The 72089-nt window shown below is 42.1% G+C and overlaps 1 long non-coding RNA gene and 1 pseudogene across 29 annotated transcripts; both read left to right on the top strand.

Annotated features, from left to right (window-relative positions):
- Positions 1-16079: 16079 nt before the first annotated feature.
- Positions 16080-38183, top strand: LOC127907414 (epigen-like; annotated as a pseudogene).
- Positions 38184-38486: 303 nt separating this feature from the next.
- On the top strand, positions 38487-47975 carry LOC127907135 (uncharacterized). 29 transcript variants are annotated; one of them, XR_008063375.1, is made up of 15 exons: positions 38788-39808; positions 39852-39939; positions 40986-41160; positions 41690-42411; positions 42970-43232; positions 43277-43712; positions 43802-44418; positions 44854-44985; positions 45250-45512; positions 45598-45685; positions 45818-45861; positions 45951-46127; positions 46172-46479; positions 46746-47050; positions 47137-47974. It is a non-coding gene; the product is annotated as an uncharacterized LOC127907135 (long non-coding RNA). The 29 variants fall into 29 exon arrangements; XR_008063336.1 differs by adding an exon at positions 38487-38777 and having other exon boundaries at positions 38891-39808; positions 45250-45861; XR_008063379.1 differs by having other exon boundaries at positions 45250-45861; positions 46746-46963; positions 47007-47050; positions 47353-47975.
- Positions 47976-72089: the final 24114 nt, after the last annotated feature.

Raw genomic sequence — 72089 nt, 5'->3', positions numbered from 1 at the left:
AAGTTATTTAGTCTGCCTGGGAGCAAGACATCCTGGTCCGTGACTGGGCTGGGTTTCTTCTTGTAGTCCGTGATTGACTGTAGACCCTGCCACATGCCTCTTGTGTCTGAGCCATTGAATTGAGATTCTACTTTGTCTCTGTACTGACGCTTAGCTTGTTTAATAGCCTTGCGGAGGGAATAGCTGCACTGTTTGTATTCGGTCATGTTACCAGACACCTTGCCCTGATTAAAAGCAGTGGTTCGCGCTTTCAGTTTCACGCGAATGCTGCCATCAATCCACGGTTTCTGGTTAGGGAATGTTTTAATCATTGCTATGGGAACGACATCTTCAACGCACGTTCTAATGAACTCGTATACCGAATCAGCGTATTCGTCAATATTCCCATCTGACGCAATACGAAACATGTCCCAGTCCACGTGATGGAAGCAGTCTTGGAGTGTAGAGTCAGCTTGGTCTGACCAGCGTTGGACAGACCTCAGCGTGGGAGCCTCTAGTTTTAGTTTCTGTCTGTAGGCAGGGATCAGCAAAATGGAGTCGTGGTCAGCTTTTCCGAAAGGGGGGCGGGGCAGGGCCTTATATGCGTCGCGGAAGTTAGAGTAACAATGATCCAAGGTTTTTCCACCCCTGGTTGCGCAATCGATATGCTGATAAAATTTAGGGAGTCTTGTTTTCACATTAGCCTTGTTAAAATCCCCAGCTACAATGAATGCAGCCTCCGGATAAATGGTTTCCAGTTTGCAAAGAGTTAAATAAAGTTTGTTCAGAGCCATCGATGTGTCTGCTTGGGGGGGGGGGGATATATACGGCTGTGATTATAATCGAAGGGAATTCTCTTGGTAGATAACGCGGTCTACATTTCTAAATCAGGTGAACAGAAGGATAAACTGCCTTCAGACTGTTACTCTCGAGGTAGTGTTTGTACTCACTTTCAAATCGTTGAAAAAATACTTTGTTGGGCCTGTTTGAACCCAGTTGGGGATTAAAATAACATTCATGAATTTAATATAATATTCACTTGAATTATATAGGTTACTCACTTAAATTAATAGGATATTTACTAAACTTAATAGGATATTCACTAAACTTAATAGGATATTTACTAAACTTAATAGGATATTTACTAAACTTAATAGGATATTCTCGTAATAGGATATTCACTTATCTTTATAGGATAGGAACCCCTCCTAAAACCCCATGAGTGTCTTTCAGAACCCCTTAAAACCCCATGAGTGTCTTTCAGAACCCCTCCTAAAACCCCATGAGTGTCTATCAGAACCCCTCCTAAAACCCCATGAGTGTCTATCAGAACCCCTCCTAAAACCCCAGGAGTGTCTTTCAGAACACCTCCTAAAACCCCATGAGTGTCTTTCAGAACCCCCTAAAACCCCATCAGTGTCTTTCAGAACCCCTCCTAAAACCCCAGGAGTGTCTTTCAGAACCCCTCCTAAAACCCCAGGAGTGTCTTTCAGAACCCCTCCTAAAACCCCATGAGTGTCTATCAGAACCCCTCCTAAAACCCCAGGAGTGTCTTTCAGAACCCCTCCTAAAACCCCATGAGTGTCTATCAGAACCCCTCCTAAAACCCCATGAGTGTCTATCAGAACCCCTCCTAAAACCCGATGAGTGTCTTTCAGAACCCCTCCTAAAACCCCATGAGTGTCTTTCAGAACCCCTCCTAAAACCCCATGAGTGTCTATCAGAACCCCTCCTAAAACCCCATGAGTGTCTTTCAGAACCCCTCCTAAAACCCCATGAGTGTCTTTCAGAACCCCTCCTAAAACCCCATGAGTGTCTTTCAGAACCCCTCCTAAAACCCCAGGAGTGTCTATCAGAACCCCTCCTAAAACCCCATGAGTGTCTTTCAGAACCCCTCCTAAAACCCCATGAGTGTCTTTCAGAACCCCTCCTAAAACCCCATGACTGTCTTTCAGAACCCCTCCTAAAACCCCAGGAGTGTCTATCAGAACCCCTCCTAAAACCCCATGAGTGTCTTTCAGAACCCCTCCTAAAACCCCATGAGTGTCTATCAGAACCCCTCCTAAAACCCCATGAGTGTCTTTCAGAACCCCTCCTAAAACCCCATGAGTGTCTTTCAGAACCCCTCCTAAAACCCCAGGAGTGTCTTTCAGAACCCCTCCTAAAACCCCAGGTGTGTCTTTCAGAACCCCTCTTAAAACCCCATGAGTGTCTTTCAGAACCCCTCTTAAAACCCCATGAGTGTCTTTCAGAACCCCTCCTAAAACCCAAGGAGTGTCTAGCAGAACCCCTCCTAAAACCCCATGAGTGTCTTTCAGAACCCCTCGTAAAACCCCAGGAGTGTCTTTCAGAACCCCTCCTAAAACCCGATGAGCGTCTTTCAGAACCCCTCCTAAAACCCCATGAGCGTCTTTCAGAACCCCTCCTAAAACCCCAGGAGCGTCTTTCAGAACCCCCTAAAACCCCACGAGTGTCTTTCAGAACCCCTCCTAAAACCCCAGGAGTGTCTTTCAGAACCCCTCCTAAAACCCCATGAGTGTCTATCAGAACCCCTCCTAAAACCCCATGAGTGTCTTTCAGAACCCCTCCTAAAACCCCAGGAGTGTCTAGCAGAACCCCTCCTAAAACCCCAGGAGTGTCTAGCAGAACCCCTCCTAAAATCCCATGAGTGTCTATCAGAACCCCTCCTAAAACCCCATGAGTGTCTTTCAGAACCCCTCCTAAAACCCCAGGAGTGTCTTTCAGAACCCCTCCTAAAACCCCATGAGTGTCTTTCAGAACCCCTCCTAAAACCCCAGGAGTGTCTTTCAGAACCCCTCCTAAAACCCCATGAGTGTCTTTCAGAACCCCTCCTAAAACCCCATGAGTGTCTTTCAGAACCCCTCTTAAAACCCCAGGTGTGTCTTTCAGAACCCCTCTTAAAACCCCATGAGTGTCTTTCAGAACCCCTCTTAAAACCCCATGAGTGTCTTTCAGAACCCCTCCTAAAACCCCATGAGTGTCTTTCAGAACCCCTCCTAAAACCCAAGGAGTGTCTAGCAGAACCCTCCTAAAACCCCATGAGCGTCTTTCAGAACCCCTCCTAAAACCCCATGAGCGTCTTTCAGAACCCCGCCTAAAACCCCAGGAGTGTCTTTCAGAACACCTCCTAAAACCCCAGGAGTGTCTTTCAGAACACCTCCTAAAACCCCAGGAGTGTCTAGCAGAACCCCTCCTAAAACCCCATGAGTGTCTATCAGAACCCCTCCTAAAACCCCATGAGTGTCTTTCAGAACCCCTCCTAAAACCCCATGAGTGTCTTTCAGAACCCTCTTAAAACGCCATGAGTGTCTTTCAGAACCCCTCCTAAAACCCCAGGAGTGTCTTTCAGAACCCCTCCTAAAACCCCATGAGTGTCTTTCAGAACCCCTCCTAAAACCCCATGAGTGTCTTTCAGAACACCTCCTAAAACCCCATGAGTGTCTTTCAGAACCCCTCTTAAAACGCCATGAGTGTCTTTCAGAACCCCCTAAAACCCCACGAGTGTCTTTCAGAACCCCTCCTAAAACCCCAGGAGTGTCTTTCAGAACCCCTCCTAAAACCCCATGAGTGTCTATCAGAACCCCTCCTAAAACCCCATGAGTGTCTTTCAGAACCCCTCCTAAAACCCCAGGAGTGTCTAGCAGAACCCCTCCTAAAACCCCAGGAGTGTCTAGCAGAACCCCTCCTAAAACCCCATGAGTGTCTATCAGAACCCCTCCTAAAACCCCATGAGTGTCTTTCAGAACCCCTCCTAAAACCCCATGAGTGTCTTTCAGAACCCCTCCTAAAACCCCTTGAGTGTCTTTCAGAACCCCTCCTAAAACCCCATGAGTGTCTTTCAGAACCCCTCCTAAAACCCCATGAGTGTCTTTCAGAACCCCTCCTAAAACCCCAGGAGTGTCTTTCAGAACCCCTCCTAAAACCCCATGAGTGTCTTTCAGAACCCCTCCTAAAACCCCAGGAGTGTCTTTCAGAACCCCTCCTAAAACCCCATGAGTGTCTTTCAGAACCCCTCCTAAAACCCCATGAGTGTCTTTCAGAACCCCTCTTAAAACCCCAGGTGTGTCTTTCAGAACCCCTCTTAAAACCCCATGAGTGTCTTTCAGAACCCCTCTTAAAACCCCATGAGTGTCTTTCAGAACCCCTCCTAAAACCCAAGGAGTGTCTAGCAGAACCCCTCCTAAAACCCCATGAGTGTCTTTCAGAACCCCTCGTAAAACCCCATGAGTGTCTTTCAGAACCCTCCTAAAACCCCATGAGTGTCTTTCAGAACCCCTCCTAAAACCCCATCAGTGTCTTTCAGAACCCCTCCTAAAACCTTGTGAGTGTCTTTCAGAACCCCTCTTAAAAAGCCATGAGTGTCTTTCAGAACCCCTCCTAAAACCCCATGAGTGTCTTTCAGAACCCCTCCTAAAACCCCAGGAGTGTCTTTCAGAACACCTCCTAAAACCCCATGAGTGTCTATCAGAACCCCTCCTAAAACCCCATGAGTGTCTTTCAGAACCCCTCCTAAAACCCCAGGAGTGTCTAGCAGAACCCCTCCTAAAACCCCAGGAGTGTCTAGCAGAACCCCTCCTAAAACCCCATGAGTGTCTATCAGAACCCCTCCTAAAACCCCATGAGTGTCTTTCAGAACCCCTCCTAAAACCCCTTGAGTGTCTTTCAGAACCCCTCCTAAAACCCCATGAGCGTCTTTCAGAACCCTCCTAAAACCCCATGAGTGTCTTTCAGAACCCCTCCTAAAACCCCATGAGTGTCTTTCAGAACCCCTCCTAAAACCCCATGAGTGTCTTTCAGAACCCCTCCTAAAACCCCATGAGTGTCTTTCAGAACCCTCCTAAAACCCCTTGAGTGTCTTTCAGAACCCCTCCCAAAACCCCATGAGCGTCTTTCAGAACCCCTCCTAAAACCCCATGAGTGTCTTTCAGAACCCCTCTTAAAACCCCAGGTGTGTCTTTCAGAACCCCTCTTAAAACCCCATGAGTGTCTTTCAGAACCCTCTTAAAACCCCATGAGTGTCTTTCAGAACCCCTCCTAAAACCCCAAGAGTGTCTTTCAGAACCCCTCTTAAAACCCCATGAGTGTCTTTCAGAACCCTTCCTAAAACCCCAGGAGTGTCTAGAAGAACCCCTCCTAAAACCCCATGAGTGTCTTTCAGAACCCCTCCTAAAACCCCATGAGTGTCTTTCAGAACCCCTCCTAAAACCCCATGAGTGTCTTTCAGAACCCCTCCTAAAAACCCAGGAGTGTCTAGCAGAACCCCTCCTAAAACCCCAGGAGTGTCTAGCAGAACCCCTCCTAAAACCCCATGAGTGTCTTTCAGAACCCCTCCTAAAACCCTATGAGTGTCTTTCAGAACCCCTCCTAAAAACCCAGGAGTGTCTAGCAGAACCCCTCCTAAAACCCCATGAGTGTCTTTCAGAACCCCTCCTAAAACCCCAGGAGTGTCTTTCAGAACCCCTCCTAAAACCCCATGAGCGTCTTTCAGAACCCCTCCTAAAACCCCATGAGTGTCTTTCAGAACCCCTCCTAAAACCCCATGAGTGTCTATCAGAACCCCTCTTAAAACCCCATGAGTGTCTTTCAGAACCCCTCTTAAAACCCCATGAGTGTCTTTCAGAACCCCTCTTAAAACCCCATGAGTGTCTTTCAGAACCCTCTTAAAACCCCATGAGTGTCTTTCAGAACCCCTCTTAAAACCCCATGAGTGTCTTTCAGAACCCCTCTTAAAACCCCATGAGTGTCTTTCAGAACCCCTCCTAAAACCCCAGGAGTGTCTAGCAGAACCCCTCCTAAAACCCCATGAGTGTCTTTCAGAACCCCTCCTAAAACCCCATGAGTGTCTTTCAGAACCCCTCCTAAAACCCCATGAGTGTCTTTCAGAACCCCTCCTAAAAACCCAGGAGTGTCTAGCAGAACCCCTCCTAAAACCCCAGGAGTGTCTAGCAGAACCCCTCCTAAAACCCCAGGAGTGTCTTTCAGAACCCCTCCTAAAACTGCACCTGTTTCATTTTGGTTGTTGTCAGTGACTTTGTTTCTGTTTGAGCAAAATGCTTTGGTAACACACACACACACACACACACACACACACACACACACACACACACACACACACACACACACACACACACACACACACACACACACACACACACACACACACACACACACACACACACACCACATCAGGTATGTAATCAAGCCGTCTGCCATGCTGAGTCTTGTTTCTCATTCCTGACCTCTATAAGACGTAATTATTGGCCAACACTCACACATTCTGGGACTCTCCCTTCCATCTTTGGCAGAAGACCCAGACAGCCAGTCTTTGTTGTTGTTCCCACCCCGTTTCTGGAATGCCTGTCCTGGGGCGAGGTGCTAGGTGAGGTCCTGGGTGGGGTAGGCCCAACTGGGGCCAGTGGAGCGTTTATAGAGAAATGCACAGTCACACAGATTTTGGTTTTAGTTTACAATAAACCATTAAGAGGGAAATGTGTTGATGACATCATAGCCCTCTTCCTGGGGGATCTACCGTCCTGTAGGTTTTCAGTCCAACCCTAATTTAACACACCTGAATCTACTAATTAGCTGCTGACTCCCCAGGAAGAGGGTTGGACTGAACCTACAGGACGGTAGATTCCCATGAAGAGGGTTGGTCTGAAAACCTACAGGAAGGTTGATTCCCTAGGAAGAGGGTTGGGCAGCCCTGCCCTAGAGACAGGCAGGCATCTCTCCTCTCTCTCTCTCTCTCTCTCTGTCTATCTGTCTGTCTGTCTGTCTGTCTGTCTGTCTGTCTGTCTGTCTGTCTGTCTGTCTGTCTGTCTGTCTGTCTGTCTGTCTCTCTGTCTGTCCGTATCTCTCTCTCTCTCTCTCTCTCTCTCTCTCTGTCTGTCTGTCTGTCTGTCTGTCTGTCTGTCTGTCTGTCTGTCTGTCTGTCTGTCTGTCTGTCTGTCTGTCTGTCTGTCTGTCTGTCTGTCTGTCTGTCTGTCCGTCCGTCCCTCCGTCTGTCTGTCTGTCCGTATCTCTCTGTCTCTCAGAGTTTGTACTGGGGAGTGTGGACTGGGGAGTTTGTACTGGGGAGTTTGTACTGGGGAGTGTGGACTGGGGAGTGTGTACTGGGGAGTGTGTACTGGAGAGTGTGTACTGGGGAGTGTGTACTGGGGAGTGTGGACTGGGGAGTGTGGACTGGGGAGTGTGGACTGGGGAGTGTGTACTGGAGAGGGTGTACTGGGGAGTGTGTACTGGGGAGTGTGGACTGGGGAGTGTGGACTGGGGAGTTTGTACTGGGGAGTGTGTACTGGGGAGTGTGTACTGGAGAGTGTGTACTGGGGAGTGTGGACTGGGGAGTGTGTACTGGGGAGTGTGGACTGGGGAGTGTGTACTGGGGAGTGTGGACTGGGGAGTGTGGACTGGGGAGTGTGGACTGTGGAGTGTGTCCTTGGGAGTGTGTACTGGGGAGTGTGGACTGGGGAGTGTGTACTGGGGAGTGTGGACTGGGGAGTGTGGACTGGGGAGTGTGTACTGGGGAGTGTGTACTGGGGAGTGTGGACTGGGGAGTGTGGACTGGGGAGTGTGTACTGGGGAGTGTGTACTGGGGAGTGTGGACTGGGGAGTGTGGACTGGGGAGTGTGGACTGGGGAGTGTGTACTTGGGAGTGTGGACTGGGGAGTGTGGACTGGGGAGGTGTACTGGGGAGTGTGGACTGGGGAGTGTGTTTGGGAGTGTGGACTGGGGAGTGTGTACTGGGGAGTGTGTACTGGGGAGTGTGTACTTGGGAGTGTGGACTGGGGAGTGTGGACTGGGGAGTGTGTACTTGGGAGTGTGGACTGGGGAGTGTGGACTGGGGAGTGTGGACTGGGGAGTGTGGACTTGGGAGTGTGGACTGGGGAGTGTGTCCTTGAGGATCAACATTTAATATTATTTGTGTCATGTCTGCTCCCGCTCTCCCCCCCCCTGGTGCTCGAGGGCGCCAGGTTGCATCACGCCTCCCCACTGGCTCACCTGGACTCACCTGGACACACCTGGACTCACCTGGACACACCTGGACACACCTGGACACACCTGGACTCACCTGGACACACCTGGACTCACCTGGACTCACCTGGACACACCTGGACACACCTGGACTCACCTGGACACACCTGGACACACCTGGACTCACCTGGACTCACCTGGACACACCTGGACTCACCTGGACTCACCTGGACACACCTGGACACACCTGGACTCACCTGGACACACCTGGACTCACCTGGACTCACCTGGACTCACCTGGACACACCTGGACACACCTGGACACACCTGGACTCACCTGGACTCACCTGGACACACCTGGACACACCTGGACACACCTGGACACACCTGGACTCACCTGGACTCACCTGGACACACCTGGACTCACCTGGACACACCTGGACACACCTGGACTCACCTGGACACACCTGGACACACCTGGACACACCTGGACTCACCTGGACTCACCTGGACACACCTGGACTCACCTGGACACACCTGGACTCACCTGGACACACCTGGACACACCTGGACTCACCTGGACACACCTGGACACACCTGGACACACCTGGACTCACCTGGACTCACCTGGACTCACCTGGACACACCTGGACTCACCTGGACACACCTGGACACACCTGGACACACCTGGACTCACCTGGACACACCTGGACACACCTGGACTCACCTGGACTCACCTGGACTCACCTGGACTCACCTGGACACACCTGGACACACCTGGACTCACCTGGACTCACCTGGACTCACCTGGACACACCTGGACTCACCTGGACACACCTGGACTCACCTGGACTCACCTGGACACACCTGGACTCACCTGGACTCGCCTGGACACACCTGGACACACCTGGACTCACCTGGACACACCTGGACTCACCTGGACACACCTGGACTCGCCTGGACACACCTGGACTCGCCTGGACACACCTGGACACACCTGGACACACCTGGACACACCTGGACACACCTGGACACACCTGGACACACCTGGACACACCTGGACTCACCTGGACACACCTGGACACACCTGGACTCACCTGGACACACCTGGACTCACCTGGACACACCTGGACACACCTGGACACACCTGGACTCACCTGGACTCACCTGGACACACCTGGACACACCTGGACTCACCTGGACTCGCCTGGACACACCTGGACTCACCTGGACTCACCTGGACACACCTGGACTCACCTGGACTCGCCTGGACACACCTGGACACACCTGGACTCACCTGGACTCACCTGGACACACCTGGACACACCTGGACTCGCCTGGACACACCTGGACACACCTGGACACACCTGGACACACCTGGACTCACCTGGACTCACCTGGACTCACCTGGACTCACCTGGACACACCTGGACTCACCTGGACACACCTGGACTCACCTGGACTCACCTGGACTCACCTGGACACACCTGGACACACCTGGACACACCTGGACACACCTGGACACACCTGGACACACCTGGACTCACCTGGACACACCTGGACTCACCTGGACTCACTCATCACCAGTTTATTTCCTATATTTGTCTGTTCCCTTCTTCTGCATTAATAGTTTTTTGTATTATTAGTTTGCTGATGCTGTTGCTGTCTCGTTCCATGTCCGTTCTTTATTAAATGTTTGACTACCTGTTTCGTCTCTCCAGGGTCATCCCATGTGACAAGTTGTACGTGTTGCTGCAGTTACCGTGGCGATTAGGAAGTCTGGACTGAGGGTAATTCATGCGTTTTCACAGTAGTGTTGTGGTTTCTGTAGAAGTAACTTCAATTAAATGGTTTAAATACCATTGGTTGTGTCCAGACGTGTCTAAATAAATGTAACGTGATTTTGTTTTAATGGTGTTCATTATTCAAACAGGAAGTGGAATTCCCTCCATTTAGGTATTTAAGTATAACATGTATAAACTAATAATAACCCTTTTAAACTTCAGTTTCAATTATTTTGAAACACCACAGAATAAAACACTAAATCAAAGTCCTGGTAGTGACTGCCCATGACTGCTCATCACTTAATAACCATCATTTATTCACTTTACCTGAATAAAATATTTCAGTTGTTGTATATATTATATGTGTCTTTATTTCATGACTTTAGTATTTCAGTCAAGTCATCATCTCATCTCTACAGAGCTGCTGTCTGACAACATCACTATTTTTTAGCAGTTCTTCAAAGTAAATATGGTGTACCTTTACACCTGCTGAATAACAACTAACAATCACTTAGATCAGGTATTTTCAGGTAGAGATACCTCCATTTGTTTTTTACACTGCTGCTGCTCCTGTTTATCATCTTTATTATACAAATGACCTCTAACCTGTACCACCGCACATTGACTAGGTACCGGTACCCCCTGTATATAGCCTCATTATTGTTATTTTATTGTGTTACTTTTTAATTTAGTTTAGTTGGTAAATATGTTCTGTACTGCACTGTTGGTTAAGGGCTTGTAAGTCAGCATTTCATGGTAAGTTCTACACATGTTGTATTTGGCACATGTGACAAATAAAGTTTGATTTGCTGTGGTTCTTCTACAAGATTCTAGTAGTTGTATTTTGCACTGGCTGAAGTCTATTTAGTGCCTTATCCTGGTAGCCGGAAAGTAGAGCATTGCAGTAGCCTAGAAGTGACAAAAGCATGGATTAATTTTTCTGCATCATTTTTGTACAGAAAGTTTCAGATTTTTGCAATGTTACGTAGATGGAAAAAAGTTGTCCTTGACACAGTCTTGAAATGTTTGTCAAAAGAGAGATCAGGGTCCAGAGTAATGCCGAGGTCCTTCAGTTTTATTTGAGGCGACTATAAAATAATCAAGATGAATTGTCAGATCCAACAGAAGATCTATTTATTTCTTGGGACCTAGAACAAGCATCTCTGTTTTGTCCGAGTTTAAAAGTAGAACATTTGCCACCTCCACTTCCTTATGTCTGAAACACAGGCTTCCAGGGAGTGCAATTTTGGGGCTTCACCATGTTTCATCGAAATGTGTGTTGTCTGCATAGCAGTGATAATTTACATTGTATTTCCGAATGACATCACCAAGAGGTAGCTATATATAGTGAAAACAATAGTGGTCCTAGAATGGAACCTTGAGGAACACCGAAAACTTACCATTGATTTGTCGGAGGACAAACTATACACAGAGGCGAACTGATATATTTTTATTTATTTATTTTTATTTCACCTTTATTTAGCATAGCAGTGTGAACAGACAACACAGAGTTACACATGGAGTAAACAATTAACAAGTCAATAACACAGTAGAAAAAAAATCTATATACATTGTGTGCAAAAGGCATGAGGAGGTAGGCGAATAATTACAATTTTTCAGATTAACACTGGAGTGATAAATGATCAGATGGTCATGTACAGGTAGAGATATTGGTGTGCAAAAGAGCAGAAAAGTAAATAAATAAAAACAGTATGGGGATGAGGTAGGTAAAAATGGGTGGGCTATTTACCGATAGACTATGTACAGCTGCAGCGATCGGTTAGCTGCTCAGATAGCAGATGTTTGAAGTTGGTGAGGGAGATAAAAGTCTCCAACTTCAGCGATTTTTGCAATTCGTTCCAGTCACAGGCAGCAGAGAACTGGAACGAAAGGCGGCCAAATGAGGTGTTGGCTTTAGGGATGATCAGTGAGATACACCTGCTGGAGCACGTGCTACGTGTGGGTGTTGCCATCGTGACCAGTGAACTGAGATAAGGCGGCGCTTTACCTAGCATGGACTTGTAGATGACCTGGAGCCAGTGGGTCTGGCGACGAATATGTAGCGAGGGCCAGCCGACTAGAGCATACAGGTCGCAGTGGTGGGTGGTATAAGGTGCTTTAGTGACAAAACAGATGGCACTGTGATAAACTGCATCCCGTTTGCTGAGTAGAGCGTTGGAAGCAATTTTGTAGATGACATCGCTGAAGTCGAGGATCGGTAGTATAGTCAGTTTTACTAGGGTAAGTTTGGCGGCGTGAGTGAAGGAGGCTTTGTTGCGGAATAGAAAGCCGACTCTAGATTTGATTTTCGATTGGAGATGTTTGATATGAGTCTGGAAGGAGAGTTTACAGTCTAGCCAGTCACCTAGGTACTTATAGATGTCCACATATTCAAGATCGGAACCATCCAGGGTGGTGATGCTAGTCAGGCGTGCGGGTGCAGGCAGCGAATGGTTGAAAAGCATGCATTTGGTTTTACTAGCGTTTAAGAGCAGTTGGAGGCCACGGAAGGAGTGTTGTATGGCATTGAAGCTCGTTTGGAGGTTAGATAGCACAGTGTCCAAGGACGGGCCGTATATAGAATGGTGTCGTCTGCGTAGAGGTGGATCAGGGAATCGCCCGCAGCAAGAGCAACATCATTGATATATACAGAGAAAAGAGTCGGCCCGAGAATTGAACCCCGTGGCACCCCCATAGAGACTGCCAGAGGACCGGACAGCATGCCCTCCGATTTGACACACTGAACTCTGTCTGCAAAGTAGTTGGTGAACCAGGCAAGGCAGTCATCAGAAAAACCGAGGCTACTGAGTCTGCCGATAAGAATATGTATAAGAATCTTATCCAACAGATAAGATCTAAAATCAGGCAAGAACTTGTCCGCGTCGACCAATTAGGGTTTACAATCTCTCCAATAGAATGTGGCGAACGATGGTGTTGAAAGCATTACTAAGGTCTAGAAGCAGGGCCTGTAACCAGGGCTTAATTTTTTAGTGAGGTTCGGCATCTCACAATCACACGGTCAAGCAGGTTCTCTAGTTGCCTACTGGAGCCCGGGAACCGACTCCGAGCTGGGGTAGTTTGTTTCACGTCTCAGCCCCTCGGGCCTGTTTGAGAGCCCGGGAACCGACTCCTTGCTGGGGTAGTTCGATTCACGTCTCAGCCCCTCGGGCCTGTTTGAGAGCCCGGGAACCGACCCTGGGCTCGGGCTCAGCCCCTCGGGCCTGTTTGAGAGCCCGGGAACCGACTCCTTGCTGGGGTAGTTCGATTCACGTCTCAGCCCCTCGGGCCTGTTTGAGAGCCCGGGAACCGACTCCGAGCTGGGGTAGTTCGTTTCACGTCTCAGCCCCTCGGGCCTGTTTGAGAGCCCGGGAACCGACTCCGAGCTGGGGTAGTTTGTTTCACGTCTCAGCCCCTCGGGCCTGTTTGAGAGCCCGGGAACCGACTCCTTGCTGGGGTAGTTCGTTTCACGTCTCAGCCCCTCGGGCCTGTTTGAGAGAGTGGTGAACATAACGAACAAACCACTGTTCATAATTCCACTTGTTCGCTAAGAGTCAGGCGCGATTAGAACTCAGTCATATCAGGAATGATGGTGTCTTAAACCAGACTGGAGCTTTTCTCGTGTACATTATGTGTCTTCAGGAAGGCAGCGAGTTGTTGAGAAACAGCTTTTTCTCCCCCCCCAAAAAAAATTGAGAGGAATGGGAGATATTTAGAAACTTCACAATTTTACTTTTCAATGCAAAGAAAATGCATTGGAGCAGGCAAACCTGTCTATATCATGTGAGAATCTCCATTTGCATTTCCTCGATTCGTCTCGTCCTCTCACCTCAAAACTAATTGGATGACCTATGACCTTCTCGTCAAATGGGTTTTGAGATGGAGGCAAGCAAGAGAGGATGCAAAGAAATCAAGAAAATGCCATTGAGATTCTCCCCCATAAGACTCAGGTTGTGTGTATAACAGATTCACGTCAGCCTCACCTCATAACTACCAAGACAAAACAAAACTGCTGATAGGTCGGACCGGGGGTCTAAAACAGGTGATTATATTCACTAAGGCCCTCCCTGGAACATATTGTACCACTATCAAAATGACAATAACCACTGGTCATGTAAAAAAAAGAATGATCCAAAATCCTTCATTGTATTTATAATAATAGTCTACTATGATTTTTTGGGTGCAAATGAACTCAAGCTGACGGACAATGTCGAATCAAATCAAATTTTATTTGTCACATACACATGGTTAGCAGATGTTAATGCGAGTGTAGCGAAATGCTTGTGCTTCTAGTTCTGACAATGCAGTGATAACCAACAAGTAATCTAACTAACAATTCCAAAACTACTGTCTTATACACAGTGTAAGGGGATAAAGAATATGTACATAAGGATATATGAATGAGTGATGGTACAGAGCAGCATACAGTAGATGGTATCGAGTACAGTATATACATATGAGATGAGTGTGTAGACAAAGTAAACAAAGTGGCATAGTTAATGTCGAATGTGATATAGAAAAGCACCTGAGTGAGTTGGGTGCACAATTACGCAGGTACTTTCCCGAAACGGATGACACAAACAACTGGATTCGTTATCCCTTTCATGCCCTGCCTCCAGTCCACTTACCGATATCTGAACAAGAGAGGCTCATCGAAATTGCAACAAGCGGTTCTGTGAAAATGTTATCTAATCAAAAGCCACTACCAGATTTCTGGACAAACAACCCGAAACAGTATTCTAACCTCTCTTATCTTATATTACATCAGAAGGAGTGTGTAATTGAAGACAGCTGTTTCTGACGAGAGGGCGGGGTCAGCGCCAATTAGCCATGGAGTCGACCAATCAGCTGCTTGTGCGATTTCAGGAAGCCATTTCCTGAAATACATACAAAGAACAACACAGGAACTGGGGAACGTAACACCTGTAACACCGTAACACCTGTAACACCGTAACACCTGTAACACCGTAACACCTGTAACACCGTAACACCTGTAACACCGTAACACCGTAACACCTGTAACACCTGTAACACCGTAACACCTGTAACACCGTAACACCTGTAACACCGTAACACCTGTAACACCTGTAACACCGTAACACCTGTAACACCGTAACACCTGTAACACCGTAACACCTGTAACACCGTAACACCTGTAACACCTGTAACACCGTAACACCTGTAACACCGTAACACCTGTAACACCGTAACACCTGTAACACCTGTAACACTGTAACACCTGTAACACCGTAACACCTGTAACACCGTAACACCTGTAACACCGTAACACCTGTAACACCTGTAACACCGTAACACCTGTAACACCGTAACACCTGTAACACCTGTAACACCGTAACACCTGTAACACCGTAACACCTGTAACACCGTAACACCTGTAACACCTGTAACACCGTAACACCTGTAACACCGTAACACCTGTAACACTGTAACACCTGTAACACCGTAACACCTGTAACACCGTAACACCTGTAACACCGTAACACCTGCCTGGTTAAGACACTGATGCACTTTGCAACCATGTGACAGTGGATTCTCAGCTCTCACTAGCATGAAAACTAAATACAGGCACAGACTGTGTGTGGAAAACGATTTAAGACTGAGACTCTCTCTAATACAACCCAACGTTGCAGAGTTATGTGCATCCTTTCAAATACACCCTTCTCATTAACCTGTGGTGAGTTATTAACAATGTTGATGAACAAATAAGGTTTTTTATGTAAGATGGTTAAATAAAGAGCAAAATTATTGATTATTATTATTTGTGCCCTGGTCCTATAAGAGCTCTTTGTCACTTCCCACGAGCCGGGTTGTGACAAAAACTCAAACTCATTCTTATGTTTAATAAATGTATCGTATAGTGTGTGTGTGGCAGGCTTACAATGATGTAAAAAACAACATTTTAGAGTGTGCTGACCCTGGTGCTAGAGGGGGTATGCTGACCCAGGTGCTAGAGGGCGAGGGTATGCTGACCCTGGTTCTAGAGGGGGTATGCTGACCCTGGTGCTAGAGGGCGAGGGTATGCTGACCCTGGTTCTAGAGGGCGAGGGTATGCTGACCCTGGTGCTAGAGGGCGAGGGTATGCTGACCCTGGTGCTAGAGGGCGAGGATATGCTGACCCTGGTGCTAGAGGGCGAGGGTATGCTGACCCTGGTGCTAGAGGGCGAGGGTATGCTGACCCTGGTGCTAGAGGGCGAGGGTATGCTGACCCTGGTGCTAGAGGGGGTATGCTGACCCTGGTTCTAGAGGGGTTATGCTGACCCTGGTGCTAGAGGGTGAGGGTATGCTGACCCTGGTGCTAGAGGGGGTATGCTGACCCTGGTGCTAGAGGGGTATGCTGACCCTGGTGGTAAAGGGGGTATGCTGACCCTGGTGCTAGAGGGCGAGGGTATGCTGATCCTGGTGCTAGAGGGCAAGGGTATGCTGACCCTGGTGCTAGAGGGCGAGGGTATGCTGACCCTGGTGCTAGAGGGGGTATGCTGACCCTGGTTCTAGAGGGGGTATGCTGACCCTGGTGCTAGAGGGGGTACGCTGACCCTGGTACTAGAGGGGGTACGCTGACCCTGGTGCTAGAGGGGGTATGCTGACCCTGGTTCTAGATGGGGTATGCTGACCCTGGTTCTAGAGAGGGTATGCTGACCCTGGTGCTAAAGGGGATCAACTGACCCTGGTTCTAGATGGGGTATGCTGACCCTGGTTCTAGAGAGGGTATGCTGACCCTGGTGCTAGAGGGGGTATGCTGACCCTGGTTCTAGAGGGGGTATGCTGACCCTGGTACTAGAGGGGTACACTGACCCTTGTTCTAGAGGGGGGGGGGGTACACTGACCCTGGTGCTAGAGGGGGTACGCTGACACTGGTGCTAGAGGGGGTACGCTGACCCTGGTGGTAGAGTAGCTTCCTGTAACTGGCGACAGAGCGCACAGGAGACTTTCGACCAACAACCCAAACCATCTCCACGTTCCGCAACTCAAACTGAGCCGAGGTACTGTCACCCGGGAGAGGATGCTAACTATCGGAAACACCAAGACACCCTAAAGAATGCTATGCAATTGTAAAGAGAACATGCATGGGAACAGTGCTAGCCGTCCCCTAGTCTCACACACAAGCTAATTGGAGCGAGGGCAGCCTGAGCACGAGCCGAGCCGAGACATACAAGACATACAATCCTTCCGGGTTGGAGCGAGCGGTCGCATCGCACTTCGGTCCGCAGGTTGTATAACTTTTTCATTACATTTCATTATAGTACAATGGTTGATTTGTCTAATCTTAGCAATTTCTTCTTAGCTAGCTACATAGCCGTCCTTGTATCAGAGATAATTGCACAATTATCGTATTTCGTCGCCCTAACGTAGCCTTACTGCTATTCGCCCAGGAGCTAGCAAACGCTAGCTAACGCCCACAGATTAGCATCACTGTAGTATATAGTGCTATTCACTCAACTGAACGACTTGATTAGTTTAGTGTTAGCTAGCTACATAGCTGTCTTTGTTTCCAAGATAATTGTGTAGTTTAGAGTGTGTAGTCTTGGAGTGATTATTTTAATTCACTGAGGTTCGCTAGCCAGCTATTTGTCGTCCTTAACGTAGGAGACTCTGCTAGCTAGCCAACAGCTAACAGCTAACAGCTAGCCAACATCACCACACACACGTCTACTGAATCGAATTCAACAACCCGGTCAGGTAGTATCACATTTTCATTTCATTTCATTACAGTACAACGGTTTGATTTGTTTGATCGTAGCTAGCTACATAGCTAGCTACATAGCCGTCTTTGTTTCAAAGATAATTGTGTAGTCTAGAGCGATTTCCTAGGTTAGCTAGCCAGCTATTGTCGTTCTTTTAACGCAACGTAACGTAAACAACACTGGTAGCTAGCCCGCTAGCCCCCGAATAGTAGCACTGTAGAAACTATTACACTCAACGGAACGACTTGATTAGTGTAGTGTCAACAACGCAGCTACTGCCAGCTAGCCTACTTCAGCAGTACTGTATCATTTTAATCATTTTTAGTCAATAAGATTCTTGCTACGTAAGCTTAACTTTCTGAACATTCGAGACGTGTAGTCCACTTGTCATTCCAATCCCCTTGCATTAGCGTAGCCTCTTCTGTAGCCTGTCAACTATGTGTCTGTCTATCCCTGTTCTCTCCTCTCTGCACAGACCATACAAACGCTCCACACCGCGTGGCCGCGGCCACCCTAATCTGGTGGTCCCAGCGCGTACGACCCACGTGGAGTTCCAGGTCTCCGGTAGCCTCTGGAACTGCCGATCTGCGGCCAACAAGGCAGAGTTCATCTCAGCCTATGCCTCCCTCCAGTCCTCGACTTCTTGGCACTGACGGAAACATGGATCACCACAGATAACACTGCTACTCCTACTGCTCTCTCCTCGTCCGCCCACGTGTTCTCGCACACCCCGAGAGCTTCTGGTCAGCGGGTGGTGGCACCGGGATCCTCATCTCTCCCAAGTGGTCTTTCTCTTCTCCCTTACCCATCTGTCTATCGCCCCTTGAATTCCATGCTGTCACAGTTACCAGCCCTTTCAAGCTTAACATCCTTATCATTTATCGCCCTCCAGGTTCCCTTGGAGAGTTCATCAATGAGCTTGATGCCTTGATAAGCTCCTTTCCTGAGGACGGCTCACCTCTCACAGTTCTGGGCGACTTTAACCTCCCCCACGTCTACCTTTGACTCATTCCTCTCTGCCTCCTTTTTCCACTCCTCTCCTCTTTTGACCTCACCCTCTCACCTTCCCCCTACTCACAAGGCAGGCAATACGCTTGACCTCATCTTTACTAGATGCTGTTCTTCCACTAACCTCATTGCAACTCCTCCAAGTCTCCGACCACTACCTTGTATCCTTTTCCTCTCGCTCTCATCCAACACTTCCCACACTGCCCCTACTGGATGGTATCGCGCCGTCCCAACCTTCGCTCTCTCTCCCCCGCTACTCTCTCCTCTTCCATCCTATCATCTCTTCCCTCTGCTCAAACTTTCTCCAACCTATCTCCTGATTCTGCCTCCTCAACCCTCCTCTCCTCCCTTTCTGCATCCTTTGACTCTCTATGTCCCCTATCCTCCAGGCCGGCTCGGTCCTCCCTCCCGCTCCGTGGCTCGACGACTCATTGCGAGCTCACAGAACAGGGCTCCGGGGCAGCCGAGCGAAATGGAGGAAAACTCGCCTCCCTGCGGACCTGGCATCCTTTCACTCCCCTCCTCTCTACATTTTCCTCCTCTGTCTCTGCTGCCAAAGCCACTTTCTACCATTCTAAATTCCAAGCATCTGCCTCTAACCCTAGGAAGCTCTTTGCCACCTTCTCCTCCCTCCTGAATCCTCCCCCCTCCTCCCTCTCTGCAGATGACTTCTCACAACCATTTTGAAAAGAAGGTCGACGACATCCGATCCTCGCTTTGCTAAGTCAAACGACACCGCTGGTTCTGCTCTACACTGCCCTACCCTATGCCTGACCTCTTTCTCCCTCTCTCTCCAGATGAAATCTCGCGTCTTGTGACGGCCGGCCGCCCAACAACCTGCCCGCTGACCCTATCCCCTCCCTCTTCTCCAGACCATTTCCGGAGACCTTCTCCCCTTACCTCACCTCGCTCATCAACTCATCCCTGACCGCTGGCTACGTCCCTTCCGTCTTCAAGAGAGCGAGAGTTGCACCCCTTCTGAAAAACCTACACTCGATCCCTCCGATGTCAACAACTACAGACCAGTATCCCTTCTCTCTTTTCTCTCCAAAACTCTTGAGCGTGCCGTCCTTGGCCAGCTCTACCGCTATCTCTCTCAGAATTACCTTCTTGATCCAAATCAGTCAGGTTTCAAGACTAGTCATTCAACTGAGACTGCTCTTCTCTGTATCACGGAGGCGCTCCGCACTGCTAAAGCTAACTCTCTCCTCTGCTCTCATCCTTCTAGACCTATCGGCTGCCTTCGATACTGTGAACCATCAGATCCTCCTCTCCACCCTCTCCGAGTTGGGCATCTCCGGCGCGCCCACGCTTGGTTGCGTCCTACCTGACAGGTCGCTCCTACCAGGTGGCGTGGCGAGAATCTGTCTCCTCACCACGCGCTCTCACCACTGGTGTCCCCCAGGGCTCTGTTCTAGGCCCTCTTATTCTCGCTATACACCAAGTCACTTGGCTCTGTCATAACCTCACATGGTCTCTCCTATCATTGCTATGCAGACGACACACAATTAATCTTCCCTTTCCCCTTCTGATGACCAGGTGGCGAATCGCATCTCTGCATGTCTGGCAGACATATCAGTGTGGATGATGGATCACCACCTCAAGCTGAACCTCAGCAAGACGGAGCTCCTCTTCCTCCCGGGAAGGACTGCCCGTTCCATGATCTCGCCATCACGGTTGACAACTCCATTGTGTCCTCCTCCCAGAGCGCTAAGAACCTTGGCGTGATCCTGGACAACACCCTGTCGTTCTCAACTAACATCAAGGCGGTGTCCCGTTCCTGTAGGTTCATGCTCTACAACATCCGCAGAGTACGACCCTGCCTCACACAGGAAGCGGCGCAGGTCCTAATCCAGGCACTTGTCATCTCCCGTCTTGATTACTGCAACTCGCTGTTGGCTGGGCTCCCTGCCTGTGCCATTAAACCCCTACAACTCATCCAGAACGCCGCAGCCCGTCTGGTGTTCAACCTTCCCAAGTTCTCTCACGTCACCCCGCTCCTCCGCTCTCTCCACTGGCTTCCAGTTGAAGCTCGCATCCGCTACAAGACCATGGTGCTTGCCTACGGAGCTGTGAGGGGAACGGCACCTCAGTACCTCCAGGCTCTGATCAGGCCCTACACCCAAACAAGGGCACTGCGTTCATCCACCTCTGGCCTGCTCGCCTCCCTACCACTGAGGAAGTACAGTTCCCGCTCAGCCCAGTCAAAACTGTTCGCTGCTCTGGCCCCCCAATGGTGGAACAAACTCCCTCACGACGCCAGGACAGCGGAGTCAATCACCACCTTCCGGAGACACCTGAAACCCCACCTCTTCAAGGAATACCTAGGATAGGGGTAAGTAATCCTTCTCACCCCCCCTAAAAAGATTTAGATGCACTATTGTAAAGTGGCTGTTCCACTGGATGTCATAAGGTGTATGCACCAATTTGTAAGTCGCTCTGGATAAGAGCGTCTGCTAAATGACTTAAATGTAATGTAAATGTAAACAAATGTCAGTATCTTTTTATTCATCACAAAAACCGAACTCGTTACAGTCGCGTCAGCCATCTTTTTTTCTTGTTTTGTTTAAGTAGTGTGAATCGTTTCTGTTCACTGATGAAGAACGGAACAATGGAAGGAAGGAATGAATTCGAGCCTCACGCTTATCACCTCTGGAAGGGCGGGGCTTCCAGCGAGGCTTGGATTTCATTGGCCCTCGTCAGGTGTGATTTGTAGATCCTTCAGCCGAAGTCGCAAGAGTGCGTTTCCCCATAGTATGTTGCCTGACTGAAAGAGAACATTTACTCCAAACGTAATCTTGATTAATTAATTAAACCATAACTAAATTCTTACGTAAATGTTATGGTTTATGGTGTTGCCATGCCAATCCGAATAGACTGCAAAAAACACGTCTATACATTATGATTGTAAAGCGGAGTCCTTCCTTCCAACTGCTTCTTCTTTTTCTTTTTTCTACAGAGAGACAGACTGAACTACAACTTCTGTTTATGAACAAATTTGAACTTGTCATCGAAACAAATCCTGAGTAAGGAGGACAAACCTGTCCTCCTTGCCATAAAACACTGAGTCAGGAACACCAAGAGTCAGGAAGAACAAACACCCACTTTTCCCCTGAACCTGTGTGTTCAGATTCAGAGGAAAAGTGAGTGTTTGGCCAAACTCCACACTTTCACAATAGTATCTCTGAGCCAACACTTGTTAATTAATTAGGGAGAAACTATTCAGTGGTGGAGAGAGTCAGGGAGAGAAAAAGAGGGAGACAGAGAGGATAGAGAGTGAAAGAGGGGAGAGAGGGAGACAGAGAGGATAGAGAGTGAAAGAGGGGAGAGAGGGAGACAGAGAGGATAGAGAGTGAAAGAGGGGAGAGAGGGAGACAGAGAGGATAGAGAGTGAAAGAGGGGAGAGAGGGAGACAGAGAGAGAAAGAGTCAGGGAGAGAAAAATAGGGAGACAGAGAGGATAGAGAGTGAAAGAGGGGAGAGAGGGAGACAGAGAGGATAGAGAGTGAAAGAGGGGAGAGAGGGAGACAGAGAGAGAAAGAGTCAGGGAGAGAAAAATAGGGAGACAGAGAGGATAGAGAGTGAAAGAGGGGAGAGAGGGAGACAGAGAGGATAGAGAGTGAAAGAGGGGAGAGAGGGAGACAGAGAGAGAAAGAGTCAGGGAGAGAAAAATAGGGAGACAGAGAGGATAGAGAGTGAAAGAGGGGAGAGAGGGAGACAGAGAGGATAGAGAGTGAAAGAGGGGAGAGAGGGAGACAGAGAGAGAAAGAGTCAGGGAGAGAAAAATAGGGAGACAGAGAGGATAGAGAGTGAAAGACGGGAGAGAGGAGAGGGAGACAGACAGAGAGATAGAGAGTGAAAGAGGGAGAGAGGGAGACAGAGAGAGAGAAAGAGTCAGGGAGAGAACAATAGGGAGACAGAGAGGATAGAGAGTGAAAGAGGGAGAGAGGGAGACAGAGAGAGAGAAAGAGTCAGGGAGAGAAAAATAGGGAGACAGAGAGGATAGAGAGTGAAAGAGGGAGAGAGGGAGACAGAGAGAGAGAAAGAGTCAGGGAGAGAAAAATAGGAGACAGAGAGGATAGAGAGTGAAAGATGGGAGAGAGGGAGACAGAGAGAGAGAAAGAGTCAGGGAGAGGGAGAGAGGGAGAGAGGGAGACAGAGAGAGAGAAAGAGTCAGGGAGAGAAAAAGAGGGAGACAGAGAGGTTAGAGAGTGAAAGATGGGAGAGAGGGAGACAGAGAGAGAAAAAGTCAGGGATAGAGGAGAGAGGGAGAGAGGGAGACAGAGAGGTTAGAGAGTGAAAGAGGGGAGAGAGGGAGACAGAGAGAGAAAGAGTCAGGGAGAGAAAAAGAGGGAGACAGAGAGGATAGAGAGTGAAAGAGGGGAGAGAGGGAGACAGAGAGAGAGAAAGAGTCAGGGATAGAGGAGAGAGGGAGAGAGGGAGACAGAGAGGTTAGAGAGTGAAAGATGGGAGAGAGAGAGACAGAGAGAGAGAAAGAGTCAGGGAGAGAGGAGAGAGGGAGAGATGGAGACAGAGAGAGAGAAAGAGTCAGGGAGAGAAAAAGAGGGAGACAGAGAGGTTAGAGAGTGAAAGATGGGAGAGAGGGAGACAGAGAGAGAAAGAGTCAGGGAGAGAGGAGAGAGGGAGACAGAGAGGTTAGAGAGTGAAAGAGGGGAGAGAGGGAGACAGAGAGAGAAAGAGTCAGGGAGAGAAAAAGAGGGAGACAGAGAGGATAGAGAGTGAAAGAGGGGAGAGAGGGAGACAGAGAGAGAGAAAGAGTCAGGGAGAGAGGAGAGAGGGAGACATATAGAGAGAAAGAGTCAGGGAGAGTGAAAGAGGGGAGAGAAAGAGAAAGAGGGGAGAGAAAGAGAGGAGAGAGAGAAAGAGAGGAGAGAGAGAGAGAGAGAGAGAGAGAGAGAGAGAGAGAGAGAGAGAGAGAGAGAGAGAGAGAGAGAGAGAGAGAGAGAGAGAGAGAGAAAGGGAGGAGAGAGAGAGGGAGAGAGAGAGAAAGAGAGGAGAGAGAGAGAAAGAGACAGACAGAGAGAAAGAGAGGAGAGAGAGAGAGAGAGAGAGAGAGAGATTAGAGATGGGGAGAGAGAGAGAGAAAGAGAGGAGAGGAGAGAGAGAGGAGAGAGAGAGAAAGAGACAGAGAGAGAGAAAGATGGGCTTCTTTAAGTGATGTAAGCTCCAGGGGATGTTTGACCTGTGTGGGCTGACAACAACACACTCGTTTCATCTGTGTGTCTGTGTGTAAGTGTGTGTGTCTGTGTGTAAGTGTGTGTGTACTTTATTATAGCGTGTCATCTCCTGCCTCCTCGGCTGCATACCTATTGAATACCTGCCCAAGAGGAGAGGGCCTCTGTCTTTGCATGCAGGTAACCGAGGCAATGGGACAGGAAGTGATACGGAAGAAGCAGCCGAGGCGAGCCATTTTGGGGAAAGGAGATACTCTTTACCCAGAATTCTGGTTCTGCCATTTGTTGTGCAAGTTGTGACAGGGATGTGTTGAAAGGGTATAAAGCATCCTGAACTTTCACTGCAATCCTGAAGAGAAGACGAACTAGAGTTCACTGTAAATCCTGAAGAGAAGACGAACTAGAGTTCACTGTAATCCTGAAGAGAAGACGAACTAGAGTTCACTGTAATCCTGAAGAGAAGACGAACTAGAGTTCACTGTAATCCTGAAGAGAAGACGAACTAGAGTTCACTGTAAATCCTGAAGAGAAGACGAACTAGAATTCACTGTAATCCTGAAGAGAAGACGAACTAGAGTTCACTGTAATCCTGAAGAGAAGACGAACTAGAGTTCACTGTAATCCTGAAGAGAAGACGAACTAGAGTTCACTGTAATCCTGAAGAGAAGACGAACTAGAGTTCACTGTAAATCCTGAAGAGAAGACGAACTAGAGTTCACTGTAATCCTGAAGAGAAGACGAACTAGAGTTCACTGTAATCCTGAAGAGAAGACGAACTAGAGTTCACTGTAATCCTAAAGAGAAGACGAACTAGAGTTCACTGTAATCCTGAAGAGAAGACAAACTAGAGTTCACTGTAATCCTGAAGAGAAGACGAACTAGAGTTCACTGTAATCCTGAAGAGAAGACGAACTAGAGTTCACTGTAATCCCCTGAAAGAGAAGACGAACTAGAGTTCACTGTAATCCTGAAGAAGACAAACTAGAGTTCACTGGACGGCTACAACACACTTAGAAAAAAAACCCCACAAGATGTCAGGACCAAAACAGACTGTGAGGTGAGTATCCTGCAACTGTGTGTCTGTGTGTCCGTGTGGGTCTTTACGGTCCTTACACATAATCTGGTAACACTTAACAATGTCATAATATGTCATAATAGCTGGCGCTGTCATGACCCATATATTTACACCTGTATATATATATATATATTGCGTTATTTTATGACTCGTTATGGACATCTACAAAAGAGTGTCAACCCCCAACATTTATTCATATCAGTTTTACCCTGACAAGAAGTTTCCTTTCATTTCATTTTAAAGTTTTATTTTTATTTATATCCCTTTGTTGTCGTTGTGAATTCTTTACGGGCGTTTAAAAAGCACTATGACACTTCCTGTGTCCTGCTTTACTTGGACGAAGAAAGTACCACTTTATGACACCGTCGAGAAGCATTATGACATCATAATCGCATAGGCCAGATGGGCCAATCACGTACATGTACATGTCCTCATATCAGTCATCAGTCAACAAAGAGAATGTCTTGTCCTGCTCCTGAAATCTGCTCCGACATTCATCCCAGTCATCAGCACACAGAGCATATATATATATATATATATATATAACATAGACATACTGTTGACACACGGGCTATGGTGTAATGGAATGTTTTGCCTCGTGGTAGGTTTAGTGGTGTTTTGACACTCTTATGTAGGTGTCATAACCAGCCATAAAATAACACAATATATTTCACAACAAAAAGGTGTAAATATATTTGTCATAACAGAGCATGACCAGTTGACCGAGCTGTTATGACATGGTTATGACATGGTTATGACATGGTTATGACCTGGTTTGGTCATGGTTATGACCTGGTTAGGTCATGGTTATGACCTGGTTATGACCTGGTTATGACCTGGTTATGACATGGTTATGACCAGTTAGGTCATGGTTATGACATGGTTATGACCAGTTAGGTCATGGTTATGACATGGTTATGACCTGGTTATGACCTGGTTATGACATGGTTATGACCTGGTTATGACATGGTAATGACATGGTTATGACATGGTTATGACATGGTTATGACATGGTTATGACATGGTAATGACATGGTTATGACATGGTTATGACTAGTTAGGTCATGGTTATGACATGGTTATGACCAGTTAGGTCATGGTTATGACATGGTTATGACCAGTTAGGTCATGGTTATGACATGGTTATGACATGGTTATGACCTGGTTATGACCTGGTTATGACATGGTTATGACCTGGTTATGACCTGGTTATGACATGGTTATGACATGGTTATGACATGGTTATGACATGGTTATGACTAGTTAGGTCATGGTTATGACATGGTTATGACATGGTTATGACTAGTTAGGTCATGGTTATGACATGGTTATGACATGGTTATGACATGGTCAGAGGCAGTAGGGATGACCAGGGATGTTCTCTGTTTAGTGAGTCCTCCAGATCAGAGGCAGTAGGGATGACCAGGGATGTTCTCTGTTTTAGTGAGTCCTCCAGATCAGAGGCAGTAGGGATGACCAGGGATGTTCTCTGTTTAGTGAGTCTGCTGCCAGATCAGAGGCAGTAGGGATGACCAGGGATGTTCTCTGTTTAGTGAGTCCTCCAGATCAGAGGCAGTAGGGATGACCAGGGATGTTCTCTGTTTAGTGAGTCCTCAGATCAGAGGCAGTAGGGATGACCAGGGATGTTCTCTGTTTAGTGAGTCCTCCAGATCAGAGGCAGTAGGGATGACCAGGGATGTTCTCTGTTTAGTGAGTCCTCCAGATCAGAGGGCAGTAGGGATGACCAGGGATGTTCTCTGTTTAGTGAGTCCTCCCAGATCAGAGGCAGTAGGGATGACCAGGGATGTTCTCTGTTTAGTGAGTCCTCCAGATCAGAGGCAGTAGTGATGACCAGGGATGTGCTCTGTTTAGTGAGTCCTCCAGATCAGAGGCAGTAGGGTGACCAGGATGTTCTCTGTTTAGTGAGTCCTCCAGATCAGAGGCAGTAGGGATGACTTGGGATGTTCTCTGTTTAGTGAGTCCTCCAGATCAGAGGCAGTAGGGATGACCAGGGATGTTCTCTGTTTAGTGAGTCCTCCAGATCAGAGGCAGTAGGGATGACCAGGGATGTTCTCTGTTTAGTGAGTCCTCCAGATCAGAGGCAGTAGGGATGACCAGGGATGTTCTCTGTTTAGTGAGTCCTCCAGACCAGAGGCAGTAGGGATGACCAGGGATGTTCTCTGTTTAGTGAGTCCTCAGATCAGAGGCAGTAGGGATGACCAGGGATGTTCTCTGTTTAGTGAGTCCTCCAGATCAGAGGCAGTAGGGATGACCAGGGATGTTCTCTGTTTAGTGAGTCCTCCAGATCAGAGGCAGTAGGGATGACCAGGGATGTTCTCTGTTTAGTGAGTCCTCCAGATCAGAGGCAGTAGGGATGACCAGGGATGTTCTCTGTTTAGTGAGTCCTCCAGATCAGAGGCAGTAGGGATGACCAGGGATGTTCTCTGTTTAGTGAGTCCTCCAGATCAGAGGTACTAGGGATGACCAGGGATGTTCTCTGTTTAGTGAGTCCTCCAGATCAGAGGCAGGAGAGATGACCAGGGATGTTCTCTGTTTAGTGAGTCCTCCAGATCAGAGGCAGTAGTGATGACCAGGGATGTTCTCTGTTTAGTGAGTCCTCCAGATCAGAGGCAGTAGGGATGACCAGGGATGTTCTCTGTTTAGTGAGTCCTCCAGATCAGAGGCAGTAGTGATGACCAGGGATGTTCTCTGTTTAGTGAGTCCTCCAGATCAGAGGCAGTAGTGATGACCAGGGATGTTCTCTGTTTAGTGAGTCCTCCAGATCAGAGGCAGTAGTGATGACCAGGGATGTTCTCTGTTTAGTGAGTCCTCCAGATCAGAGGCAGTAGTGATGACCAGGGATGTTCTCTGTTTAGTGAGTCCTCCAGATCAGAGGCAGTAGGGATGACCAGGGATGTTCTCTGTTTAGTGAGTCTGCCAGATCAGAGGCTGTAGGGATGGACCAGGGATGTTCTCTGTTTAGTGAGTCCTCCAGATCAGAGGCAGTAGGGATGACCAGGATGTTCTCTGTTTAGTGAGTCCTCCAGATCAGAGGCAGTAGGGATGACCAGGAATGTTCTCTGTTTACTGAGTCCGCCAGATCAGAGGTAGTAGGAGATGACCAGGGATGTTCTCTTGAACTTTGCGACCTTTTGCCACATTTCAGGCTTCAAACATAAAGATATAAAACTGTATTTTTTTTTGTGAAGAATCAACAACAAGTGGGACACAATCATGAAGTGGAACGACATTTATTGGATATTTCAAACTTTTTTAACAAATCAAAAACTGAAAAATTGGGCGTGCAAAATGATGATTATTACTGATATATACCATGGTAGATGTGGATCATGGAAATACCCTTTTTGTGTTGTGTTTTTTATTAAAAAAATTTAAACAAAATTTTCCCCACGATTTCGTGGTATCCGTCCTGTCCCATTGCTGCAACTGCAACCGGCCCGTGCACGATGGGACAGGAACATCACTGCCGGCCGAAACCCTCCCCTAACCCGGACGACACTGGGCCAATTGTGCACCACCCCATGGGTCACCCGGTCACGACCGGCTGCGACAAAGCCTGGACTTGAACCAGGATCTCTAGTGGCACAGATAGCACTGCGATGCAGTGCATTAGCCTCTTTGGGCTAGGGGGCGGTATTTTGACATTCAGATGAAAAGCGTGCCCAAAGTAAACTGCCTGCTACTCAGGCTCAGAAGCTAGGATATGCACATACTTAGTAGATTTGGATAGAAAACACTCCAAAGTTTCAAAAAATGCATCCCACCACTAATTTCAATGGTTGGCACTATTATAATAAGGTGAAGTCCTCCCAGATTGCACTAGATGTCAACAGTCTTTTTTTTTTTTTAAATGAGGGAGAAGTTGTAGTTTTTCTAAGTGGCTCCCATTTTGGCTGTAGTCCAATGAGCGTGGAGGAAAGCACATTCTTTGTTATTTACTTCTCTGACCAAGGCCCTTCTTATGTAAATAAGGTATTTCTGCTTTTTTTTTTTTTTTCAATACATTTGCATTTTTTTCCTAAAAACCTGTTTTTGCTTTGTCATTATGTAGTATTGTGTGTAGATTTACGAGGAAATACATTTTTATTTAATCCATTTTAGAATAAGGCTGTGACGTAACAAAATGTGGGAAAAGTCAATACTTTCCGAATGCACTGTACATTGATGAATTTACACGAAACAAAAATATAAACAAACACAACATGGAAAGGTCCCATGTTTCATGAGCAGAAATTAAGATCCCAGAAATGTTTCATACACCTAAAAAGGTTTGCCACAAATTTGTTTACATCCCTGTTAGTGAGCATTTCTCCTTTGTCAAGATAATCCATTTACCTGACAGGTGTGGCATATCAAGAAGCTGTTTAAACAGCCTGATCATTACACTGGTGCGCCTTGTGCTGGTGGACAATAAAAGGCAACTTTGAAATGTGCAGTTTTTGTCACACAACACAATACCACAGATGTCTCAAGTTGAGGCAGCATCCAATTGGCATGCTGACTGAAGGAATGTCCACCAGAGCCATTTCCAGATATTTTAATGTTCCATTCTCTACCATAAGCCGCCTCCAACGTCATTTTATAGAATTTGTGAGTACATCCAACCGGCCACACAACCACAGAACATGTGTAACCTATCACATCCTGCGGGAAACAGACCATAATAATACATTGTAAACAACTACAATGCTTTCACGTTTCACTACACGCTGTTAGTACAAAACCATGGTATGTTTTTTTCATTGTGCTACCATGGTAACGAATGCACCAATTTGTAAGTCGCTCTGGATAAGAGCGTCTGCTAAATGACTTAAATGTAAATGTAAATGTAACTAGTACAATTAACAAAAATATAAATGTTTTTTTCATTGTGCTACCATGGTTTATTTGTGCTACCATGGTTTATTTGTGCTACCATGGTAACTAGTACAATTAACAAAAAATATAAATGGTTTTTTCATTGCACTACCATGGTTTATTTGTGCTACCATGGTTTATTTGTGCTACCATGGTAACTAGTACAATTAACAAAAATATAAATGTTTGTTTTCATTGCACTACAATGGTTTATTTGTGCTACCATGGTTTATTTGTGCTACCATGGTTTATTTGTGCTACCATGGTAACTAGTACAATTAACAAAAATATACATGTTTTTTTGTCACTATCATGGCAAGAAAGCATCATAGTACTGGTGTAAATACCATGGTATTTTCCTGCCATGGTAGTAACCAACAAACCAATATAGTACCATAGTATTTTTGTCATTGTACTACCTAATGTTATTGTATGACTTTGAATCTACACAACACAGCATATACCAGTATGTCAAAACCCCAACGTCGTGTGACGTAGCGTATGTGAGTGTTTGGTGGAGCAGGGAGAAGAGCATTCTGCCTCTGAACTCCAGTATTGTTAGGATACAATTGTTCTCGATACAGCTCTTCAACAGTTTTGGACCTTTCCCACCATTATGAACAGCTCCTCCATTTTGAACAGCTTCTCCATTCTGAACAGCTCCTCCATTTTGAAAAGCCCTTCCATTTTGAACAGCTCCTCCATTTTGAAAAGCCCTTCCATTTTGAACAGCTCCTCCATTTTGAAAAGCCCTTCCATTTTGAACAGCTCCTCCATTTTGAAAAGCCCTTCCATTTTGAACAGCTCCTCCATTTTGAAAAGCCCTTCCATTTTGAACAGCCCTTCCATTTTGAACAGCTCCTCCATTTTGAAAAGCCCTTCCATTTTGAACAGCCCTTCCATTTTGAACAGCCCTTCCATTTTGAAAAGCCCTTCCATTTTGAACAGCTCCTCCATTTTGAACAGCTCCTCCATTTTGAACAGCTCCTCCATTTTGAACAGCTCCTCCATTTTGAACAGCTCCTCCATTTTGAACAGCTCCTCCATTTTGAACAGCTCCTCCATTTTGAACAGCTCCTCCATTTTGAACAGCTCCTCCATTTTGAACAGCTCCTCCATTTTGAACAGCTCCTCCATTCTGAACAGCTCCTGTGCCAGGATAAACATACTCATTTAACATAGTCCCCTTTTTTTTGACTGTGTTTGTTCTGTGCTTTTCAATGTTAAACATTTTTTTAAAGCAACATTCCATCTTGCCTAACCACTGATCTTGGGGTGGCAGGTAGCCTAGTGGTTAGAGCGTTGGGTCAGTAACCAGCAGGTAGCCTAGTGGTTAGAGTGTTGGGTCAGTAACCAGCAGGTAGCCTAGTGGTTAGAGTGTTGGGTCAGTAACCAGCAGGTAGCCTAGTGGTTAGAGCGTTGGGTCAGTAACCACCAGGTAGCCTAGTGGTTAGAGTGTTGGGTCAGTAACCAGCAGGTAGCCTAGTGGTTAGAGCATTGGGTCAGTAACCAGCAGGTAGCCTAGTGGTTAGAGTGTTGGGTCAGTAACCAGCAGGTATCCTAGTGGTTAGAGCGTTGGGTCAGTAACCAGCAGGTAGCCTAGTGGTTAGAGCGTTGGGCCAGTAACCAGCAGGTAGCCTAGTGGTTAGAGCGTTGGGCCAGTAACCAGCAGGTAGCCTAGTGGTTAGAGTGTTGGGTCAGTAACCAGCAGGTAGCCTAGTGGTTAGAGTGTTGGGTCAGTAACCACCAGGTAGCCTAGTGGTTAGAGTGTTGGGTCAGTAACCAGCAGGTAGCCTAGTGGTTAGAGCGTTGGGTCAGTAACCAGCAGGTAGCCTAGTGGTTAGAGTGTTGGGTCAGTAACCAGCAGGTAGCCTAGTGGTTAGAGTGTTGGGTCAGTAACCAGCAGGTAGCCTAGTGGTTAGAGTGTTGGGTCAGTAACCAGCAGGTAGCCTAGTGGTTAGAGCGTTGGGTCAGTAACCACCAGGTAGCCTAGTGGTTAGAGTGTTGGGTCAGTAACCAGCAGGTAGCCTAGTGGTTAGAGCGTTGGGTCAGTAACCAGCAGGTAGCCTAGTGGTTAGAGTGTTGGGTCAGTAACCAGCAGGTAGCCTAGTGGTTAGAGTGTTGGGTCAGTAACCAGCAGGTAGCCTAGTGGTTAGAGTGTTGGGTCAGTAACCAGCAGGTAGCCTAGTGGTTAGAGTGTTGGGTCAGTAACCAGCAGGTAGCCTAGTGGTTAGAGTGTTGGGTCAGTAACCAGCAGGTAGCCTAGTGGTTAGAGTGTTGGGTCAGTAACCAGCAGGTAGCCTAGTGGTTAGAGTGTTGGGTCAGTAACCAGCAGGTAGCCTAGTGGTTAGAGTGTTGGGTCAGTAACCAGCAGGTAGCCTAGTGGTTAGAGTGTTGGGTCAGTAACCAGCAGGTAGCCTAGTGGTTAGAGTGTTGGGTCAGTAACCAGCAGGTAGCCTAGTGGTTAGAGTGTTGGGTCAGTAACCAGCAGGTAGCCTAGTGGTTAGAGCGTTGGGTCAGTAACCAGCAGGTAGCCTAGTGGTTAGAGTGTTGGGTCAGTAACCAGCAGGTAGCCTAGTGGTTAGAGCGTTGGGTCAGTAACCACCAGGTAGCCTAGTGGTTAGAGTGTTGGGTCAGTAACCAGCAGGTAGCCTAGTGGTTAGAGCGTTGGGTCAGTAACCAGCAGGTAGCCTAGTGGTTAGAGTGTTGGGTCAGTAACCAGCAGGTAGCCTAGTGGTTAGAGTGTTGGGTCAGTAACCAGCAGGTAGCCTAGTGGTTAGAGCGTTGGGTCAGTAACCAGCAGGTAGCCTAGTGGTTAGAGTGTTGGGTCAGTAACCAGCAGGTAGCCTAGTGGTTAGAGTGTTGGGTCAGTAACCAGCAGGTAGCCTAGTGGTTAGAGTGTTGGGTCAGTAACCAGCAGGTAGCCTAGTGGTTAGAGTGTTGGGTCAGTAACCAGCAGGTAGCCTAGTGGTTAGAGTGTTGGGTCAGTAACCAGCAGGTAGCCTAGTGGTTAGAGCGTTGGGTCAGTAACCAGCAAGTAGCCTAGTGGTTAGAGCGTTGGTTCAGTAACTGAAAGATTGCTGGATCAAATCCCTGAGCTGACAAGATAAAACCATCCTTCGTTCTGTCCCTGAACAAGGCAGTTAACCTGTTCCACGGTGGGATGTCATTGTAAATTAGAATTTGTTCTTTACTGGCGTGCCTAGTTAAAAATAACATGATTTAAAGCAACTTTTCATCTCACCTAGCAAGTGTCAAGCCTAATCACTAATCTGACAAGTGTCTGGACAGGTGCTGGCTTTCACCGGGCAGATCAGGAAGTACCCTACTAAGAATTCTGATAATTAGATTCTTTAAGAACTTTAGAGCCGTGTAATTGTGTTGGTGTAGAAGGATAGCAGTTAAAGGTAAAACCTTTCATTAATCTCCTTTGTTCCCGTCCCACAGACTCCACCACTCTGGTTGCAGTGCTGCTCCTCCTCCTCCTCCTCTCCACAGGGATCCAGTCAGCAAAACATTCAGACAAACTTCAACCAACACAATGGACACTCAGCCCGGACCTTGCAGAACCCAAAATCTCCACGCTGCCTGTAAATGGTGATTTATAGGATAGAAACAGCCATTGTGTGTCTTAATGCTCCAAACGGCATGGGGAAGAAGGTTTAGTGTGGGTTTAAAGGTTGGGGGAACGGGTGCTTCTTGGGAGAAAAAAAAACAGGTATTCTAATCCTGAACAAACTGGAAGGACCGCATCTAATTGTTCTTATTCTTTTTGATAATACTTGTGCAACAGAGATTTACCCATCACAACAAACGAGAGCCTTCCAGTTCAGGATTCAGATACCTGTTTCACTTGCTATTGCTGGCTATTCATTTATTATTATTTATTTTTTTTAACCTTTATTTAACCAGGCAAGTCAGTTAAGAACATATTCTTATTTTCAATGACGGCCTGGGAACAGTGGGATGACGGCCTGTTCAGGGGCAGAACGACAGATTTGTACCTTGTCAGCTCGGGGGTTTGAACTCACAACCTTCCGGTTACTAGTCCAACGCTCTAACCACTAGGCTACGCTGCCGCACACCCCACCTTGGATAGACTGAATGGAAGGGTTTTAGATTAAAGCTGCTACATGACCAGTTTGTGTTGTCGTTATTCTTTAATAAAGATCTGATTGATTGATTGATTGATTGATTTGATTTGCAGGTAGTGATATGGAGGAACCTCGTGTTCTGAGGATGTCAAGATCCTGTAAAGACGAGGATTCTGACTACTGCCTGAACGGACAGTGCATGTACCCCCTGACAGCGATACCCCTGCCTGCATGTAAAGACCACACACACACACACACACACACACACACACACACACACACACACACACACACACACACACACACACACACACACACACACACACACACACACCAGTGGAGGCTCATCAGAGGAGGAAAGGGAGGACCATCCTCCTCAGTGAATTTCATACAAATAAAAATGACATTTAAAAAAGTGTTTTCAGATAAAACGATACATCACATGCAGTTGATGTGTCGTGCATTGAAGTCCATAAAAAAAAGGGAAAAGGTGAGAGGAGGAGAGTGCATAGATGTGAGAAGGAATACAACGTGGCTGCTATGAAAGTGAACTGTGTTTGCGCGTGTGATCAGAGGTGTTTTCATTCCACCGATTCTGTTGAAAAACCTTTCTTAAACATACCTGAATTTGTCCAATAGAAAACTCTTGTTTGACTAATGGTCCGCTTGATGCAGGCAAGAGTGTACAAGGTGCTCCTACGTTGTAAACTTTCATTCGTAGGCTAGGTTGTAGCATGATGGGTAATAGGGAAAAATGTGAGCCTCGCTGTTACATTAAACTGGGTAAATGGAATATGAATGACAGTCACCCAATATGATGTAACAGAAATAAGGCCATTGATATTTAAACAAAAAATCATCCTCCCTCATCTTAAAACGGCCCCGAACGCCACTGACGGAGGTAGATACTAGTTACTGGAGGTCTATACTAGTTACTGGAGGTAGATACTAGTTACTGGAGGTAGATACTAGTTACTGGAGGTGGATACTAGTTACTGGAGGTAGATACTACTTACTGGAGGTAGATACTACTTACTGGAGGTATATACTAGTTACTGGAGGTCGATACTAGTTACTGGAGGTAGATACTAGTTACTGAAAGTAGATACTAGTTACTGGAGGTGGATACTAGTTACTGGAGGTGGATACTAGTTACTGGAGGTAGATACTAACTAGTTACTGGAGGTAGATACTAGTTACTGGAGGTAGATACTAGTTACTTACTGGAGGTATATACTAGTTACTGGAGGTATATACTAGTTACTGGAGGTCGATACTAGTTACTGGAGGTATATACTAGTTACTGGAGGTAGATACTAGTTACTGGAGGTAGATACTAGTTACTGGAGGTAGATACTACTTACTGGAGGTATATACTAGTTACTGGAGGTCGATACTAGTTACTGGAGGTAGATACTAGTTACTGAAAGTAGATACTAGTTACTGGAGGTGGATACTAGTTACTGGAGGTAGATACTAGTTACTGGAGGTATATACTAGTTACTGTAGAGTAGCACCATAAACCAGAAACAACCTTGGTTCACACACACACACACACACACACACACACACACACACACACACACACACACACACACACACACACACACACACACACACACACACACACACACACACACACACACACAGTTACTTCAAACTAATTGAGCTCGTCAACTCTCTCTCTCTCTCTGTAGGTGTGATGCTTCCTATAGCGGCGCTCGCTGTGGTCTGTTGGTCCACCAGGCGACGCTGTGCAAGTTAGCCACAACAGAGGAGGTGATTGCCATCTGCGTGGGCGTGGCCATGTTAGTGTGCTGCCTCGCTGTCGGTCTCTACTGCTGCATCAAGAGAAGGTAAGCAACTCACAGTAAAAAAATACACACACACACACACACACACATATGTGGAGCAATACAGCATCATACATGTTACAGACCCCAAGGGGGCACAAACTCACGTACGGACTCGCAGAAGGTATGTTCATAAATGCATTTTGATCAAGCAACTGTAGAGTATCCTATTGATTCCTTCTTGATGAATATGTTGGTTTCGTATTCGTCTGTAATTAATTATTATTAATTATTATATTATTATTATTAATATTATTACTTATTCATTTCATGAAGTTGGGTTTAGCTGGACGGCTAGACAGGTTCCCAATCTACCAACCTTATACCTAGATACCAAGCCATTTCAGGCTATCAATCATCAAGTTAGAGTATTTTATCAAACTATCTTACATGGCATGCCTGCTGGCAAGGTTTCTACACTTATATGATACCATATAGCATTGTGACAATTGTACTAAACTCCTAAGGCATAAAAGTTATAAATAAATCAATGTGCATCATTAATTAAAATTGAACGGGTGAAGAGGTACGAATAGATAACGTTTTGAGAATTAGGCATCATGTCTGTTGATCTGTCTGACTCTTTTCCCTCTTAGCGTCCCCTGAGACGTCTGCGTCCCACCCAGCCATCTGGAAATGCAAATGCGCTACGCCAAATGCTAATAGCACTCGTTAAAACTCAAACGTTCATTAAAACACACATGCAGGGTACTGAATTAAAGCTACACTCGTTGTGAATCTAGCCAACAAGTCAGATTTTTTAAATGCTTTTCGGCGAAAGCATGAGAAGCTATTATCTGATAGCATGCAACACCCCGAAATACCTGAAGGGGACCTAAACAAAATAATTAGCGTAGCCGGCGCTACACAAAACGCAGAAATAAAATATAAAACATTCATTACCTTTGACGAGCTTCTTTGTTGGCACTCCTATATGTCCCATAAACATCACTATTGGGTATTTTTTTCGATTAAATTGGTCCATATATACCCAAAATATCCATCTATGAAAACTGTGTGATCCAGAAAAAAACACAGTTTCAAAACGCAACGTCATTTTTTTAAATTAAAAAAGTTGCCTATAAACTTTCACAAAACACTTCAAAATGCTTTTGTAATCCAACTTTAGGTATTAGTAAACGTTAATAATCTATCAAATTGATCACGGGGCGATGTGTATTCAATTGCTCCACGTCTTCAAATCATGGTCGGAAATCTCTCTTCCAAAACATCCTGTCGGAGACCGGATGGAATGGGGTCTCTCTTCTTCGTTTGACCAAGGAACAACTCCCAGGCAATTGACAAGACTGGCGACATCGTGTGGAAGCTGTAGGACTTGTAATCTCGGCCCCATCTATTTTGCTGTGCCATAGACAATACATGCAAGTGGCGCATTGATATTTTTTCCACTTTTCGGTGATCAGTTTTCCTTGGGCTTTTCGAAGAAACACACGTTCTGTTATAGTCACAGCCGTGATTTAACCAGTTTTAGAAATGTCAGAGTGTTTGCTATCCACACATACTAATCACATGCATATACTATATTCCTGGCATGAGTAGCAGGACGCTGAAATGTTGCGCGGTTTTTAACAGAATGTTCGAAAAAGTACGCCCTTGGCTGAAGAGATTTTAAGTCTTGACTCATCACATACGCTGCTGCTGCTATCTCTTCTGTTGCCTAGACACTTTATCCCCTACCTATAGCTCTACATATCTACCCCAATTACCTCGTAACCCCTTCACATCGACTCTGTAAAGAAAATCCAGAAAATCACATTGTAGGATTTTTAATGAATTTATTTGCAAATGATGGTGGAAAATAAGTATTTGGTCAATAACAAAAGTTTATCTCAATACTTTGTTATATACCCTTTGTTGGCAATGACAGAGGTCAAACGTTTTCTGTAAGTCTTCACAAGGTTTTCACACACTGTTGCTGGTATTTTGTCCCATTCCTCCATGCAGATATCATCTAGAGCAGTGATGTTTTGGGGCTGTTGCTGGGCAACACGGACTTTCAACTCCCTCCAATGATTTTCTGTGGGGTTGAGATCTGGAGACTGGCTAGGCCACTCCAGGACCTTGAAATGCTTCTTACGAAGCCACTCCTTTGTTGCCCGGGCGGCGTGTTTGGGATCATGATGTAATACTGGAATTTTTATCGTTTGTCTCACTTTAAATGTTCTGTCTCGACCTCCTTTTCTTTCTCGCTCTCATTCTAGGTGTGAAAAACAGCCCCTTCTCTTCAAGACCTACGGTGGCTCGGAGAACTCAGTTTGAGCCCCGTCTTCATCATCTCCACCACCACCATCCTCATCGTCATCTTCATCGGCTTCATAATTACCATCATCATCATCATCATCACCACCACCACCAACCTCGTCTTGTTTTGCTGTCTCAACAATTCCATAACCGTATACTGACCACAATGTCTTCCCATATCATATCGATATTGAGGCTATTTATTGAAATATCTCAAATTAAAGTTATAATTTTTTTTTTTTTTACGTGTACATGTACATTTAATGTGTTTATTTTTGTTGTGTGTAACAAATGTCTTTCAAATCCGATCACTATTGTCTGAAGATTGATTTTCATAAAGGAGTCCTACATCACTATTACACGGGCAGGTCTACACGTTACCTCATTTAACCACCAGGTATCAGAACTACAACCGATTTGAAAATATTCCTAAAACAGCAGGGACACTATCAGTCAGCCAGGACAGGATGAAAGGATGGTACAACATGGAATCATATTCCCGATGTAAGAACTCTACAGCCCCGTTTATACCTGGTGCTAACATGCGCCTGTTGTCCCTCGAAAAATATGCAACAGTTTTTTTTTCTTTCTTCACATGTCCCCTTGTACCTTAAAAATATTCGCTCCCCCCCCCCCCACACCCCCCACCTCATAGAATTTACGACGAAAGAATAACAACAACGTGCCTCTGTTTATAAACGGGGATATTGACGTTGCAACGCAGGGCTATGAGCCAGAGGGTTGAGGGTTTTGAGAATCTGATTTTCAACATTCTGATGCCATATTTATAATATAAAATATATGCCACTGATTTTCCACCAACAGGTTTCTGTGCCGACGCACCACACAACCAGTAAAGAAAGCCTCCCGGCTTCAATATCCAAGTCGATTGTGGTGTTGAAAACGAAAACGGTGTAAATCTTGACAAACAGAAAATACATCCCTTCCTACCTTGTAGGTTTAGGATCAGAGGCTTGACAATCTACCTTGTAGGTTTACCCAGGATCAGAGGCTTCACAATCTACCTTGTAGTTTTACCCAGGATCAGAGGCTTGACAATCTACCTTGTAGGTTTACCCAGGATCAGAGGCTTGACAATCTACCTTGTAGGTTTACCCAGGATCAGAGGCTTCACAATCTACCTTGTAGTTTTACCCAGGATCAGAGGCTTGACAATCTACCTTGTAGGTTTACCCAGGATCAGAGGCTTGACAATCTACCTTGTAGGTTTACCCAGGATCAGAGGCTTGACAATCTACCTTGTAGGTTTACCCAGGATCAGAGGCTTCACAATCTCAGAATGTCGTTCAACATTTTGGTGTTTTTGTAACAGCTGTCTCTTTCCAGTCAACAAAGCAGCATGGGTTGTTTTAAGGTGGAGATATGGTTCTTCTTGTTGCAGTCAATGGTTGTTTTAAGGTGGAGATATGGTTCTTCTTGTTGCAGTCAATGGTTGTTTTAAGGTGGAGATATGGTTCTTCTGTTGCAGTCATGGGTTGTTTTAAGGTGGAGATATGGTTCTTCTTGTTGCAGTCAATGGTTGTTTTAAGGTGGAGATATGGTTCTTCTTGTTGCAGTCATGGGTTGTTTTAAGGTGGAGATATGGTTCTTCTTGTTGCAGTCATGGGTTGTTTTAAGGTGGAGATATGGTTCTTCTGTTGTAGTCATGGGTTGTTTTAAGGTGGAGATATGGTTCTTCTTGTTGCAGTCAATGGTTGTTTTAAGGTGGAGATATGGTTCTTCTTGTTGCAGTCAATGGTTGTTTTAAGGTGGAGATATGGTTCTTCTTGTTGCAGTCAATGGTTGTTTTAAGGTGGAGATATGGTTCTTCTTGTTGCAGTCAATGGTTGTTTTAAGGTGGAGATATGGTTCTTCTTGTTGCAGTCAATGGTTGTTTTAAGGTGGAGATATGGTTCTTCTTGTTGCAGTCATGGGTTGTTTTAAGGTGGAGATGTGGTTCTTCTTGTTGCAGTCAATGGTTGTTTTAAGGTGGAGATATGGTTATTTTGTTGCAGTCATGGGTTGTTTTAAGGTGGAGATATGGTTCTTCTTGTTGCAGTCAATGGTTGTTTTAAGGTGGAGATATGGTTCTTCTTGTTTCAGTCATGGGTTGTTTTAAGGTGGAGATGTGGTTATTCTGTTGCAGTTGTAACGGATGTGAAACGGCTAACTTAGTTAGCGGTGTGCGCGTAAATAGCGTCACATCTGAGGGTTAAATAGCGTTTCAATCGGTTTTGCTCTGAGACCTTGAAGTAGTAGTTCCCCTTGCTCTGCAAGGGCGGGTGGAGCGATGGGTAACGATGCTGACTGTTGTTGTTGTGTGCAGAAGGTCCCTGGTTCGCGCCCGGGTATGGGCGAGCGGACGGACGTAAAGTTGTACTGTTACACAGTCATGGGTTGTTTTAATGTGGAGATGTGGTTCTTCTGTTGTAGTCATGGGTTGTTTTAAGGTGGAGATGTGGTTCTTCTGTTGTAGTCATGGGTTGTTTTAAGGTGGAGATGTGGTTCTTCTGTTGCAGTCATGGGTTGTTTTAAGGTGGAGATGTGGTTCTTCTGTTGTAGTCATGGGTTGTTTTAAGGTGGAGATGTGGTTCTTCTGTTGTAGTCATGGGTTGTTTTAAGGTGGAGATGTGGTTCTTCTGTTGTAGTCATGGGTTGTTTTAAGGTGGAGATATGGTTCTTCTGTTGTAGTCATGGGTTGTTTTAAGGTGGAGATGTGGTTCTTCTCTTGCAGTTGTAACGGATGTGAAACGGCTAGCTTAGTTAGCGGTGTGCGCTAAATAGCGTTTCAATCGGTTACGTCACTTGCTCTGAGACCTTGAAGTAGTAGTTCCCCTTGCTCTGCAAGGGCCGCGGCTTTTGGGAGCGATGGGTAACGATGCTTCGAGGGTGACTGTTGTTGATGTGTGCAGAGGGTCCCTGGTTCGCGCCCGGGTATGGGCGAGCGGACGGATGTAAAGTTGTACTGTTACACAGTCATGGGTTGTTTTAATGTGGAGATGTGGTTCTTCTGTTGTAGTCATGGGTTGTTTTAAGGTGGAGATGTGGTTCTTCTGTTGCAGTCATGGGTTGTTTTAAGGTTGAGATATGGTTCTTCTGTTGCAGTCATGGGTTGTTTTAAGGTGGAGATATGGTTCTTCTTGTTGCAGTCAATGGTTGTTTTAAGGTGGAGATGTGGTTCTTCTTGTTGCAGTCAATGGTTGTTTTAAGGTGGAGATATGGTTCTTCTTGTTGCAGTCATGGGTTGTTTTAAGGTTGAGATATGGTTCTTCTGTTGCAGTCAATGGTTGTTTTAAGGTGGAGATATGGTTCTTCTTGTTTCAGTCATGGGTTGTTTTAAGGTGGAGATATGGTTATTCTTGTTGCAGTCAATGGTTTTTTAAGGTGGAGATATGGTTCTTCTTGTTGCAGTCAATGGGTTGTTTTAAGGTGGAGATATGGTTATTCTTGTTGCAGTCAATGGTTGTTTTAAGGTGGAGATATGGTTCTTCTTGTTGCAGTCAATGGGTTGTTTTAAGGTGGAGATATGGTTATTCTTGTTGCAGTCATGGGTTGTTTTAAGGTGGAGATATGGTTCTTCTTGTTGCAGTCAATGGTTGTTTTAAGGTGGAGATATGGTTCTTCTTGTTGCACTCAATGGTTGTTTTAAGGTGGAGATATGGTTCTTCTTGTTGCAGTCAATGGTTGTTTTAAGGTGGAGATATGGTTCTTCTTGTTGCAGTCATGGGTTGTTTTAAGGTGGAGATGTGGTTCTTCTTGTTGCAGTCAATTGTTGTTTTAAGGTGGAGATATGGTTCTTCTTGTTGCAGTCAATGGTTGTTTTAAGGTGGAGATATGGTTCTTCTTGTTGCAGTCAATGGTTGTTTTAAGGTGGAGATGTGGTTCTTCTTGTTGCAGTCAATGGTTGTTTTAAGGTGGAGATATGGTTCTTCTTGTTGCAGTCAATGGTTGTTTTAAGGTGGAGATATGGTTCTTCTTGTTGCAGTCAATGGTTGTTTTACGGTGGAGATATGGTTCTTCTTGTTGCAGTCAATGGTTGTTTTAAGGTGGAGATATGGTTCTTCTTGTTGCAGTCAATGGTTGTTTTAAGGTGGAGATATGGTGCTTCTTGTTGCAGTCAATGGTTGTTTTAAGGTGGAGATATTGTTCTTCTTGTTGCAGTCAATGGTTGTTGGTTCTTCTTGTTGCAGTCAATGGTTGTTTTAAGGTGGAGATATGGTTCTTCTGTTGCAGTCATGGGTTGTTTTAAGGTGGAGATATGGTTCTTCTCTTGCAGTCATGGGTTGTTTTAAGGTGGAGATATGGTTCTTCTTGTTGCAGTCAATGGTTGTTTTAAGGTGGAGATATGGTTCTTCTGTCAATGGTTGTTTTAAGGTGGAGATATGGTTCTTCTGTTGTAGTCATGGGTTGTTTTAAGGTGGAGATATGGTTCTTCTGTTGTAGTCATGGGTTGTTTTAAGGTGGAGATATGGTTCTTCTTGTTGCAGTCAATGGTTGTTTTAAGGTGGAGATATGGTTCTTCTTGTTGCAGTCAATGGTTGTTCTAAGGTGGAGATATGGTTCTTCTTGTTGCAGTCATGGGTTGTTTTAAGGTGGAGATATGGTTATTCTTGTTGCAGTCATGGGTTGTTTTAAGGTGGAGATATGGTTCTTGTTTCAGTCATGGGTTGTTTTAAGGTGGAGATATGGTTCTTCTTGTTGCAGTCAATGGGTTGTTTTAAGGTGGAGATATGGTTATTCTTGTTGCAGTCATGGGTTGTTTTAAGGTGGAGATATGGTTCTTGTTTCAGTCATGGGTTGTTTTAAGGTGGAGATATGGTTCTTCTTGTTGCAGTCATGGGTTGTTTTAAGGTGGAGATATTTACATTTACATTTAAGTCATTTAGCAGACGCTCTTATCCAGAGCGACTTACAAATTGGTGCATACACCTTATGAGATGGTTCTTCTTGTTTCAGTCATGGGTTGTTTTAAGGTGGAGATGTGGTTCTTCTTGTTGCAGTCAATGGTTGTTTTAAGGTGGAGATATGGTTCTTCTTGTTGCAGTCAATTGTTGTTTTAAGGTGGAGATATGGTTCTTCTTGTTGCAGTCCATGGGTTGTTTTAAGGTGGATATATGGTTCTTCTTGTTGCAGTCAATGGTTGTTTTAAGGTGGAGATATGGTTCTTCTTGTTGCAGTCAATGGTTGTTTTAAGGTGGAGATATGGTTCTTCTTGTTGCAGTCATGGGTTGTTTTAAGGTGGAGATATGGTTCTTCTGTTGTAGTCATGGGTTGTTTTAAGGTGGAGATATGGTTCTTCTTGTTGCAGTCAATGGTTGTTTTAAGGTGGAGATATGGTTCTTCTTGTTGCAGTCAATGGTTGTTCTAAGGTGGAGATATGGTTCTTCTTGTTGCAGTCATGGGTTGTTTTAAGGTGGAGATATGGTTATTCTTGTTGCAGTCATGGGTTGTTTTAAGGTGGAGATATGGTTCTTCTTGTTGCAGTCAATGGTTGTTTTAAGGTGGAGATATGGTTCTTCTGTTGCAGTCATGGGTTGTTTTAAGGTGGAGATATGGTTCTTGTTTCAGTCATGGGTTGTTTTAAGGTGGAGATATGGTTCTTCTTGTTGCAGTCATGGGTTGTTTTAAGGTGGAGATATGGTTCTTCTTGTTTCAGTCATGGGTTGTTTTAAGGTGGAGATGTGGTTCTTCTTGTTGCAGTCAATGGTTGTTTTAAGGTGGAGATATGGTTCTTCTTGTTGCAGTCAATGGTTGTTTTAAGGTGGAGATATGGTTATTCTTGTTGCAGTCATGGATTGTTTTAAGGTGGAGATATGGTTCTTCTTGTTGCAGTCAATGGTTGTTTTAAGGTGGAGATATGGTTCTTCTTGTTGCAGTCAATTGTTGTTTTAAGGTGGAGATATGTTTCTTCTTGTTGCAGTCAATGGGTTGTTTTAAGGTGGAGATATGGTTATTCTTGTTGCAGTCAATGGTTGTTTTAAGGTGGAGATATGGTTCTTCTTGTTGCAGTCTATGGGTTGTTTTAAGGTGGAGATATGGTTATTCTTGTTGCAGTCAATGGTTGTTTTAAGGTGGAGATGTGGTTCTTCTTGTTGCAGTCAATGGTTGTTTTAAGGTGGAGATATGGTTCTTCTTGTTGCAGTCATGGGTTGTTTTAAGGTGGAGATATGATTCTTCTTGTTGCAGTCATGGGTTGTTTTAAGGTGGAGATGTGGTTCTTCTTGTTGCAGTCAATGGTTGTTTTAAGGTGGAGATATGGTTCTTCTTGTTGCAGTCATGGGTTGTTTTAAGGTGGAGATATGGTTCTTCTTGTTGCAGTCATGGGTTGTTTTAAGGTGGAGATATGGTTCTTCTTGTTGCAGTCAATGGTTGTTTTAAGGTGGAGATATGGTTCTTCTTGTTGCAGTCAATGGTTGTTTTAAGGTGGAGATATGGTTCTTCTTGTTGCAGTCAATGGTTGTTTTAAGGTGGAGATATGGTTCTTCTTGTTGCAGTCATGGGTTGTTTTAAGGTGGAGATATGATTCTTCTTGTTGCAGTCATGGGTTGTTTTAAGGTGGAGATGTGGTTCTTCTTGTTGCAGTCAATGGTTGTTTTAAGGTGGAGATGTGGTTCTTCTTGTTGCAGTCATGGGTTGTTTTAAGGTGGAGATATGATTATTCTTGTTGCAGTCATGGGTTGTTTTAAGGTGGAGATATGGTTCTTCTTGTTGCAGTCAATGGTTGTTTTAAGGTGGAGATATGGTTCTTCTTGTTGCAGTCAATGGTTGTTTTAAGGTGGAGATATGGTTCTTCTTGTTGCAGTCATGGGTTGTTTTAAGGTGGAGATATGGTTATTCTTGTTGCAGTCATGGGTTGTTTTAAGGTGGAGATATGGTTCTTGTTTCAGTCATGGGTTGTTTTAAGGTGGAGATATGGTTCTTCTTGTTGCAGTCAATGGGTTGTTTTAAGGTGGAGATATGGTTATTCTTGTTGCAGTCAATGGTTGTTTTAAGGTGGAGATATGGTTCTTGTTTCAGTCATGGGTTGTTTTAAGGTGGAGATATGGTTCTTCTTGTTGCAGTCATGGGTTGTTTTAAGGTGGAGATATGGTTCTTCTTGTTTCAGTCATGGGTTGTTTTAAGGTGGAGATGTGGTTCTTCTTGTTGCAGTCAATGGTTGTTTTAAGGTGGAGATATGGTTCTTCTTGTTGCAGTCAATTGTTGTTTTAAGGTGGAGATATGGTTCTTCTTGTTGCAGTCCATGGGTTGTTTTAAGGTGGAGATATGGTTCTTCTTGTTGCAGTCAATGGTTGTTTTAAGGTGGAGATATGGTTCTTCTTGTTGCAGTCATGGGTTGTTTTAAGGTGGAGATATGGTTCTTCTTGTTGCAGTCATGGGTTGTTTTAAGGTGGAGATATGGTTCTTCTGTTGTAGTCATGGATTGTTTTAAGGTGGAGATATGGTTCTTCTTGTTGCAGTCAATGGTTGTTTTAAGGTGGAGATATGGTTCTTCTTGTTGCAGTCAATGGTTGTTTTAAGGTGGAGATATGGTTCTTCTTGTTGCAGTCATGGGTTGTTTTAAGGTGGAGATATGGTTCTTCTTGTTGCAGTCATGGGTTGTTTTAAGGTGGAGATATGGTTCTTCTTGTTGCAGTCAATGGTTGTTTTAAGGTGGAGATATGGTTCTTCTGTTGCAGTCATGGGTTGTTTTAAGGTGGAGATATGGTTCTTGTTTCAGTCATGGGTTGTTTTAAGGTGGAGATATGGTTCTTCTTGTTGCAGTCATGGGTTGTTTTAAGGTGGAGATATGGTTCTTCTTGTTTCAGTCATGGGTTGTTTTAAGGTGGAGATGTGGTTCTTCTTGTTGCAGTCAATGGTTGTTTTAAGGTGGAGATATGGTTCTTCTTGTTGCAGTCAATGGTTGTTTTAAGGTGGAGATATGGTTATTCTTGTTGCAGTCATGGATTGTTTTAAGGTGGAGATATGGTTCTTCTTGTTGCAGTCAATGGTTGTTTTAAGGTGGAGATATGGTTCTTCTTGTTGCAGTCAATTGTTGTTTTAAGGTGGAGATATGTTTCTTCTTGTTGCAGTCAATGGGTTGTTTTAAGGTGGAGATATGGTTATTCTTGTTGCAGTCAATGGTTGTTTTAAGGTGGAGATATGGTTCTTCTTGTTGCAGTCAATGGGTTGTTTTAAGGTGGAGATATGGTTATTCTTGTTGCAGTCAATGGTTGTTTTAAGGTGGAGATATGGTTCTTCTTGTTGCAGTCAATGGTTGTTTTAAGGTGGAGATATGGTTCTTCTTGTTGTAGTCATGGGTTGTTTTAAGGTGGAGATATGGTTCTTCTTGTTGCAGTCATGGGTTGTTTTAAGGTTGAGATATTGTTCTTCTTGTTGCAGTCAATGGTTGTTTTAAGGTGGAGATATGGTTCTTCTTGTTGCAGTCATGGGTTGTTTTAAGGTGGAGATATGGTTCTTCTTGTTGCAGTCATGGGTTGTTTTAAGGTGGAGATATGGTTCTTCTTGTTGCAGTCAATGGTTGTTTTAAGGTGGAGATATGGTTCTTCTTGTTGCAGTCAATGGTTGTTTTAAGGTGGAGATATGGTTCTTCTTGTTGCAGTCAATGGTTGTTTTAAGGTGGAGATATGGTTCTTCTTGTTGCAGTCATGGGTTGTTTTAAGGTGGAGATATGATTCTTCTTGTTGCAGTCATGGGTTGTTTTAAGGTGGAGATGTGGTTCTTCTTGTTGCAGTCAATGGTTGTTTTAAGTTGGAGATATGGTTCTTCTTGTTGCAGTCAATGGGTTGTTTTAAGGTGGAGATATGGTTCTTCTTGTTGCAGTCAATGGGTTGTTTTAAGGTGGAGATATGGTTCTTCTTGTTGCAGTCAATGGTTGTTTTAAGGTGGAGATGTGGTTCTTCTTGTTGCAGTCAATGGTTGTTTTAAGGTGGAGATATGGTTCTTCTTGTTGTAGTCATGGGTTGTTTTAAGGTGGAGATATGGTTCTTCTTGTTGCAGTCATGGGTTGTTTTAAGGTTGAGATATGGTTCTTCTGTTGCAGTCAATGGTTGTTTTAAGGTGGAGATATGGTTCTTCTTGTTTCAGTCATGGGTTGTTTTAAGGTGGAGATATGGTTCTTCTGTTGCAGTCATGGGTTGTTTTAAGGTGGAGATATGGTTCTTCTGTTGCAGTCATGGGTTGTTTTAAGGTGGAGATATGGTTCTTCTTGTTGCAGTCATGGGTTGTTTTAAGGTGGAGATGTGGTTCTTCTGTTGCAGTCATGGGTTGTTTTAAGGTTGAGATATGGTTCTTCTGTTGCAGTCATGGGTTGTTTTAAGGTGGAGATATGGTTCTTCTTGTTGCAGTCATGGGTTGTTTTAAGGTGGAGATGTGGTTCTTCTGTTGCAGTCATGGGTTGTTTTAAGGTGGAGATATGGTTCTTCTGTTGCAGTCATGGGTTGTTTTAAGGTGGAGATATGGTTCTTCTGTTGCAGTCATGGGTTGTTTTAAGGTGGAGATATGGTTCTTCTGTTGCAGTCATGGGTTGTTTTAAGGTGGAGATATGGTTCTTCTTGTTGCAGTCATGGGCAGTGTTCTTGGTTGGTCATCAATCGACAAGATAATTGAAGAAAAAAAAACATGCTTATTTTACTTCATAATATACACAATTTAAAACGGCCGAGTTCTATTCACAACCATATTCAGTTGGTTAAGAGACAGACATTCAGTAAATACAAGGAATAGATTGTCCTCCATCTATGCGTTATCCAGACAGAAAAAAGAAATGGGCAAAAGAACATTTTGATTTAGAGCAATAAAGAAATTGAATAAATTAACTGGGCAAACCAGAAACCCTTTCAATATATAAATGTAAACATTATTTGAAAATGATTTAAATATAGTGTATGGAAATGTTGTGGGACTATAGTATATATACTATATTTAAATTGTAGATGAAGAATCAATATTTTTTTAGATTGAGTATTTATTGGGTCATTATGTTAGTGTATTATGTATGTTTGTAATAGTGTGTTATATGTGGACCATTTGTTTGTATAATAAATTGTATTTTAATGTTAAGGACTCTTGGAAGATTAGTTCTAATGGGGACTAAAAGACATCCAATGGCCACTGTGGTTTGACTGATTCATTGTATTTGTCAGTAAAAAAATAAACACAAAACAATGATAAAGTTGTGGACATATTTCCATAGTTGACATGAATACATATACAATTACATAGAGACACATTACAGAGACACATTACAGAGACACATTACAGAGACACATTACAGAGACACATTACAGAGATACATTACAGAGATACATTACAGAGACACATTACAGAGATACATTACAGAGACACATTACAGAGACACATTACAGAGATACATTACAGAGACACATTACAGAGATACATTACAGAGATACATTACAGAGACACATTACAGAGATACATTACAGAGACACATTACAGAGACACATTACAGAGATACATTACAGAGACACATTACAGAGACACATTACAGAGACACATTACAGAGACACATTACAGAGACACATTACAGAGACACATTACAGAGACACATTACAGAGACACATTACAGAGACACATTACAGAGACACATTACAGAGACACATTACAGAGACACATTACAGAGATACATTACAGAGACACATTACAGAGACACATTACAGAGACACATTACAGAGATACATTACAGAGATACATTACAGAGACACATTACAGAGATACATTACAGAGACACATTACAGAGACACAGATACATTACAGAGACACATTACAGAGACACATTACAGAGACACATTACAGAGATACATTACAGAGACACATTACAGAGACACATTACAGAGACACATTACAGAGACACATTACAGAGATACATTACAGAGATACATTACAGAGATACATTACAGAGACACATTACAGAGACACATTACAGAGATACATTACAGAGATACATTACAGAGACACATTACAGAGACACATTACAGAGACACATTACAGAGATACATTACAGAGATACATTACAGAGATACATTACAGAGATACATTACAGAGACACATTACAGAGATACATTACAGAGACACATTACAGAGACACATTACAGAGACACAGATACATTACAGAGATACATTACAGAGACACATTACAGAGACACATTACAGAGATACATTACAGAGACACATTACAGAGACACAGACACATTACAGAGATACATTACAGAGACACATTACAGAGACACATTACAGAGATACATTACAGAGATACATTACAGAGACACATTACAGAGACACATTACAGAGACACATTACAGAGATACATTACAGAGACACATTACAGAGACACATTACAGAGATACATTACAGAGACACATTACAGAGACACATTACAGAGACACATTACAGAGACACATTACAGAGACACATTACAGAGATACATTACAGAGACACATTACAGAGACACATTACAGAGACACATTACAGAGATACATTACAGAGACACATTACAGAGACACATTACAGAGACACATTACAGAGACACATTACAGAGATACATTACAGAGACACATTACAGAGACACATTACAGAGACACATTACAGAGATACATTACAGAGACACATTACAGAGACACATTACAGAGACACATTACAGAGACACATTACAGAGATACATTACAGAGACACATTACAGAGACACATTACAGAGATACATTACAGAGACACATTACAGAGACACATTACAGAGACACATTACAGAGATACATTACAGAGACACATTACAGAGATACATTACAGAGACACATTACAGAGACACAGACACATTACAGAGATACATTACAGAGACACAGACACATTACAGAGACACATTACAGAGACACATTACAGAGACACATTACAGAGACACATTACAGAGATACATTACAGAGACACATTACAGAGACACATTACAGAGACACATTACAGAGACACACTACAGAGACACATTACAGAGACACATTACAGAGACACATTACAGAGATACATTACAGAGACACATTACAGAGACACATTACAGAGACACATTACAGAGACACATTACAGAGACACATTACAGAGACACATTACAGAGACACATTACAGAGACACATTACAGAGACACATTACAGAGACACATTACAGAGACACATTACAGAGACACATTACAGAGACACATTACAGAGACACATTACAGAGATACATTACAGAGATACATTACAGAGACACATTACAGAGATACATTACAGAGACACATTACAGAGATACATTACAGAGACACATTACAGAGACACATTACAGAGATACATTACAGAGATACATTACAGAGACACATTACAGAGACACATTACAGAGACACATTACAGAGATACATTACAGAGATACATTACAGAGATACATTACAGAGATACATTACAGAGACACATTACAGAGATACATTACAGAGACACATTACAGAGACACATTACAGAGACACAGACACATTACAGAGATACATTACAGAGACACATTACAGAGACACATTACAGAGATACATTACAGAGACACATTACAGAGATACATTACAGAGACACATTACAGAGACACATTACAGAGATACATTACAGAGACACATTACAGAGACACATTACAGAGACACATTACAGAGACACATTACAGAGACACATTACAGAGACACATTACAGAGACACATTACAGAGATACATTACAGAGACACATTACAGAGATACATTACAGAGACACATTACAGAGACACAGACACATTACAGAGACACATTACAGAGATACATTACAGAGACACATTACAGAGACACATTACAGAGATACATTACAGAGACACATTACAGAGATACATTACAGAGACACATTACAGAGATACATTACAGAGATACATTACAGAGATACATTACAGAGACACATTACAGAGATACATTACAGAGATACATTACAGAGATACATTACAGAGACACATTACAGAGATACATTACAGAGATACATTACAGAGACACATTACAGAGATACATTACAGAGATACATTACAGAGATACATTACAGAGACACATTACAGAGACACATTACAGAGACACATTACAGAGACACATTACAGAGACACATTACAGAGACACATTACAGAGATACATTACAGAGATACATTACAGAGATACATTACAGAGACACATTACAGAGACACATTACAGAGACACATTACAGAGATACATTACAGAGATACATTACAGAGATACATTACAGAGATACATTACAGAGACACATTACAGAGATACATTACAGAGACACATTACAGAGACACATTACAGAGACACAGACACATTACAGAGATACATTACAGAGACACATTACAGAGACACATTACAGAGATACATTACAGAGATACATTACAGAGACACATTACAGAGACACATTACAGAGATACATTACAGAGACACATTACAGAGACACATTACAGAGATACATTACAGAGACACATTACAGAGACACATTACAGAGACACATTACAGAGACACATTACAGAGATACATTACAGAGACACATTACAGAGACACATTACAGAGACACATTACAGAGACACATTACAGAGACACATTACAGAGATACATTACAGAGACACAGTACAGAGACACATTACAGAGACACATTACAGAGACACATTACAGAGACACATTACAGAGACACATTACAGAGACACATTACAGAGATACATTACAGAGATACATTACAGAGATACATTACAGAGATACATTACAGAGACACATTACAGAGACACATTACAGAGACACATTACAGAGACACATTACAGAGACACATTACAGAGATACATTACAGAGATACATTACAGAGATACATTACAGAGACACATTACAGAGACACATTACAGAGATACATTACAGAGATACATTACAGAGACACATTACAGAGACACATTACAGAGACACATTACAGAGACACATTACAGAGATACATTACAGAGACACATTACAGAGACACATTACAGAGACACAATACAGAGATACATTACAGAGATACATTACAGAGATACATTACAGAGACACATTACAGAGACACATTACAGAGACACATTACAGAGATACATTACAGAGATACATTACAGAGATACATTACAGAGACACATTACAGAGATACATTACAGAGATACATTACAGAGACACATTACAGAGACACATTACAGAGACACATTACAGAGATACATTACAGAGACACATTACAGAGACACATTACAGAGATACATTACAGAGATACATTACAGAGACACATTACAGAGACACATTACAGAGACACAGACACATTACAGAGATACATTACAGAGACACATTACAGAGACACATTACAGAGACACAGACACATTACAGAGATACATTACAGAGACACATTACAGAGACACATTACAGAGACACAGACACATTACAGAGATACATTACAGAGATACATTACAGAGATACATTACAGAGACACATTACAGAGACACATTACAGAGACACAGACACATTACAGAGACACATTACAGAGACACATTACAGAGACACATTACAGAGACACATTACAGAGACACATTACAGAGATACATTACAGAGACACATTACAGAGATACATTACAGAGACACATTACAGAGACACAGACACATTACAGAGATACATTACAGAGATACATTACAGAGACACATTACAGAGACACATTACAGAGATACATTACAGAGATACATTACAGAGATACATTACAGAGATACATTACAGAGATACATTACAGAGACACATTACAGAGACACAGATACATTACAGAGACACATTACAGAGACACATTACAGAGACACATTACAGAGATACATTACAGAGACACATTACAGAGATACATTACAGAGACACATTACAGAGACACAGACACATTACAGAGACACATTACAGAGATACATTACAGAGATACATTACAGAGATACATTACAGAGATACATTACAGAGACACATTACAGAGACACATTACAGAGACACATTACAGAGACACATTACAGAGACACATTACAGAGACACATTACAGAGACATATTACAGAGACACATTACAGAGACACATTACAGAGACACATTACAGAGACACATTACAGAGACACAGACACATTACAGAGACACATTACAGAGATACATTACAGAGATACATTACAGAGATACATTACAGAGATACATTACAGAGACACATTACAGAGACACATTACAGAGATACATTACAGAGACACATTACAGAGACACATTACAGAGACACATTACAGAGACACATTACAGAGACACATTACAGAGACACATTACAGAGATACATTACAGAGACACATTACAGAGATACATTACAGAGACACATTACAGAGACACAGACACATTACAGAGATACATTACAGAGACACATTACAGAGACACATTACAGAGACACATTACAGAGACACATTACAGAGACACATTACAGAGACACATTACAGAGACACATTACAGAGACACATTACAGAGATACATTACAGAGATACATTACAGAGACACATTACAGAGACACATTACAGAGACACATTACAGAGATACATTACAGAGATACATTACAGAGATACATTACAGAGATACATTACAGAGACACATTACAGAGATACATTACAGAGACACATTACAGAGATACATTACAGAGATACATTACAGAGACACATTACAGAGACACATTACAGAGATACATTACAGAGATACATTACAGAGATACATTACAGAGATACATTACAGAGACACATTACAGAGACACAGACACATTACAGAGACACATTACAGAGACACATTACAGAGACACATTACAGAGACACATTACAGAGACACATTACAGAGATACATTACAGAGACACATTACAGAGATACATTACAGAGACACATTACAGAGACACAGACACATTACAGAGATACATTACAGAGATACATTACAGAGACACATTACAGAGATACATTACAGAGATACATTACAGAGATACATTACAGAGATACATTACAGAGACACATTACAGAGACACATTACAGAGACACAGACACATTACAGAGACACATTACAGAGACACATTACAGAGACACATTACAGAGACACATTACAGAGACACATTACAGAGATACATTACAGAGACACATTACAGAGATACATTACAGAGACACATTACAGAGATACATTACAGAGACACATTACAGAGACACAGACACATTACAGAGATACATTACAGAGATACATTACAGAGACACATTACAGAGACACATTACAGAGATACATTACAGAGATACATTACAGAGATACATTACAGAGATACATTACAGAGATACATTACAGAGACACATTACAGAGACACAGACACATTACAGAGACACATTACAGAGACACATTACAGAGACACATTACAGAGATACATTACAGAGACACATTACAGAGATACATTACAGAGACACATTACAGAGACACAGACACATTACAGAGACACATTACAGAGACACATTACAGAGATACATTACAGAGATACATTACAGAGATACATTACAGAGACACATTACAGAGACACATTACAGAGACACATTACAGAGACACATTACAGAGACACATTACAGAGATACATTACAGAGACACATTACAGAGACACATTACAGAGACACATTACAGAGATACATTACAGAGACACATTACAGAGACACAGACACATTACAGAGACACATTACAGAGATACATTACAGAGATACATTACAGAGATACATTACAGAGATACATTACAGAGACACAGTACAGAGACACATTACAGAGACACATTACAGAGACACATTACAGAGACACATTACAGAGACACATTACAGAGACACATTACAGAGATACATTACAGAGATACATTACAGAGACACATTACAGAGACACATTACAGAGACACATTACAGAGACACATTACAGAGACACATTACAGAGATACATTACAGAGACACATTACAGAGATACATTACAGAGATACATTACAGAGACACATTACAGAGACACATTACAGAGACACATTACAGAGACACATTACAGAGACACATTACAGAGACACATTACAGAGACACATTACAGAGACACATTACAGAGATACATTACAGAGATACATTACAGAGATACATTACAGAGACACATTACAGAGACACATTACAGAGATACATTACAGAGATACATTACAGAGATACATTACAGAGATACATTACAGAGACACATTACAGAGATACATTACAGAGACACATTACAGAGATACATTACAGAGATACATTACAGAGACACATTACAGAGACACATTACAGAGATACATTACAGAGATACATTACAGAGATACATTACAGAGATACATTACAGAGACACATTACAGAGACACAGACACATTACAGAGACACATTACAGAGACACATTACAGAGACACATTACAGAGACACATTACAGAGACACATTACAGAGATACATTACAGAGACACATTACAGAGATACATTACAGAGACACATTACAGAGACACAGACACATTACAGAGATACATTACAGAGATACATTACAGAGACACATTACAGAGATACATTACAGAGATACATTACAGAGATACATTACAGAGATACATTACAGAGACACATTACAGAGACACATTACAGAGACACAGACACATTACAGAGACACATTACAGAGACACATTACAGAGACACATTACAGAGACACATTACAGAGACACATTACAGAGATACATTACAGAGACACATTACAGAGATACATTACAGAGACACATTACAGAGACACAGACACATTACAGAGACACATTACAGAGATACATTACAGAGATACATTACAGAGATACATTACAGAGATACATTACAGAGATACATTACAGAGATACATTACAGAGATACATTACAGAGATACATTACAGAGACACATTACAGAGATACATTACAGAGACACATTACAGAGATACATTACAGAGACACATTACAGAGACACATTACAGAGACACATTACAGAGACACATTACAGAGATACATTACAGAGATACATTACAGAGACACATTACAGAGATACATTACAGAGACACATTACAGAGATACATTACAGAGATACATTACAGAGACACATTACAGAGACACATTACAGAGACACATTACAGAGATACATTACAGAGATACATTACAGAGATACATTACAGAGATACATTACAGAGACACATTACAGAGATACATTACAGAGACACATTACAGAGACACATTACAGAGACACATTACAGAGACACATTACAGAGATACATTACAGAGATACATTACAGAGACACATTACAGAGACACATTACAGAGATACATTACAGAGACACATTACAGAGACATATTACAGAGACACATTACAGAGACACATTACAGAGACACATTACAGAGATACATTACAGAGATACATTACAGAGACACATTACAGAGACACATTACAGAGACATATTACAGAGACACATTACAGAGACACATTACAGAGACACATTACAGAGATACATTACAGAGACACATTACAGAGACATATTACAGAGACACATTACAGAGACATATTACAGAGACACATTACAGAGACACATTACAGAGACACATTACAGAGACATATTACAGAGATACATTACAGAGACACAGTACAGAGACATATTACAGAGATACATTACAGAGACACATTACAGAGACACATTACAGAGACATATTACAGAGATACATTACAGAGACACATTACAGAGACACATTACAGAGATACATTACAGAGATACATTACAGAGACACATTACAGAGACACATTACAGAGATACATTACAGAGACACATTACAGAGATACATTACAGAGATACATTACAGAGACACATTACAGAGATACATTACAGAGACACATTACAGAGATACATTACAGAGATACATTACAGAGATACATTACAGAGACACATTACAGAGACACATTACAGAGATACATTACAGAGACACATTACAGAGACACATTACAGAGACACATTACAGAGATACATTACAGAGACACATTACAGAGACACATTACAGAGACACATTACAGAGACACATTACAGAGATACATTACAGAGATACATTACAGAGATACATTACAGAGATACATTACAGAGACACATTACAGAGACACATTACAGAGACACATTACAGAGACACATTACAGAGACATATTACAGAGATACATTACAGAGACACAGTACAGAGACATATTACAGAGATACATTACAGAGACACATTACAGAGACACATTACAGAGACATATTACAGAGATACATTACAGAGACACATTACAGAGACACATTACAGACATTACAGAGACACATTACAGAGACACATTACAGAGACACATTACAGAGACACATTACAGAGACACATTACAGAGATACATTACAGAGACACATTACAGAGACACATTACAGAGACACATTACAGAGACACATTACAGAGACACATTACAGAGATACATTACAGAGACACATTACAGAGACACATTACAGAGACACATTACAGAGACACATTACAGAGACACATTACAGAGATACATTACAGAGACACATTACAGAGACACATTACAGAGACACATTACAGAGATACATTACAGAGACACATTACAGAGACACATTACAGAGATACATTACAGAGATACATTACAGAGACACATTACAGAGACACATTACAGAGACACATTACAGAGACACATTACAGAGACACATTACAGAGATACATTACAGAGACACATTACAGAGATACATTACAGAGATACATTACAGAGACACATTACAGAGATACATTACAGAGACACATTACAGAGATACATTACAGAGATACATTACAGAGACACATTACAGAGACACATTACAGAGACACATTACAGAGACACATTACAGAGATACATTACAGAGACACATTACAGAGACACATTACAGAGACACATTACAGAGATACATTACAGAGACACATTACAGAGACACATTACAGAGACACATTACAGAGACACATTACAGAGATACATTACAGAGACACATTACAGAGACACATTACAGAGACACATTACAGAGACACATTACAGAGACACATTACAGAGACACATTACAGAGACACATTACAGAGACACATTACAGAGATACATTACAGAGACACATTACAGAGACACATTACAGAGACACATTACAGAGATACATTACAGAGATACATTACAGAGATACATTACAGAGATACATTACAGAGACACATTACAGAGATACATTACAGAGATACATTACAGAGACACATTACAGAGACACATTACAGAGATACATTACAGAGATACATTACAGAGATACATTACAGAGATACATTACAGAGACACATTACAGAGACACAGACACATTACAGAGACACATTACAGAGACACATTACAGAGACACATTACAGAGACACATTACAGAGACACATTACAGAGATACATTACAGAGACACATTACAGAGATACATTACAGAGACACATTACAGAGACACAGACACATTACAGAGATACATTACAGAGATACATTACAGAGACACATTACAGAGATACATTACAGAGATACATTACAGAGATACATTACAGAGATACATTACAGAGACACATTACAGAGACACATTACAGAGACACAGACACATTACAGAGACACATTACAGAGACACATTACAGAGACACATTACAGAGACACATTACAGAGATACATTACAGAGACACATTACAGAGATACATTACAGAGACACATTACAGAGACACAGACACATTACAGAGACACATTACAGAGATACATTACAGAGATACATTACAGAGATACATTACAGAGATACATTACAGAGATACATTACAGAGATACATTACAGAGATACATTACAGAGATACATTACAGAGACACATTACAGAGATACATTACAGAGACACATTACAGAGATACATTACAGAGACACATTACAGAGACACATTACAGAGACACATTACAGAGACACATTACAGAGATACATTACAGAGATACATTACAGAGACACATTACAGAGATACATTACAGAGACACATTACAGAGATACATTACAGAGATACATTACAGAGACACATTACAGAGACACATTACAGAGACACATTACAGAGATACATTACAGAGATACATTACAGAGATACATTACAGAGATACATTACAGAGACACATTACAGAGATACATTACAGAGACACATTACAGAGACACATTACAGAGACACATTACAGAGACACATTACAGAGACACATTACAGAGACACATTACAGAGACACATTACAGAGATACATTACAGAGACACATTACAGAGACACATTACAGAGACACATTACAGAGACACATTACAGAGACACATTACAGAGATACATTACAGAGATACATTACAGAGACACATTACAGAGACACATTACAGAGACACATTACAGAGACACATTACAGAGACACATTACAGAGACACATTACAGAGACACATTACAGAGACACATTACAGAGATACATTACAGAGACACATTACAGAGACATATTACAGAGACACATTACAGAGACACATTACAGAGACACATTACAGAGACACATTACAGAGACACATTACAGAGACACATTACAGAGACACATTACAGAGACACATTACAGAGACACATTACAGAGACACATTACAGAGACACATTACAGAGACACATTACAGAGATACATTACAGAGACACATTACAGAGACACATTACAGAGATACATTACAGAGATACATTACAGAGACACATTACAGAGACACATTACAGAGATACATTACAGAGACACATTACAGAGATACATTACAGAGATACATTACAGAGACACATTACAGAGATACATTACAGAGACACATTACAGAGATACATTACAGAGATACATTACAGAGATACATTACAGAGACACATTACAGAGACACATTACAGAGACACATTACAGAGATACATTACAGAGACACATTACAGAGACACATTACAGAGACACATTACAGAGATACATTACAGAGACACATTACAGAGATACATTACAGAGACACATTACAGAGACACATTACAGAGATACATTACAGAGACACATTACAGAGATACATTACAGAGATACATTACAGAGATACATTACAGAGACACATTACAGAGACACATTACAGAGACACAGACACATTACAGAGACACATTACAGAGACACATTACAGAGACACATTACAGAGACACATTACAGAGACACATTACAGAGACACATTACAGAGATACATTACAGAGATACATTACAGAGATACATTACAGAGACACATTACAGAGACACATTACAGAGACACATTACAGAGATACATTACAGAGATACATTACAGAGATACATTACAGAGATACATTACAGAGACACATTACAGAGATACATTACAGAGATACATTACAGAGACACATTACAGAGACACATTACAGAGATACATTACAGAGATACATTACAGAGATACATTACAGAGATACATTACAGAGATACATTACAGAGACACAGACACATTACAGAGACACATTACAGAGACACATTACAGAGACACATTACAGAGACACATTACAGAGACACATTACAGAGATACATTACAGAGACACATTACAGAGACACATTACAGAGACACATTACAGAGATACATTACAGAGACACATTACAGAGATACATTACAGAGACACATTACAGAGACACAGACACATTACAGAGATACATTACAGAGATACATTACAGAGACACATTACAGAGACACATTACAGAGACACAGACACATTACAGAGACACATTACAGAGACACATTACAGAGACACATTACAGAGACACATTACAGAGATACATTACAGAGACACATTACAGAGATACATTACAGAGACACATTACAGAGACACAGACACATTACAGAGACACATTACAGAGATACATTACAGAGATACATTACAGAGATACATTACAGAGATACATTACAGAGATACATTACAGAGATACATTACAGAGATACATTACAGAGATACATTACAGAGACACATTACAGAGATACATTACAGAGACACATTACAGAGATACATTACAGAGACACATTACAGAGACACATTACAGAGACACATTACAGAGACACATTACAGAGATACATTACAGAGATACATTACAGAGACACATTACAGAGATACATTACAGAGACACATTACAGAGATACATTACAGAGATACATTACAGAGACACATTACAGAGACACATTACAGAGACACATTACAGAGATACATTACAGAGATACATTACAGAGATACAGTACAGAGATACATTACAGAGACACATTACAGAGATACATTACAGAGACACATTACAGAGACACATTACAGAGACACATTACAGAGATACATTACAGAGACACATTACAGAGACACATTACAGAGACACATTACAGAGATACATTACAGAGACACATTACAGAGACACATTACAGAGACACATTACAGAGACACATTACAGAGACACATTACAGAGACACATTACAGAGATACATTACAGAGATACATTACAGAGACACATTACAGAGACACATTACAGAGATACATTACAGAGACACATTACAGAGACACATTACAGAGACACATTACAGAGACACATTACAGAGACACATTACAGAGATACATTACAGAGACACATTACAGAGACATATTACAGAGACACATTACAGAGACACATTACAGAGACACATTACAGAGACACATTACAGAGACACATTACAGAGACACATTACAGAGACACATTACAGAGACACATTACAGAGATACATTACAGAGACACATTACAGAGACACATTACAGAGACACATTACAGAGATACATTACAGAGACACATTACAGAGACACATTACAGAGATACATTACAGAGACACATTACAGAGACACATTACAGAGACACATTACAGAGATACATTACAGAGACACATTACAGAGATACATTACAGAGATACATTACAGAGACACATTACAGAGATACATTACAGAGACACATTACAGAGATACATTACAGAGATACATTACAGAGATACATTACAGAGACACATTACAGAGACACATTACAGAGACACATTACAGAGATACATTACAGAGACACATTACAGAGACACATTACAGAGACACATTACAGAGATACATTACAGAGACACATTACAGAGAAACATTACAGAGACACATTACAGAGACACATTACAGAGATACATTACAGAGACACATTACAGAGATACATTACAGAGATACATTACAGAGATACATTACAGAGACACATTACAGAGACACATTACAGAGACACAGACACATTACAGAGACACATTACAGAGACACATTACAGAGATACATTACAGAGATACATTACAGAGACACATTACAGAGATACATTACAGAGATACATTACAGAGACACAGAAACATTACAGAGACACATTACAGAGACACAGACACATTACAGAGACACATTACAGAGACACATTACAGAGATACATTACAGAGATACATTACAGAGACACATTACAGAGATACATTACAGAGATACACACATTACAGAGACACATTACAGAGATACATTACAGAGACACATTACAGAGATACATTACAGAGACACATTACAGAGATACATTACAGAGACACATTACAGAGACACATTACAGAGACACATTACAGAGACACATTACAGAGATACATTACAGAGACACATTACAGAGATACATTACAGAGATACATTACAGAGACACATTACAGAGACACATTACAGAGACACATTACAGAGACACATTACAGAGACACATTACAGAGATACATTACAGAGATACATTACAGAGACACATTACAGAGATACATTACAGAGATACATTACAGAGATACATTACAGAGATACATTACAGAGACACATTACAGAGACACATTACAGAGACACATTACAGAGACACATTACAGAGACACATTACAGAGATACATTACAGAGATACATTACAGAGACACATTACAGAGATACATTACAGAGATACATTACAGAGACACATTACAGAGACACATTACAGAGACACATTACAGAGATACATTACAGAGATACATTACAGAGATACATTACAGAGATACATTACAGAGACACATTACAGAGACACATTACAGAGACACATTACAGAGACACATTACAGAGACACATTACAGAGACACATTACAGAGACACATTACAGAGATACATTACAGAGATACATTACAGAGACACATTACAGAGACACATTACAGAGATACATTACAGAGACACATTACAGAGACATATTACAGAGACACATTACAGAGACACATTACAGAGACACATTACAGAGATACATTACAGAGATACATTACAGAGACACATTACAGAGACACATTACAGAGATACATTACAGAGACACATTACAGAGACATATTACAGAGACACATTACAGAGACACATTACAGAGACACATTACAGAGATACATTACAGAGACACATTACAGAGACATATTACAGAGACACATTACAGAGACACATTACAGAGACACATTACAGAGATACATTACAGAGATACATTACAGAGACACATTACAGAGACACATTACAGAGATACATTACAGAGATACATTACAGAGACACATTACAGAGACACATTACAGAGACACATTACAGAGACACATTACAGAGATACATTACAGAGACACATTACAGAGATACATTACAGAGATACATTACAGAGATACATTACAGAGACACATTACAGAGATACATTACAGAGACACATTACAGAGACACATTACAGAGACACATTACAGAGACACATTACAGAGATACATTACAGAGATACATTACAGAGACACATTACAGAGATACATTACAGAGACACATTACAGAGATACATTACAGAGATACATTACAGAGACACATTACAGAGACACATTACAGAGACACATTACAGAGATACATTACAGAGATACATTACAGAGACACATTACAGAGATACATTACAGAGACACATTACAGAGACACATTACAGAGACACATTACAGAGACACATTACAGAGATACATTACAGAGATACATTACAGAGACACATTACAGAGATACATTACAGAGATACATTACAGAGACACATTACAGAGACACATTACAGAGACACATTACAGAGATACATTACAGAGATACATTACAGAGATACATTACAGAGATACATTACAGAGACACATTACAGAGACACATTAGAGACACATTACAGAGACACATTACAGAGACACATTACAGAGACACATTACAGAGACACATTACAGAGATACATTACAGAGATACATTACAGAGACACATTACAGAGACACATTACAGAGATACATTACAGAGACACATTACAGAGACATATTACAGAGACACATTACAGAGACACATTACAGAGACACATTACAGAGATACATTACAGAGATACATTACAGAGACACATTACAGAGACACATTACAGAGATACATTACAGAGACACATTACAGAGACATATTACAGAGACACATTACAGAGACACATTACAGAGACACATTACAGAGATACATTACAGAGACACATTACAGAGACATATTACAGAGACACATTACAGAGACACATTACAGAGACACATTACAGAGATACATTACAGAGATACATTACAGAGACACATTACAGAGACACATTACAGAGATACATTACAGAGATACATTACAGAGACACATTACAGAGACACATTACAGAGACACATTACAGAGACACATTACAGAGATACATTACAGAGACACATTACAGAGATACATTACAGAGATACATTACAGAGATACATTACAGAGACACATTACAGAGATACATTACAGAGACACATTACAGAGACACATTACAGAGACACATTACAGAGATACATTACAGAGATACATTACAGAGACACATTACAGAGATACATTACAGAGACACATTACAGAGATACATTACAGAGATACATTACAGAGACACATTACAGAGACACATTACAGAGACACATTACAGAGATACATTACAGAGATACATTACAGAGACACATTACAGAGATACATTACAGAGACACATTACAGAGACACATTACAGAGATACATTACAGAGACACATTTACAGAGATACATTACAGAGACACATTACAGAGACACATTACAGAGACACATTACAGAGATACATTACAGAGATACATTACAGAGACACATTACAGAGATACATTACAGAGACACATTACAGAGACACATTACAGAGATACATTACAGAGATACATTACAGAGATACATTACAGAGACACATTACAGAGATACATACTACAGAGATACATTACAGAGACACATTACAGAGATACATTACAGAGACACATTACAGAGATACATTACAGAGATACATTACAGAGATACATTACAGAGACACATTACAGAGATACATTACAGAGATACATTACAGAGACACATTACAGAGATACATTACAGAGACACATTACAGAGACACATTACAGAGACACATTACAGAGACACATTACAGAGACACATTACACACATTACAGAGATACATTACAGAGACACATTACAGAGACACATTACAGAGATACATTACAGAGATACATTACAGAGACACATTACAGAGACACATTACAGAGACACATTACAGAGACACATTACAGAGACACATTACAGAGACACATTACAGAGATACATTACAGAGACACATTACAGAGACACATTACAGAGATACATTACAGAGATACATTACAGAGACACATTACAGAGACACATTACAGAGATACATTACAGAGACACATTACAGAGATACATTACAGAGATACATTACAGAGACACATTACAGAGATACATTACAGAGACACATTACAGAGATACATTACAGAGATACATTACAGAGACACATTACAGAGACACATTACAGAGACACATTACAGAGATACATTACAGAGACACATTACAGAGACACATTACAGAGACACATTACAGAGATACATTACAGAGACACATTACAGAGACACATTACAGAGACACATTACAGAGACACATTACAGAGATACATTACAGAGACACATTACAGAGATACATTACAGAGATACATTACAGAGACACATTACAGAGACACATTACAGAGACACATTACAGAGACACAGACAGAGACACATTACAGAGACACATTACAGAGATACATTACAGAGATACATTACAGAGACACATTACAGAGATACATTACAGAGATACATTACAGAGACACATTACAGAGACACATTACAGAGACACATTACAGAGACACAGACACATTACAGAGACACATTACAGAGACACATTACAGAGATACATTACAGAGACACATTACAGAGATACATTACAGAGATACATTACAGAGACACATTACAGAGACACATTACAGAGACACAGACAGAGATACATTACAGAGACACATTACAGAGACACATTACAGAGACACATTACAGAGACACATTACAGAGATACATTACAGAGATACATTACAGAGACACATTACAGAGATACATTACAGAGATACATTACAGAGATACATTACAGAGACACATTACAGAGATACATTACAGAGATACATTACAGAGACACATTACAGAGACACATTACAGAGACACATTACAGAGACACATTACAGAGATACATTACAGAGACACATTACAGAGATACATTACAGAGACACATTACAGAGACACAGATACATTACAGAGACACATTACAGAGACACATTACAGAGACACATTACAGAGATACATTACAGAGACACATTACAGAGACACAGATACATTACAGAGACACATTACAGAGACACAGATACATTACAGAGACACATTACAGAGACACAGATACATTACAGAGACACATTACAGAGACACATTACAGAGACACATTACAGAGATACATTACAGAGATACATTACAGAGACACATTACAGAGACACATTACAGAGACACATTACAGAGACACATTACAGAGACACATTACAGAGACACATTACAGAGACACATTACAGAGACACATTACAGAGACACATTACAGAGACACATTACAGAGACACATTACAGAGACACATTACAGAGATACATTACAGAGACACATTACAGAGACACATTACAGAGATACATTACAGAGACACATTACAGAGACACATTACAGAGATACAGACACATTACAGAGACACATTACAGAGACACAGACACATTACAGAGACACATTACAGAGACACATTACAGAGATACATTACAGAGATACATTACAGAGACACATTACAGAGATACATTACAGAGATACATTACAGAGACACATTACAGAGACACATTACAGAGACACATTACAGAGACACAGACAGAGACACATTACAGAGACACATTACAGAGACACAGACACATTACAGAGACACATTACAGAGACACATTACAGAGATACATTACAGAGACACATTACAGAGATACATTACAGAGATACATTACAGAGACACATTACAGAGACACATTACAGAGACACATTACAGAGACACAGACACATTACAGAGATACATTACAGAGACACATTACAGAGACACATTACAGAGACACATTACAGAGATACATTACAGAGATACATTACAGAGACACATTACAGAGATACATTACAGAGATACATTACAGAGATACATTACAGAGACACATTACAGAGATACATTACAGAGATACATTACAGAGACACATTACAGAGACACATTACAGAGACACATTACAGAGACACATTACAGAGATACATTACAGAGACACATTACAGAGATACATTACAGAGATACATTACAGAGACACATTACAGAGACACATTACAGAGATACATTACAGAGATACATTACAGAGATACATTACAGAGATACATTACAGAGATACATTACAGAGATACATTACAGAGACACATTACAGAGACACATTACAGAGACACATTACAGAGACACATTACAGAGACACAGACACATTACAGAGATACATTACAGAGACACATTACAGAGACACATTACAGAGACACATTACAGAGATACATTACAGAGACACATTACAGAGACACATTACAGAGACACATTACAGAGACACATTACAGAGATACATTACAGAGACACATTACAGAGACACATTACAGAGACACATTACAGAGATACATTACAGAGATACATTACAGAGATACATTACAGAGACACATTACAGAGATACATTACAGAGACACATTACAGAGATACATTACAGAGACACATTACAGAGACACATTACAGAGACACATTACAGAGATACATTACAGAGATACATTACAGAGATACATTACAGAGATACATTACAGAGACACATTACAGAGACACATTACAGAGATACATTACAGAGACACATTACAGAGATACATTACAGAGACACATTACAGAGACATATTACAGAGACACATTACAGAGACACATTACAGAGACACATTACAGAGACATATTACAGAGACACATTACAGAGATACATTACAGAGACACATTACAGAGACACATTACAGAGACACATTACAGAGACACATTACAGAGACACATTACAGAGACACATTACAGAGACACATTACAGAGACACATTACAGAGATACATTACAGAGACACATTACAGAGACACATTACAGAGATACATTACAGAGACACATTACAGAGATACATTACAGAGACACATTACAGAGACACATTACAGAGACACATTACAGAGACACATTACAGAGACACATTACAGAGACACATTACAGAGACACAGACACATTACAGAGATACATTACAGAGACACATTACAGAGACACATTACAGAGACACATTACAGAGATACATTACAGAGACACAGACACATTACAGAGATACATTACAGAGATACATTACAGAGATACATTACAGAGATACATTACAGAGACACATTACAGAGACACATTACAGAGACACATTACAGAGACACATTACAGAGACACATTACAGAGACACATTACAGAGATACATTACAGAGACACATTACAGAGATACATTACAGAGACACATTACAGAGACACATTACAGAGACACATTACAGAGACACATTACAGAGACACATTACAGAGACACATTACAGAGATACATTACAGAGACACATTACAGAGACACATTACAGAGATACATTACAGAGACACATTACAGAGACATATTACAGAGACACATTACAGAGACACATTACAGAGACACATTACAGAGATACATTACAGAGATACATTACAGAGACACATTACAGAGACACATTACAGAGATACATTACAGAGACACATTACAGAGACATATTACAGAGACACATTACAGAGACACATTACAGAGACACATTACAGAGATACATTACAGAGACACATTACAGAGACATATTACAGAGACACATTACAGAGATACATTACAGAGACACATTACAGAGACACATTACAGAGATACATTACAGAGATACATTACAGAGACACATTACAGAGACACATTACAGAGACACATTACAGAGACACATTACAGAGATACATTACAGAGACACATTACAGAGATACATTACAGAGATACATTACAGAGATACATTACAGAGACACATTACAGAGATACATTACAGAGACACATTACAGAGACACATTACAGAGACACATTACAGAGACACATTACAGAGATACATTACAGAGATACATTACAGAGACACATTACAGAGATACATTACAGAGACACATTACAGAGATACATTACAGAGATACATTACAGAGACACATTACAGAGACACATTACAGAGATACATTACAGAGATACATTACAGAGATACATTACAGAGATACATTACAGAGACACATTACAGAGATACATTACAGAGACACATTACAGAGACACATTACAGAGACACATTACAGAGACACATTACAGAGACACATTACAGAGATACATTACAGAGATACATTACAGAGACACATTACAGAGACACATTACAGAGATACATTACAGAGACACATTACAGAGACATATTACAGAGACACATTACAGAGACACATTACAGAGACACATTACAGAGATACATTACAGAGATACATTACAGAGACACATTACAGAGATACATTACAGAGACACATTACAGAGATACATTACAGAGATACATTACAGAGATACATTACAGAGATACATTACAGAGACACATTACAGAGATACATTACAGAGATACATTACAGAGACACATTACAGAGATACATTACAGAGACACATTACAGAGACACATTACAGAGATACATTACAGAGATACATTACAGAGACACATTACAGAGATACATTACAGAGATACATTACAGAGACACATTACAGAGATACATTACAGAGACACATTACAGAGACACATTACAGAGACACATTACAGAGACACATTACAGAGACACATTACAGAGACACATTACAGAGACACATTACAGAGACACATTACAGAGATACATTACAGAGATACATTACAGAGACACATTACAGAGACACATTACAGAGATACATTACAGAGACACATTACAGAGACACATTACAGAGACACATTACAGAGATACATTACAGAGACACATTACAGAGACACATTACAGAGATACATTACAGAGATACATTACAGAGACACATTACAGAGACACATTACAGAGATACATTACAGAGACACATTACAGAGATACATTACAGAGATACATTACAGAGACACATTACAGAGATACATTACAGAGACACATTACAGAGATACATTACAGAGATACATTACAGAGACACATTACAGAGACACATTACAGAGACACATTACAGAGATACATTACAGAGACACATTACAGAGACACATTACAGAGACACATTACAGAGATACATTACAGAGACACATTACAGAGACACATTACAGAGACATATTACAGAGACACATTACAGAGACACATTACAGAGACACATTACAGAGACACATTACAGAGACACATTACAGAGACACATTACAGAGACACATTACAGAGACACATTACAGAGACACATTACAGAGACACAGACACATTACAGAGACACATTACAGAGACACATTACAGAGATACATTACAGAGATACATTACAGAGACACATTACAGAGATACATTACAGAGACACATTACAGAGACACAGATACATTACAGAGACACATTACAGAGACACAGACACATTACAGAGACACATTACAGAGACACATTACAGAGATACATTACAGAGACACATTACAGAGATACATTACAGAGATACATTACAGAGACACATTACAGAGACACATTACAGAGACACATTACAGAGACACAGACACATTACAGAGATACATTACAGAGACACATTACAGAGACACATTACAGAGACACATTACAGAGACACATTACAGAGATACATTACAGAGATACATTACAGAGACACATTACAGAGATACATTACAGAGATACATTACAGAGATACATTACAGAGATACATTACAGAGACACATTACAGAGATACATTACAGAGATACATTACAGAGACACATTACAGAGACACATTACAGAGACACATTACAGAGACACATTACAGAGATACATTACAGAGACACATTACAGAGATACATTACAGAGACACATTACAGAGACACATTACAGAGATACATTACAGAGATACATTACAGAGATACATTACAGAGATACATTACAGAGATACATTACAGAGATACATTACAGAGACACATTACAGAGACACATTACAGAGACACATTACAGAGACACATTACAGAGACACATTACACAGACACATTACAGAGATACATTACAGAGACACATTACAGAGACACATTACAGAGACACATTACAGAGATACATTACAGAGACACATTACAGAGACACATTACAGAGATACATTACAGAGATACATTACAGAGATACATTACAGAGATACATTACAGAGACACATTACAGAGACACATTACAGAGACACATTACAGAGATACATTACAGAGATACATTACAGAGATACATTACAGAGACACATTACAGAGATACATTACAGAGACACATTACAGAGATACATTACAGAGACACATTACAGAGACACATTACAGAGACACATTACAGAGATACATTACAGAGATACATTACAGAGATACA

Source organism: Oncorhynchus keta, chromosome 14 (assembly GCF_023373465.1).
Source record: "Oncorhynchus keta strain PuntledgeMale-10-30-2019 chromosome 14, Oket_V2, whole genome shotgun sequence".
Lineage (NCBI taxonomy): Eukaryota > Metazoa > Chordata > Actinopteri > Salmoniformes > Salmonidae > Oncorhynchus > Oncorhynchus keta.
Note: the sequence above shows the minus strand (reverse complement) of the source record. Positions and strands in the feature narration are given on the sequence as shown.